The sequence below is a fragment of the Xenopus laevis genome, chromosome 6S (assembly GCF_017654675.1).
Source record: "Xenopus laevis strain J_2021 chromosome 6S, Xenopus_laevis_v10.1, whole genome shotgun sequence".
In the NCBI taxonomy this organism is placed as follows: domain Eukaryota; kingdom Metazoa; phylum Chordata; class Amphibia; order Anura; family Pipidae; genus Xenopus; species Xenopus laevis.
This window is the reverse complement of record NC_054382.1, coordinates 33409563-33470510: the sequence shown is the minus strand read 5'-3', so window position 1 is coordinate 33470510 and position 60948 is coordinate 33409563. Positions and strand designations below refer to the sequence as shown.

Genomic DNA, 60948 nt, shown 5'->3' with positions numbered 1-60948 from the left:
GAAAAACTCCAGCTTCCCCCGTTGCGCAGACTTAATAGATCCTGCCCTGTGTTTCCCAATTAAACCAATGTGAGACAGTAGTGGGATTGGAATAACTCCTTTGCTTGACAACAGCCCAAGGTGCAGGTTTAACTCACTAAAAAAAAAAATCACCATATCCATCGACTTTAAAGGGATACTGTCATGGGAAAACATGTTTTTTTCAAAACGCATCAGTTAATAGTGCTACTCCAGCTGAATTGTGCACTGAAATCCATTTCTCAAAAGAGCAAACAGATTTTTTTTATATTTAATTTTGAAATCTGACATGGGGCTAGACATTTTGTCAGTTTCCTAGCTGCCCTCAGTCATGTGACTTGTGTTCTGATAAACTTCATTCACTTTTTACTGCAAGTGGTATCAACCCCTCCCTCTGCCCCCAGCAGCCTAACACCAGAACATTGGGAAGGTAACCAGATAACAGCTCCCTAACACAAGATAACAGCTGCCTGGTAGATCTAAGAACAGCACTCAATAGTAAAATCCAGGTCCCACTGTGACACATTCAGTTACATTGAGTAGCAGAAACAACAGCCTGCCAGAAAGCAGTTCCATTCTAAAGTGCTGGCTCTTTCTGAAAGCACATGACCAGGCAAAATAACCTGAGATGCACCTACACACCAATATTACAACTAAAAAAATACACTTGTTGGTTCAGGAATGAAATTTTATATTGTAGAGTGAATTATTTGCAGTGTAATTTAGAAATAAAAACTACACCATAAAAATCGTGACAGAATTCCTTTAAGCCCAAAAACATTCGTTGCTGGTCCTGTCTGATGCTTCCCATTCAAGTCAGTTTGAGGCTTTACATCTCACCTGACCCCCCTGAACAAAACTAGTGTTCACTGAAAGGCCAGATATGGATCCCATTCTGCTTCTCGGCTCTATAAGCCTCATTGTATGGCACCACCATTATAATAGAATTTGTCCCTCAGTTATGTCTTATATCGAATATTCTGCATGGACAAACGTTGCACATCTCTGCCCTGAATGAATACAAACGTACTTATGCCTATTAATACATGAAACAGGAGAGGCTTACAAAATTTCAAGTATCCTTTATATCACAGTGAAAATGTAAGAGCAGACGGTTATGTAAATGACAGTTTCTTGAAGGAAAAAGGCAAATGTATACAAATGAAAGTTCACGTAAAATGCTTGAACGCATTTCCTTCATGTAAAATGAATAAGAAAGATTATATGTAAAAGTTATAAAAATTAAAATAAATTACATATTTAAGCGCGTTTTCCCTTCAAAATGTTCTATAAAAATTCACGACAGTGTATGATCCTTGAAATCCTCTCTCGGGACACGAGTGCCGACGGTCTCTTTATTCTTGTAGTACTCTGGGTAATTTGGCCTTGCTCTGTATATAGTGTTCCCAGTAATGTACTTCCGCTCCCAAATCAATAGACCCAGCTAATGGGAACCCATTGTTGTTCTGTCCTCAGTCTGTGCACAGCAGCCTGTAGTTTCTCAAAGGCTTTGTCTAAATTATCATTGACTATTGACACGTCAAAGTAGTGGTTATAGGCTCTCATAACCCGAGCGCTTTCGTCAACTGTTTTCTTCAAATCAGAATCCTGCGGTAAAAATGAGAGAGAGAGGGGATTTGTATCTGTGAAATCCAGAAGAATATCAATTCCAAAGTCAGATACAATGTTTTATATAGAACTCCAAGGGGCAGATTTATCAAGGGTCAAATTGAAAATTCAGATTCAAAATTTTTTGTTATTCAAATTCAATTTGAGTTTAAAAAAAAAAAAAAAAAATTCTAATCATTTATCATACTTTTAAGAATTCGAATTTGAATATTTGCCACCTAAAACCTGCCAAATCACTGTTTAAGTCAATGGAAAAGGTGCAGGGATCAATTTGAAGCCTTCGTGACATTAGAGTTTCATCAAATTTTAATCAAATTCAATCCAAATTTCTGGGCCGTTAAAATTCATCAGTCGACTAGTCGGATTTCAAATTTATGGGAGTTTTTAAAAAAACTCGATATTGGAATATGAGATTTATAACATCTCGACTATGGAAGCAGTCCTAATTCAAATATTCGCCACCTAAAACCTGCTGATTTCATGTACAAGTCAATGGCAGAGGTCCGTTGAGCCATTTGGAGATGTTAATAGCCTTCCTGACATCAGAGGGGTTTTTTTCGGGAGAAAAACTTGATTTGTACGAATTCAAATACGATTTGAATTTTTTAGGTCAGAACCATTCGATCGAATATTAGACATTCAAATATTTTCTTAAATAACTTCCTAGTCGAATTGTATATTCAAATTTAAAAAAAATTCACATGATTTTGAAATGCGAACTTTGATAAATAGGCCTCCAATTATCATTACATGACAGTTACTTACTGTTAACAGCTTTGTTGTGATTCCAGCGTCGACGACAGCTTTGTGCATGCCTCGAAGTGTTTCAAACTCTGGAGCAGCAATAAAAACCACATATGGCATAAATTCAGCTGTTCTTAGCACTTTTAATGCCTGAAATGAAATTAAAAAAAACAGAAATGTTAAAGGTTAAAGTTATTTTTAAACTATAAATAATAAATAACGAAGACCCATTGAAACATTGCTTAGAATTAGCCATTCTATAACATACTAAGGGGCACATTTACTTTGCTCGAGTGAAGGAATAGAATAAAAAAAAAAACTTGGTTTTTTTGGCTACTTCAACCTTCGAGTACGACTTCGAATCGAACGATTCGAACTAAAAATCGTTCGAATATTCGACCATTCGATAGTCGAAGTACTGTCTCGACTACCTACTTCGCCACCTAAAACCTACCGAACCTCAATGTTAGCCTATGGGGAAGGTCCCCATAGGCTTTCTAAGGTTTTTTTGGTCGTAGAAAAATCGTTCGATCGATTAAAATCCTTCGAATCGTTCGATTTTTCGTTCAAACTAATTGCAGTAAATCCTTCGACTTCGATATTCGAAGTCAAAGAATTTACTTTCGGCAGTCGAACATCAAGGGTTAGTTAACCCTCGATATTCGACCATATGTAAATCTGCCCCTAAAAGTTAACTTACTTAATTAGGACCTTAGCAACCAGACTGCTGAAATTGCAAACTGGAGATCTGCTGAATAAAAAGCTAAATAACTCAAAAACCACAAAAAGTAGAAAATGAAAACCAATTGCAAATTGTCTCAGAATATCACTCTCTATCATACTAAAAGTTAATTCAAAGGTGAACCACCCCTTTAATTGTAGATGTCTGACATGCTCCTTTAACAAGTACATCTATAATAAAACAAATAACTAGTTTAAAGTAGATAAAAACAGCTAACCTAATATCATACACTGACCTGGGACTCAAAACCAATATTATTGGGTGACTGCCTAAAAAGTGTTCTCCCTGGCAGAATACACAGCTGTCTCTTGCATAAAGTAAGAATTAGTTCACAGTGCAAGTCTTAGTACAGGTATGGGACTTGTTATCCATAAAGCTCTGGACCTGGGGTTTTCCTGAAAAGGGGTCTTTCTGTAAATTGGATCTCCATACCTTTAGTCTGCCAGAAAAGTATTTCAACATTAAGGGGCAGATTTATCAAAGGTTGAAGTGAAAATTTGAATTTAAAAAATTCTAATTTCGAGCTAATTTTTGTGTACTTCGACTGTACTACTTTTTTTTGGAAAAACTTTGAATCACACGATTCAAATGAATACGGACCTATTCAATCGAAAACTGACCTATTCTGCCAACAAAAAATCCTGTGATTTAATTTTGGTTAGTCTTTTTGAATTTGGGTTTCGAAGTTTTTCAAATTCGAAATTTGACCCTAAATAAACTCAACAAGATTGTTTTGATTTTTATAAGAATTAAAAATATATTACCTGGGATCAAGTACATGGTACTGTTTTATTACAGAGAAAATGGAAATGATTTTTAAAAATTAGAATTATACCATTAAAATGGAGTCTATGGCAGACAGCCATGCCGTAATGTGAGCGGGTTTCCGGATAATAGACCCACACCTGTATACAGTATGTATCTGTGCAATATGTATGAATCTAAGCTTGTGTGGGAACAGAGAAGGCATGAAGGTAACAGCATTAAGTTTTATATAAAACTCACCTGCGGGTTAACATCTAATATGCACGTTCTTCCAGCCATAACAACTTCATGTATTGAGTCTATCTTGGTCCCATAGAGATTTCCCTCATATTCTCCATGTTCCAAATATCTTCCAGCCTTTATATCAGCTTCCATTTCCACTCTTGATACAAATCGATACGCATGACCATCTTTTTCGTCTTCTTTTGGCTTGCGTGAAGTGACTGCACGGGATTAATGAAAAGGAACAATCTGTGTGTCATCCATAAGATAATTATATAATGTTTGAACACAGGGAGGCATATTTATCAAGGGTCGAATTTCGAATTTGTCGAGTTTTTTTTAAACTCCCATAAATTCGAAATACGACTAGTCAAAATGTATTAGTAAAATCGAATTTTTAAAATTCGAACAAATTTAAACGCCCCAAAAACCCGAATCTAATTTGATTCAAAGTTTTAAATTTAAAAGACTCAATTCGAGTTTTTTCCTCTGAAAAAGACTCCAATGTCAGGAAGGCTACAGACATCACCAAATTGATCCCTGGACCTCTCCCATTGACTTATACAGTAATTTGGCAAGTTTTAGGTGGCGAATAGTAAAATTCGAGTTCTTAAAGGGCCAAAGTATGATACATATCGAAATTCGAATTAAAATTTGAATCGAGTTTGGATAATTCACAATTCGAATTTGAGAGTTTTGACTTAAAATGGTTGTAGACAGTACACTCTACCATGCGGACTGTCAAATATTTAACTGCCAGGGCCATTAAGCTTATATTTTCCATGTTTCACTTTGATCTATGCGTAACTACAGAGGAAGCAGACCCGGCCGCTGCAGGGGCCCCAAAAGGTATAGGGGCCCCATGAGTCCTTCATTCATATACAATTTCAATAAATATTGGTAAAACAGGACATTTTAGGGGCCTAAAAAATTGTTTGCTCTGGGGCCCAGTAATATATAGTTACGCCACCGACCATGAGATCAAAGATGGCAGAGACCAACAACAAAAATCTGTGGCAATATTAGTTTTTAATGTGTTAAAGTAGGATAAAAATAATGTGAGTTTCAAGGGTTGCAGGGTGCACACCTTTATAGGTTTTTTTCTGAATGAGAAATAACATGGAGGGCTAAGTCTACATTTATGTAAACTTCTGTATTAGAAACAAATACATACATGGTACAGTTGTGCCAAACTGCGTAGGATTAAGTACAATGAGTCTGTTCTTTAAGCTTCTCCGACCTACTCCTTGGGCGCCAATTAAAACGAGGGTCTTCCTCTGAAATGGAGGCATCCGAGCAACTTCTTCATAAATCTGAATCTCGTGACGGTCAAATTCTGTGGATACATGAAGACTGGTAATCGGTAACATTAGATACTGAAAATGGAAGCTGCTTAAAAAGCAAGGTTATAAATAAAGCACATATGAAAGGGCACGGGAAGCCCGAAAAAAAGTAATGAGATATGATATTAGAATATGATTATTGAAAAGTGGCCCAGGCAAACGGGCAGTGGTCTGAATGACTGGAAGATAAAAAGGTGGAAAATATCAAATTGGAGAATCCTAAATGAAAGAAACGGATGGCTTCAACTGAAGATAAAAGAACACAGAATAGTCAGTTACTATATTTTTTCATTATTTTTATTGGCATATTAGTCACAAGATACTGCTGCGTTATGCACATCTTCATTTGTATGTTGTTTCCCTACAAAGTCCTCCTCTATACACACAAACAGCACCGAGAAACATCAAACTGGGCCTATTACAGCAATGCCTGGTACTGCTCTTTGCCTTGTATTTCAATGGAAAAGCTAATTGGTTTGTGATCAAATATGACCTGGTGTGTGTTTGTGTGTGTAGTTGAGGTAGGAAAACTAGATTTTATTAAAGTTAACCCCATTAAAAATGGGGTTAACTCTGCCCACTGGCACAGTATTGGTTAATCACATAGATACAGAGAAATATTCACACCATGTACTGAATTTTCAGACAGATAGTGAGGAACCACACAACATATAAAGTAGAAGCCTCCTCTGCTTGCAAGATGGGGTTACAATGTTTTATATATACAGTTATAAATTACCAGCATTTCTTGTGGTAAGATACATCATCTTTTTCTTTTTCTTGCTTGTAACAGTGCCGCAAAACTGACCTGAAAGCAAATATATGTATTAGTAGGCAATGTGTAAGGTTATGGTCTTTAGTATGATATTGAATATTGTAATATCTCCATACACAGGCAAGTCTGATCTAGTAGCTCAGTGGGGAATATGGGGGGGGGAATGAGGTACTGACTGATAAGCAGTTTCAATATATGAAAAGTAAAAAGTTTAACTGACCCTGTAATTAAGTGCCTTATGGGCATGAAACGTGTGAGGCTTTTGAGAGGATTATAAATAAAATGTTTAATTTTTTCATGCAATTTGGTGATCTTTGTGGATTCTTTGAGTGCCAATTGCCCGTTTTAGCAGGAGCTCAAGATGAGTTTGCTGTGGTCCAGCACCTTCTGTTTAGATCACTGGACTCAAGCCAACAATAGTCAAAAAAGATAGAAAAGACATCCATCAGTGACGTTCATCCATTCCATATACCCCAGTATCACGGTTTAGCATTAGGGGAATAAAAGACCAAGAAAATAATGGCCATCAGCACATCCATGTTCATCCTATATAATAAAGTTGAAGTTTCTCTGCGTCCAGTCCCTGTGTCCGTGGGATTGCGCTACTGCACATGTGCTAGTGCCCGTTAATTTAACGGGCTTAATGTCTAGTATTATATGATCAGCTCTGTAGTAGTATAATCATGCCAGTTGCTTGGCACAGTTCCATATTTGTACTGATTATGTAGCAGGGCTGAGATCCAGGGGAATGGTCAAGACAGGTAAAGATGGGGTGAGGTGGAGCAATACGTATATAGGAAGCAAAAGCAATCAAGTCAATAAGTCAATACAACAAAAAGAAACTTGAGCAGAAGGCAAAGCAGGATGATTCTAAGTTTAAACTATAACAACATGTGCAACCTGTGATTCACATAAAAGATACAGACGTATATATATATATATATATATATATATATATATATATATACATATACATATACATATATATATATATATATACACACACACATATACACACATATACACACACACATACACTTAGCTGAAGGAGACCTTTGTAAACAGCCTAGAGAGAGAGAGTCTTAACAGCGTTGGACTGGGGGATCTGGTCTCCACCTCAAGTGCCTGTTACCCCCTGTTTTGACCTACTCACCACTGTTGCAACTCGCTTCACCTTGTACCTTCCACCCTACCCTTGTACCTTCGGCCCTCTTGAGGCCAATCCAAAAATATCGGATTGGGGACCCAGTAGATCCCAGACAGGCAGTAGTCCTGGGTCAGTGGAGCCCACCAGTTTTTCTCCCTGTTCCTGGCCCAGTCCAACCCTGCTTTTGCATACGCACACACATCTAGGAGTTTCCACTTGTTCTCTAGTCAGATACAAATAAAACAATCCAGCTGATGAGCAAAACACTTTGACCTGTCCAGTGCCTGTTGGGTGAATTTACCCATTACCAGTGAATGAGAGTCCCCTTTTTTTAACCCTGTACATCCATACATGCAGTAATACATAGTTCTAAAAAGGGAATGTAGAATAAAATATTAGGATATGTGTAAAGTAAGCATAATACCTGATCCATCCCAGTCCCTCCTAACAAATGCTTTTCTCTTTTCTTCCAAGAACTGACTGGGAATAAGTCCAGCACTTCCTCCTTCCTTCACATGACTTGCCTGCAAATAGGATACACACCTTGAATTATTTCTCCATAACTAGGATTCCAATAATGCTCCATACATTCTGCAGTGGCTTGTTACTACACTGGCTTTCATAGGATATAGTCGCTGCCATTGAACACACAGCAGCAGAGAGATTTTATACAATGAGGGGTAATAAATGTTACTTTTAGAAAATAAAAAAAAATGTAAAATAATTTTCCACTGCGTTATAATTAACAGGGAACTCATCTTTTTCAGGAATGGAAATGTGCACTAAAGTTCATTATCAAAGTAAAGATTATATTGGTGACAGAAGGCTAGAGAGGTAACTAGCATAAGAATAAACAGCCCATAACAGAGCTGATTGTTAGGAATGTATAGTATTGATATGCACTGTGTGTTTAGACTATTTACTTTGTGGCAATGTGTACTTTCATTATTTACTAAATGTTCCATCATATCAGCATTTTACAGCAGACTGTGCCAGTGGTTTCTGGCATTCCAGATGAAACAATAGACATTTTTCATTGCCCCAACCAGTGCGCAAAGTGTGGAAAAAATTTATTTATTTAAGTAATTATTAAGCATCCACTGCGGCTTTGGTGAATCTTTATATAAGTAAGCTGTCCCTTTAAAATAAACCTGCTCTTCACAAAACCATGCACAGAATGATTAGAACATTATGGTCAATGGTATGATAATGAACATTAATATAGCAAGGCATGACCTTCTATTTCTTGCTCCTTGTCTGTATTGTTCTCAAAGTTTTCTGTGTTGAAATATGTGTTCAATGTGCCGTGTATGAGCAGACTGTGAGTGTGCACTGAACAGGGGTGTTGTACTTATTTTGGAGGACTGAAAAAATAGAAATAAAAGGCCCAAATATACAGGGCAGGGCAGGTCAGGTCCCTATGCCCTTAGGAGGAGTCTTCAGAATCACCATATTTCCTCTACCTTCTTGATATTTAGTATGAATTTAATAGGAAGTAGCAGACATTCCTTGTTAGAACTCCTTGTTTGTACTCAAGAGCAAGGATTAAAAATGCTGCAAGCTGTAAGTCAATTCTGAATAATTACTCCACATTTACTTCTACTGCAGTCACATGTAGCAGGTATCTTTATTTGCACTCACTTGTTTAGTAACTTTCATTTTGAACCATGGCAGCTCCCATCTTCAGCAACAATTGCCTGCTCTTGCAGGTGACTGCTGAAGAAGTGGACAAATCACCCGATATGCCTTTGACCTTAAGGGTCGCCTGCACTAACGAAGACGCGGAGAAGCGTTTTCAATAGTCGCCCAAAGTTGCCTCGTAACTTTGGGAGACTATTGAAAAAGCATCAACGCGTGTGCATTAGCGCAGGCGACTTTTCATTCTAGCCTATGGGGAAAAACGCTGAGGCAGTTCGGGAAGATAGTCGCGCAAAAGACGAGGCGATTAGTCGCCAGGCGACAAAATCTCCTCTTGTGGCCTTACCCTAAGGACTTTTGCAAGACACAACCTGTGCTGTAAGCCTGAATTATGTGTTGATATCTACATTTTCATCAAAGATAACTGTTATAATGTAATAAGTTGACAAATAGATAATATGTAGACTTTCCAGATAGATTAAACGTTGGCCAGATGAAATGCCCCTACTGTGAAAGAGCACAAAATACTAAAACATGCTTTGCGTGCTTCTGAAAAATCATCTGGAGTGAAAAGACTAAAAAGTGCTAACTCAAAGGCAGCTGTAGAGGCAGAATAGCATAGACTGAAAGCTCCCACACAGCCAAATAATGCTGAATGCACAAACTAAGATGTCTTGATGGATTACATTCGCGCTTTTTAAAATGGGGCATTGTTAATCTCATGCAGTGTTGCCCACATGGACTGAAGAACAATGAACATGTATACAGTAAGCGTTTTTGTGAGAAGGTTTTTATTAAGCCAACTGTCTCCTTACGGTGGCCGTACAAGAGCAGATTTAAGGTACAGCTTGTTCTTTCACATGAAGACAGCAACTTATCCTCCCGGGACGTTGATACCATCCTCATCTAAAGTGTAGGCCCCATGGAAAATGTGGGTGGCCAAATTGGGTCCAATCTGCATGTTTGGCAACTCGCTGTGTATGGGCAGCTTTGTAGCAGGAGGAGTACACAGATACATATCATTTATAGCCTTTTCCTGAATTATGTCCACTCCTGCTTAGAACTCACCTGCCACCAGTTTGGATCTTCTCTGTTTACTATGTGAAGGATCTCTCCTTTGGAGAATTTCAATCCTGCTTCTTTGCATGGGATTAGGTTATCGCTGAATGGATTGTAATCAAAGTGGCACTTCACAAATACCTTAAACAGAGAAAACACGGTTTGCTTTCATCTTGTTGTGTTATTACAGCTGTCTGTGCCTAATATTCCGCATACATTTCCTGGGCTGTAAGACTAAAAAAAACACAGTTTTCCCTTATAAAAGAAAATGTCATTCAATGTTATTAGACACAATTTTATGTTTGGGTTTATATCTTTAACTGAAATTAAGTCTTACATCTATAACATTGTATTTCTGTCAAGTTTAATATATTATCCGACTTCAAAATATTCTATATAAACCCTTATGCTGCAGGTAATGCTGGGCATGACGTGTGGACAGGCTTTGCTTCCCCAGTATCTCCTAAATCTTCCTAATCAGTCTTACTAAAAGAAAGAATTACTATATGGGTGTGCCCCTTTTGTTTTTGGGCAACATACGTGTATGGTTCTCTGATTTTGTAACTATTCTGTGCCGATTTTAATGGATAAATAAACTTTTATTATAAAATTCTCTCCTCCATCCTGTGGTGCTCCGTGTCTCTACCGGCAGCTTGAACATACACGTGTCAGGACAGACTACAGAGATGAATGCAGATCATACAATTCATTATATATAAAATTATTAGTGGGACTGAATGCAGAATGAGGACAAAAAGGAGACTTACCTGTTGAGGGCTGACTGTATCTTTGTAACTCGGGAGTATTTTGAGAGTAACACTGCCACTTATACTCTTCAGCAGTTCCTGTAATTCTTTGGGGTTGTTTCCAACATCATGGCCATTGATTTCTTTAATGATATCGCCCACATGAAGAAGACCCTGCCGGTCAATCATTCCACCATGAAGAATTCGAGCTATAACCAAGTTATTATTTTCAACCTTAAATGTCACACCCTAAGAAAATAAAAGTACAGATTTAGCAACAATAACACTGTGCATATTTATGTAGAATGCAAATGCATACCAGCAATCATACGAAATGCACATACAGTTCAATGTTTTTCAAACTTGGCTTGTAAACAGTGTACGGAATAACTTTGTTTTGCAAACTATATGAATATAGAGGGTGCAGACAGAATTGCATGTATGTCATATACACTAGGGAAAAAGATTGGTCTAAGCAGTCATTTTCATATAAATAAATAGTATTCATAAGCTGCATATCACATCCTCCCATTGGAGAAACTAGTGGGGGGGGGGGGGTTTGCAAATGATTTTGGTCCAAATTCTGTACACTTGGGGATTTATTCTAGTGGCATAGATTTTTCCTAAGAAAGTCCACTCAAGGTGGAATTTACATCATAAGTGATTCCTTATCCTCTACCTGTGGTTTTCTGTTACATTGATATGAGTGCACCACTTTCAGTATACCTGGCAGGTAGGCTAGTGTTTGTCCACCTTAAAGTGATACTGACACTAAAAAAGACTTTTTAAAATATGAATGTACATTAAGGGGGTTATTTACTAACTCTGAATGCAAAAATCACGAAGAATTCGATTTTTTTAATTAAAATCAGACTTTTAAAAAAAAAAAAAATCAAGATTTTTTTAGGAATTTATTAAACCCAGAGGATATAAAAGTCTGAATCTGAAAATCCGGCATCTCAGACCTGTCTAGGTTGCACATAAGTCAATGGGAGAAGTCCCAATGATTTTTTTGATGTGCGCTGGGTTTTGTGCAATACCCGAAGGCTTCGAGCAAATATCCGAGGAAATTGTGAAAATCGGATGAAAAATCGGAAAAATCGCGAAAATCTGATTTTTTTTTTTCCTCAAAGCAAATTTTAGGGAAAATGTAATAATAAATAAACATATAAAAACCCGAGTGGATTTGATCGGGGTTTGTAGCAGAAAATATTGAGATAAATTCGGACTTTGATAAATAACCCCCTAAAAGTTACCTATAGGTCATGTTGATCGTTTTTTGTGGAGAGGTCTGTTTTTGTAAGTAATTGTTAAAGTTTCTAAACCTCTGGTATCCCGGTGCCACTGTATCCTAAGGTGTTGATATTGAATCTGCTAGGGGAGATCTCCCACAACAGGGCGCAGAGGACGCTTTTGATCACTTTATGTATGTACGCAAAAAAAGCTATAGCTTTGAAATGGAAATCTAGAGGGGGCCCAACGGTACAGGGCTGGGAGCAACTCATTAACAATGCGCTCCCCCTGCATAAACTCACATATATGAGAAGGGGCTGTTTAGAGAAATTTAATAAAATTTGGGCACCTTGGTCGGAGGAGGATGTGAGTCTGGGCTAACTGCAGTAGCTGAACATATCTGTCTATTACACTGTTTTTGGTTTTTCTTTTATTATTTTTCTATGTCTAAGTTTTTGGAATGAACCTGTGTATAATAACCTGCAGTGAAGGATGGCATCAAGCTGGTTAATGTTTGTAATGATTGTTTATTTGGTTAATGAGCAGGAAAACTGAGATGCAATGCTATTATACAACTTTATTTCTGTATTGCTATGATTGCACAATAAAAGAATTGTTAAAAAAAAAAAAAAGTTTCTAAACCTGACTGTTTTGCCAACCTGACTGTCCCATCTCAGCCTGTCAGTTAAAGTTTCTAATGCTAATGGACTACTGCTGCACAAATATGGCAGCCCCCTCATACAGGAACATGGGGCATCAGACGGGTAATGTATTGTTGCCACCCGGCCGGTATTTTACTGGCCTAGCCGGTAAAACACCTGCCAAGGCCGGGGGCCGGTATGACAAATTTACTGGCAATGCAGTTGCCGGTAATTTGTAATACCCTTTAAAAAAAGCCCCTGGCCTGCCCCCAATTTGCACAGAACTTACCTTTTTTCCAGCGCTGTGGACATCTCTGCAATGTTGCTCCGCCCCTTTTGCGGCACACCACATAGCTCCGCCCCCTTTGTATCACGGACCACCCCCTTTTGGTGCCCGCCCCCCACTGGGCGGTAATATTTTTCAGTAAAGGTGGCAACCCTAATTGTGCAAATACTTTATGGCAAAGTTATAAGTTGCTTTCAAAGCCAATATTATGATAAAAATAGATAAAGAGTTTTATTTCTGGTGTCAGTATCTCTTTAACCCAATAAGCTTGTTATCAAGACATGTCATATAGATGTATCAGCATGTATGAGCCATATAGCTCCTGAAATGTTGTAGGTTCATTGTAGCCGGACCATAGACTGATCTAAGATAATTCAGTATTCAGGAAACGTGCAAATGAAGGATGAATACTTCCTCTAAAGGTACCTTAACATCAAAAACTGAAAGTGCTTTAAATGAATGAAAATATAATGTCCTGTCAAGCTGCACTGGTAAAACTGGTGTGTTTGTTTCAGAAACTTTACTATACTTAGAATATATAAACAAGCTGCTGTGTAGCCATGGGGGCAGCCATTCAAAGATAAGAAAGGAGAAAAGACACAGGATACACAGCAGATAACAGATAAGCTCTGTAGTATACAATGGGATTCTTCAGAACTTATCTGTTAACTACTTTGAATCCTTTGCTTGGATGGCTGCCCCCATGGCTACACAGCACCTTGTTTATATAAACTATAGTAAAGTTTCTGAAGCAAACATACCAGTTTTACCAGTGCAGGGCAACAATACATAATGGTTTCATCACTTTAAAAGACTTTAATTTTTGGTGTTACTGTTTCTTTAAATTGTGACTGGCAGTTACTACAAATCAACTTACCAATGGTTCTCCTGTTCTTTTGTGAATCCCAACCATACGAATGGCATCTACTGGTGCAATCTGATTTCCCGAAGAATTGACTTCTGGACTAGAAGGGGGAGAGTCATAGCATTTTGATGCTACAATGTCGTGGGCCTCTAAAAGAGACTGAAAGAAATCAGATAAGTAAATCCCTGACAGTAGATGGTCTCAAATCATATTAGTATTATTAGTCACACCGATGTGATATTTTTTAGGGACATTGTTTTTGTTAAAATTTGTCAGTTTCTAAGATAGATGGTTAATGGGGGTAGCCATGGGGCAGCCATTCAGAGCACAGGTTACATAGCAGATAACAGATACACTCTGTACAATCCCATTGTATTCTATTACAGAGCTTATCTGTTATCTGCTATGTAACCCGTGCCATTTCTCATTTTTTGGCTGCATAGCCTATTTACATAAACTATAGGTATCTTTCTAGAGAAAACTTTAACGAATGCATGACAACAGTACATTATATTTTCATTAATTTGAAATACTTTTATTTTTTGGTGTTACTGTTCCTTTAATTTCCCTTGTCAGGCATTATGGTATCTATTCCCCAGTGTAGTGTTTTGTTAATCACCTAAGCATTGCAACCCAAGGTCTAGTAGGGTATAAATAAGTCTCTTTAATATTTTTTGTTTGAGCTCTAAATAAAATGGCAAAGATTCTGATAGAGACAAAATGAAATGTATTTGTTCAATGATCTGTGGTCTCTGTAGGTTATGTACAAAAACACAAAGCATCCTATATACTCATCATATTTTATTTATACACGCCTCTACAACTTTATTTTCAACCAATTTCCCAAGGGCCTGTTTTGTTGGTATAAATAAGGGATTGTTGGCCTTTCAGTCTGAGCTCCCTTTTGGAGGTTCTACATTTTGAAGGGCCCCCCTTGGCCGTTAACAACGTGCCTCAGGAAAAGCAAGGAGTATTTCAGTTCCAGTGCATTATGTCTTAAAGGAGAAGGGAAGGTTAAAACTAAGTAAGCCTTATCAGAAAGGCCCACCTAAATATACCAGTAAACCTTTAAAGTAATGCTGCTCCAAGTCCTCTGTCAAAAGAAACACAGCATTTTTTTCCTTCTATTGTGTACACATGGACTTCTGTATTAGACTTCCTGTTTTCAGCTTAAACCTCCTTGCCCCAGGCTTGAGCATGCTCAGTTTGCTCCTCTCCCCCTTCTCTGCTGTAATCTGAGCCCAGAGCTATAAGTGAGCAGGGAGAGACTCAGGCAGGAAGTGATGTCACACCAAACTAATGCTGCAGCTGCTATCCTAAACAAACAGAGAGGTTCTATAGCTTTTTCCTTAGGTATTGCAGCTCATCTATTGGCAATAAAATGCCTCTGTAGGTTTCCTTCTCCTTTAATGAATGTAATGCAATGGGATCAGAAGAACTGGCGACTTAGACTATACGCCTATAAGAAAAAGGAGCCAATTGTAAATGGACGAGCATTAAAATTAGGGTGGTGAGCGATGTGGGCAATTGAATGGCCTTTTTAAATGCATCTCTATTTGAGGGGAACTCTCACACCCCCTTCATTATTAAATATATGCTAAAATAACTTCTGCCTTTAATTTTTAAGGACACATTCTTTCAAGAGTCAAACAATATACTCTTCTTATAACTATGATTCTGAATTTCTATTTTAATCATTTATACGTTTCTGAATAATTCACGTACCTGAAAGTGTGGCTCCTTAAGTATGCCAATTAATTCTTGAACATTTTTATCTTCATCCTCGAAAGAACTAATATCTGTAATAATGTCATTTAATAGCTCAACGTTGTTTTCACTAACAGCTTCCAGCTTTGTATCTTCGAGGCGTTCATGTGCCTACAATAAACAGGAAGAAAAAAGAAAGGTGAAGAAAGGCATAGCTTCAGACAATAGGATAATGGAGGCTGCATTTGATTAGATGTACATATGTAAATGTAAAGCATGGTTGAATAGACCTTCAGATTTATAAACGTAAAAATATGATGTCATATCATGATGTCTATAAAAGTGATTGGAGGATACGAAAAAACAGGAATGGGTCCAGACACTCAGAGATTAATAGTAAGTTACTGGCTACATAAACTGAGCCTGATTAGTTGCCTACTAAACTCAACTGATAAATCTATATATGATTATTTAAGCAAATGAGAAATGATTATAATTATAATGTTTATATAGCTGCTGTTAAACTTATAGAGATTGTAGTGATGTTCATATCAGTCCCTGCTCCAGTGGATCTTACAGTCTATGGTCCCTATTACATTCACACATACTAGAGGGAATTTCATCAGAAATAATTAACCTGCCTCTAGGTTTTGGGAGTGTGGAAGGAAAGTGGAGTAACCACAGGAATCCCAGAATCCACAAACATACAAACAGTCCTGTTTTTTAAGGGACAGTCACGATTTTGACAGCTTAGCCCGCAGTCCCGGGTTTGTTACTGAAAAGTCCAAATAAACATTGTCTTGAATCTCCTGAACTGAACCCAGAAAATAATACAAAGTTTCTGAAACTTAATTAAAAGAGTTTTTTTGGCAGAGAGCCCTGAACTCTGAGCAGCTGCACTTGGATACTTTTGTAGCAATTTAAGATAAGCAAAGATACAAATTTAAGATAAGTAGGTCTCTTGGGGAAGTCTCACAGCTTAAAGGGCAATTTCAACTTCATTAACAAAACTGTTATAACACATAAAACATTGCCCTAAAACTCCCAGAAATGTGTTCAAACTTTCATAGCCTGCCAAATTTTGTAAAATGGACATTATAATTAGGGGGTGTGGCCACAAAATGGGCGTGGTCAACAAATTTCGGTATGCTACGCTCGTTTGATGTTTTTGTCCTTCTTTTCAAATGTTGGGAAGTATGGAAATGCACGGCACCGTTTTTGCCAACAGTGAGGTAAAGTATTAGTTACTTGAATATTAAAGGAAAACTCTACCCCCAAAATGAATACTTAAGCAACAGATAGTTTATATCATATTATGTGACATTAACAAATCTTAGCAAACTGGAATATATAAGTAAATATTGCCCTTTTACATTTCTTGCCTTGAACCACCATTTTGTGATGGTGTCTGTGCTGTCTCAGAGATCACCTGACCAGAAATACTACAGCTCTAACTGTAACAGGAAGAAGTGTTGAAGCAAAAGACAGAACTCTGTCTGTTAATTGGCTCATGTGACCTAAGAAGTAAAGTTTGTTTAGTTTGTTTGGTTTGTTTGTGTGCACAGTGAATCGTACGATCCCAGGGGGCGGTCCTTATTTTTTAAAATGGCAATTTTCTATTTATGATTACCCAATGGCACATACTACTAGAAAAGCATATTATTATGAAAATGGTTTATTTACATGAAGCAGGGTTTTACATTTTTAAATTGTTTTATGCAATATATTTTTATAGAGACCTACATTGTTTGGGGGGTATAGTTTTCCTTTAAGGATAAAACATGGACTTTAATAAGATGAATTAAAGCAAGCCTGTCATACAAAGGCATTTTGCTATATAGTAGAGGGAAAATAAAGTAAACTGGTTCTTACACACAATGGCACACTAGAGGGCAGCAACTGTTAAGTCTTGACTAGTGACAAAAGTGGCCAAAATCAAAGAAAAAAAAAAATAAGACAAGAATTGCAGTGTCACACTGTAAGAAATGGACGGGTGGTTTATTAAATACAAGATCACCCAACCCACAGATGAAACACATTAGCCTTATAGGATTCTTCGGTCTGATGGCTTTTGACCATCATATTTGCTTTTAAATTGCAAAGTCATTAGACTGCGCCTGTCACACATTCATATTGGGTTTTTTAAGCCTCTTGTTCTGGTTTCCCACTATGATCACAGCATTGCTGGGTTTTGCCTCCAGAAAGAAAGTAACACAAATAAATTGTACTTTTTCAACTTAAAAGCTTTTTGAAAAATGACTGTGCTTTTACAGAATATTATACTTATTGTCACCATTCCAATCATTTTATCTTGACTGCAGAAGCAACTTTAAGTTGCAGAAAAGCACATGCATTTAGAATAAGAATTACATGTAAAATACAACAAATGCCACAATTACAATGAGAAAGACGTCCGAGCTTTGCAGCAACATGAAATCAGCAGGCATTGTGTTCCCAGGGTTTTGCTAATAATGGGTCACAAAAGATTATTTTGGTTGCTGGTTTCTTGGATGACTGTCAAGCAAATGATTCATAGTAAAAGAAGAAAAGCATCAAACTGCGAGGATTCAGCAAGCACAGCTCAGAGCCAGCACAATTCTGATGACCCATGTGATAACTATAAATTCATATTCAGTTAAAAATGTGCATGATTTCGAAAATATATTAAAACAGCCAACCAAGTGTAAGGTAACATTACATTTGGCTAAACAATGATAGGACACACATTCCCAATACCTCCCCATCTAAATGATGCAAGATACAGTGATTCATACTTAAAGGACAAGGAAAGGCAAAAAAATAAAATCCCATTTTTACTTTCTTTAATGAAAAAGAAATCTATCTCCAATATACTTTAATTCAAAAATATGTACTGTTTTTATAAGAAACCTGACTTGTTTGCAGTGAAATTCTCCCTTCATTTACTGCTGTGGATAGGAATTGTCAGACGGTCCCTAACTGCTGAGCAGGGAAACAATCATACTTATGAACAGCAGAGGGGGGCCCCCACCTTACTTCCCAGCCATGCAGAACTCAAGCAGCTTTGTTTATGACGATCCCTAAGCAGCCCAGACCACACTGAGCATGTGCAGGGTCAGGGTCAAGCAAAGATGTTTAACAAAGTTGCAAGATGGGTGACCCCCTGCAGCCAACTTTGAAAGCATAAATCATTTGTTTGATTAGGCTTGTGGTGCAGTAAGTTCATGTTTATATTTAGTATACAAAATACAGCATTTCTAGCCTTATTCTATTTTAGACTATCCTTGTCCTTTAATCTTATTGCGCATTTTATATTGCATCCAATTGCATTTCTGGAGAGCATTCATTTTTTTTCTGCCAACGCATGTTATTTTTAATGAGATCCGCATAAATCTTACAATTTGTGCAACACCCTCCTGCATCTGTCTCTAAAGGTGGCCATACATGGGCCGATAAAAGCTGCCCACAGACCGGCATCTTATTGGTCCTTGTATGGGGCCCCCTGATGGGCTTCCCTGATCAAGATCTGTCCGAAAGTCAGCCAGATCTCGATCAGATGGAACTAAAAATCCCGTCGGATCGCGGCCGCATCTGTGCCTCGGTCCCGCAATCCGACCACCCCTAAAGCCACCGTTAGGATCCGATCGTTGGGCCCTAGGGCCCACGATCGGATCAGCCCGGATTTTGCCCACCTCAAGGTGGGCATATCGGGGAGAGATCCGCTCTTTTGTTGAAATCGCCAAACGAGCGGATCTCTCTGTGTATGGCCACCTTTAGGCAATGCCCCTGTATTTCATGTATACCTCCCCACGCTTAGAGATTACATAGTTTAGTCTGTATTGTTCTAAATAAAACCAGACTGTTCTATTAATTTTCTTGACATGTACTTTTATTAGGCAGCTGATCAAATGTTATTGGATTGCTAAACATAAAAACACTTACTGCGTATTCTCTAAATGCTGATAGCGTGTTATCAAGAAACTGGCCTTTTTTCTTTTTACAGAGTTATTCCAGTGAGCACCACAGAACGATCGGCTTCCTTCTTCTTTCTTCACGCGGGTGCGCATGCACAGTAGCGTGAAAAGCCAAACTTTAAACTAAATAGCCAAACTACAGTCGACTATTTCATCCTACTGCGCATGCGTCTGCCCCGCGAAATTTGAAGAAAGAAGGAAACTAAGTCCGTGGTGCTCGCTGGCAGAACCCCCGTCCTGTGCAGGTTTCTGCTGATAGGAGCACCAGGGTGTGAGGAAAGTATATAAAATCACTTGGAGTTTTTTTTCATTTAATAGTTTTTGAATTATTTGACTTCTTCCTACTGTTTCCAGCTTTCAAATGGGGGTCACTGACCCCCATCCAAAAACAAATGCTCTGGAAGCCTACATTTACCTAAAAATGTTGGATTTAATACATCTCTGTGAATTGTTTTATGTTGCCAGCAGAAATAAGCAAACCTGCAGAGATGTGATGTAGAAAACGAAGGTGGCTAAAGGCGAAAAACTTTACAGATTTATTTTTTAAATGTTATTTTAATTATTTTAAAATTTATATTTTAAAGGGGTTGTTCACCTTCCAAACACTTTTTTCAATTCGGTTGTTTTTAGATTGTTCCCCAGAAATAAAGACTTTTCTCAATCACTTTCTATTATTTATTTTTTACTGTTTTTCCAAAATCTAAGCTTAAAGTTGAATGTTCGTGTCTCTGGAGTTTGAATCTGGCAGCTCAGTAATTCAAGTGCAGATTCTAAACTGTTACAATTTGGCAACATTTAGTGGATACATTTCTCAGCAGCATCTCTGGAGTATTAGCAACTATTGTATCAATTCTAACAGCTGCCAGTAATGAAACCCAGAGATTCTGCTCAGCAGGGACAAAGATAAGAAATGTACCAACTAAATATATCAATTTAGAACCGTTTACAGGATCGGCGACCCCCCTCCCAGAGCTGCTTCAGAAGGTAAAAATGACACTTTACACTTCAATATTAGAAAACCGGTCACACATAGAAAATAGAAAATCATTGGAAAAAGTCGTTATTTCTGGAGATCTATCTGAAACCAACTAATTGTTTGAAGGTGAACCACTCCTTTAATTTATATTTTAAGCATATCATTACCACATTCTGTTTGGTGGCTACAGTGATGATGTTGCCATACTTAGGCTTTCTTGTTTATATGAAGGTCAGACCTTGAGCAAAAGCTTAATAACTGCCTGGTTAACAGGATCAAGCCAAATGCACTACAGTTTCATTGATAGTAAAAACATTAATAACAATAAATGCTCTCTCTCATAAATGTATTTGAATTATTATACAAAAAGCAGCCACTCAGCGCAATAATAGTGACTATGGGACCTTACAGCAGCCCTCTGGCATATGTCAAAACCCACAGATTGCCAGCCCGGGCCTGCATGAGACCCAGCATATGTCTATGAATACCTTTGCAAGTGATCTTACTATTGGGTTTTCCATTATTCCTTTAAGGAAAATAATATCAATTTCTTCAGCACCAGTTGAAGTTGGCAGGTCCGTCAGGTTGTCCAAAACTTGCTGCATTGCTGTAACAAAAAACAGGTATAACAATAAATATTGGGTTTAAAGACTTATTATGTTTAGCTTCAACAGAAATTATTTTCGGTCAGTATCTGTTGGGCATTGCCCTTTACTATAAGGATATCTTCCAGCTTTCTCATTGGCTAAGGAAACAAGGTGCCTCACTGGAGGGCGAAGCCCTCTGACTGAAACCAATGCCCAGGTCAGGAGACACTTATCCCAAGAAATGCTACCATGCAGGGAGGTGCCAGCCTTTTAATACAATGACCCGAAGTAGTTAGGGACCATCCATATGGGGTGACGTGGTATGGTGGCTTACCAATTTTATGATCTTAACTTTGTAACGCACTTGCATACATACTATATTACTTACTGTATGAGAATTTTATGTATGCTTGTATTTATATATTTTTACTTAGCACTGGAATGCTCCCACAAACCCCCCCCCCCCTTTTTGCAATCTATGAGGATACAATGTTTTCGGAAGGACAAATAATTGTAGTTTGCGTCTATGATCTGACTATTCGCTCATCTTAAATTGGCCATACACTGGCAGATTGAAGCTGCAGATATTCCTTTAGAACAATTCGGCAGTTTATCTGCCCGTGTGTGGGGGCTTCCGATGGGACTCACCCGATCGATATTCGGCCAAAAATCGGGCAGATACCGATCGGGCAAGTTTGATTTTTCCTTCGATCCAGAACCGCATGTGCTAGTTGAGGCAATACTCTGACCCGCCGGCGCCCATTCATATCATGGTAATCCGATCGTTCGGCCCCAGGGCTCAAAGTTTGGATTAACCCAATATTGCCCCTCCGTTGGTAGGCATATCAGGTTAAGATCCGCTTGTTTGGCGACATTGCCAAACGAGCAGATCTAATAGCATATGGCCACCTGAAATCTAGAATTGATTTTGGGAGGTGGATTTAGAATGACACAGGGCAAGATAATGCATAAGCAAAATAATAAAGCAATAAAACAGATTAGCTGGGTGACAAAACATGGAGGAACATAAACACTCATGTTTGTAAATTAAACACCCCATCTAGCAAAACTTCATCAAAGAAAAGTATAAATAGAAGACAATGTATTTAGGAGAGAACTTAATTATAGTGTTCAACAAGGAAAACAGACATGATAATTATTTTTAATCAGTGCTGCTTCGTGTGTGCCTGTTTTGGGTAATAAACACTCTCAACAGTTAGGGCAGCAAATAAGGCAGTTCTTAAAATTGCTTATTAATGCAATAGAATAAAAAACAATTAGGACACAATCATTATTTTAAAGGAGAACTGACTCAGCCTCTGTTTTTACATGTTGGGCCTCTTGCTTAGAGAACCTTGCTAAGCATAGTGCCGCCATCTTCTTCCACTCCTTTGGTTGTTGTCTTTTCGGTTGGACTGTCAAAAGTGGGTGTTTGGGAAAAGAAAGAAGATGGTGGCACCATGCTTTGCAAGCCGTACACCAAGATGGAGTTACTTTTTTCTTTAAGCAAAGGAGCGCCAGACTGAGATAACAGGTCAGCAACTAAAATCGCAAATAAATTATTAATTCATAGTTAGAAAATGAAGAGCCACTGCATTCAATATCAGTATTGCCAAGTTCTAGCACTTGGACTTGGCCAGCTGCAAAGTCCTATATTATTAACATTGGAGACGAACATCACTGGCGATGTTGCCCATAGTGACCAATCAGTAATTCGATTTGAACAGCCACCAACAAGTTAGAAAACAAAAGCAAAGATCTGATTTGTTGCCATGGGCAATATCGCAGGTGAAGTTTGTCTCCAATGTAAATAAATAAAGCCAAAGTGTGAACTACAGAGTGCCCTGTGTGTCCCAGCCCTTAAAAGTTTAGGGAACACGCTCAGATTAGAGGAGATTAATCGTCCGGTGACAAAACTGCTCTTCTTCAGGGCAACTAATCTCCCCAAACTGCCTTTCGTTGGCTAGAATGTAAATCGCCGGCAGGATGGCACTTGGAGCGCTTCGTTTTCCGAACTTGCCCGAACTTGCCTCACGAGGAAACTTTGGGCGCCTTCGGAAAACAAATCGCTCCGAGTGCCATCCTGCCTGTTCGGGGAGATTAGTCGCTTACGTGTACCCTGACCCAAAGGCATACTATCATAACCAAGTTTCCTTTTTTTTTAAATAATATATCTATTTCATTTGTATGCACTTTGCCGAGTTAAGCTTTCTTATCTCAGTCACTCTATTTAATCCTGTTAATGGCTCACAATCTTGCAGCCATGCAAACTGTGGGTTACAGACACTGTCAACTTAAAGCTCTTTCATAAAGATAACTAGAATCTCTGGCATAAAGTCCAGCGGAACTGCTGCTTAGTAAGTGCAAAGGTTGTGAGGAAAGTGTTTGATACACTATGGGGCCTGCTTATGCTGTGTAAACCGAAATTTGCAGGAAAAACTGTGTAAAAACTGTTGTAAAATAAATGCTTAACTTATCAATGTGCGATATTTTACGCCATGTGATCAACCAGATTTTCCACCGTTATTTTACACTGCTTCAGACCTTTGTAAGTAATTTCCAGTGGAAGTTGCTCATATAAAAAGCACCTAAAAAAATGATGCCATTTTAATGCTGTTGTTTTTACATGGTGATGCCTGGGGAATTATTCAGCAGTTTTTACACCACATAATAAATCTGCCCCTCAATCTTGTGCCTATAGTTCTTAAGTGAAGTTGCCATACGAGCCAATCTTTCCCTGAGATTGTTTGGCCCTTCTCATCGAAGGGGATACGAAAGTTGGACTGAGGACCGCATTGATGAGCTGATGCAGTCCTCGATCCAATAGAAAAATCAAGCCTTCCCGATCGAGATAAGGATGATTTTTGGGCAGATATTGATCGGGAGGTCCTTCGAAGGCTCTCATACACAGGCAGATAAGATGCCGAATCGGTCTAACTTGTTCTTACAACTATGGCTGAATGGCTGGAATGAAATGTCTTACAACCACTGCTTTAAGCAATCAACAATGTGACAATAACATTAATAATAATAATCTTGCTTTCCCTAAAAAGTCTCCACAGGAGTTTAAATTGTGCCAAGAGATGCATGCTGTAAAATCTCATGAGTAATTAATAAAACATTTCAAAATGTCAGACTGTTTCAATGTCAGTGATACATGACTTCAAAATACTATTACAATCCCTAAATGCACCGCATGAAAAAAATGCATTATCCTTATAAGAGCAGAATTTTAAATCCGCTAAAAAGCTTAAGCACGGCAGTCACCTGCTGTTTTTTTTTTTTTACACCTCCATTATAACAAGTGTTGCTTTGCTATAATCAAAATACTTACAGCAATAGTCTGCCATGTGCAAATGTACAAATAAAAGCAGTTGTGGGAAGAGAAATAATAGCCAAGATAACAATGTAAAATGAAATGAATTATATGATCAAAGACTAAAAGCAGCCTCATAATCTAACCTGACTGTAACATGGACTCATTTCAAATACGACATTTATAAAAAAATTAATTAGGTGAAATATTAATATAAAAGAGAGAAATGTGGAAAGGAATGATGTATGTCTATAAAATATAATAACACATGCACATACGTGCAGTCTGAAAAAAAATGGCAATTGTTCTGGTACATCTGCCGTGTAAGAGGATCCAGGAGGGCTTCGGCTTAATCATTGCACAGAAAGCAGATTTAATCCACCCTTGTCATTTATAATGTAATCCGTATAAGGAAGATCATAAGAGCTTAAATCTACTAAATGTGCCGCAATGATTAATAAAATCCACTTGGTTACAGCAATGTCATCAGAAATGAAATACAAAGGACGTAAATGGAAACATGTATAATTAGTATATTATATTAGGGGGGTTGTTTATCAAAATCCGAAAATATCTCTTCTGAAATCTACACTGACCAAATCTGCGCATTCTTTCCCCTTATTTATCAATACATTTTCACGAAAATTTCTTGTTCGGGAAAAAACTATAAAGTTGTGAAAAATTATAAATACTGCTACTTTTTCGTATTTGATACCGAAAACCTTGAAATCTTCGGATTATTGCACGAGACCCAGCACAGATCAGGATATCTTCGGTTCTTGACTTCTACATGAACTTGGCAGGTCTGAGTTGGAATACTTTTTTATTCTGACTTTTTACACCCTTGGCGTTTAATAAATCCTGAAAAATTAAAAAAAAATTCCACGAAAAAATGGTGTTTTACCCCTTTAAAAGGTCAATGAGATAAATTCGGACTCTGATAACTAACCCCCTAAGTGTCTATAATGTTGAATGTAAACCATGGCAGAGTTACCTATAAATAGTATATAACAGTACAGGTATAGGATCTATTATCAAGAATAATTAGGACCAGGGGGTTTCCTGGATAAGGGACCTTTCCATAATTTGGACCATCATACCTTTAGTCTGCTAAAAGCATTAACCTTTTAAATGCCACAGATCGTAGAATCTACGTTCTGTGGCAAAGGTACTTGAAATGCAACAGAACGTAGATTCTACGTTCTGCAGCATTTCCTGTTTCAGGAGCGGAGGAGGGGCTGTTAGAGCCGCTCGCTCCGTTCCTGCTCGATCCCCTGCCCCTAGGCAACGAGCAGAGCAGGGGATCGAGTGGCCCCTGGGGCGCGATCGCCCAGGGGCCCAAAAACAGCAGCAGGCACGTGTTACTTACGTGTCCTGCTGCTGCAGCCTGCACCGGATCGTCGATCTCCGCCCCCACAGCACACAGACAGGAACCACGAGGCAGATGTCTTCCAGGGGCTCTTCCTGATCGCCTGCAACAGTCTCCAGCGATTTTTTCAGGTTAGTGCAACAATTACACACACAAACACACCAACACACACTTATTACAGTAATACACACTTAGATTCACACTTACACATACATTTTTGGGGATTGGGGGGGTCACTTACACTCACTGCACTTACACACATGTGCACACGCACACACGCGCACATAACATGTAATTTACCATTTGTACACACGCACACGCACATACATGGCATTGTGGCCTTTTTTTTTTTTCTTATCGCATCGTTTCTTTTTTTGGCTGAAAAAAATGTTTTATTGCCATTACGCATAGCGTATTCGCTAACCGTACTGTGCAATACCTTTTGTATGTTATTTCGGTGATTATATTGCAATTTTGGGTATTTTGGTGCATTTTTAGCCATTTTATTGAATTTTTAGCCATTTTATTGCATTTTCAGCTCTGCGTATGTTGTGTTCACTTTTTTCTAGCCGTATAACCTGTTTGGCCCATCTAAAATATTCAAACTGTGATTCTGACAGCTGATAACACTAGTCTGGAAAAAAAACATTGATTTTTGTGGTTTTATTGGATTTTTTTGCATTTCACCCTTTACTGCCTTATTTTGTTTTGCCTTGTAAATTTTATCTACTATATATCCATTTGGGGGTCTCTGTGCGCCACATAGTTTGGTATATCTATGCATTTTGGGCATCAAAGTGTTCAGTAGACCTCTGGCGTTCATATTTAGGATGTTTTATGCTGATACGTTACGAAATGTGGGGCATATAATGGGGTAAAATTCAAGCTTTCTGACAATTTTCAGAAATTTGATAAAAACCGTTATGTTCAGCATTGCTTTGCAGTTTGGCAGTTTGCAGTAGAAACACTTATTTACCCATATTGGATTCGTCAGAATGTGTACTTTCTGAAAATATATGGTTTTCTGGGGTCTCTGTACTGTTAGGGGGGTCTAATGTCGCATAATACACACACCAGGTGCTTATATTGCAGCAGCCAGCGCGTCAGCTGTGAAAATGTATATACACTATTGTCATTTGGGGGTCTCTGTGCGCCACATAGTTTGGTATATCTATGCATATTGGGCATCAAAGTGTTCAGTAGACCTCTGGCGTTCATATTTAGGATGTTTTATGCTGATACGTTACGAAATGTGGGGCATATAATGGGGTAAAATTCAATCTTTCTGACAATTTTCAGAAATTTGATAAAAACCGTTATGTTCAGCATTGCTTTGCAGTTTGGCAGTTTGCAGTAGAAACACATATTTACCCATATTGGATTCGTCAGAATGTGTACTTTCTGAAAATATATGGTTTTCTGGGGTCTCTGTACTGTTAGGTGGTCTAATGTCGCATATTACACACACCAGGTGCTTATATTGCAGCAGCCAGCGCGTCAGCCGTGAAAATGTATATACACTATTGTCATTTGGTGGTCTCTGTGCGCCGCATAGTTTGGTATATCTATGCATATTGGGCATCAAAGTGTTCAGTAGACCTCTGGCGTTCATATTTAGGATGTTTTATGCTGAAACGTTACGAAATGTGGGGCATATAATGGGGTAAAAGTCAATCTTTCTGACGATTTTCAAAAATTTGATAAAAACCGTTATGTTCAGCATTGCTTTGCAGTTTGGCAGTTTGCAGTAGAAACACACATTTACCCATATTGGATTCGTCAGAATGTGTACTTTCTGAAAATATATGGTTTTCTGGGGTCTCTGTACTGTTAGGGGGGTCTAATGTCGCATAATACACACACCAGGTGCTTATATTGCAGCAGCCAGCGCGTCAGCCGTGAAAATGTATATACACTATTGTCATTTGGGGGTCTCTGTGCGCCACATAGTTTGGTATATCTATGCATATTGGGCATCAAAGTGTTCAGTAGACCCCTGGCGTTCATATTTAGGATGTTTTATGCTGATAAGTTACGAAATGTGGGGCATATAATGGGGTAAAATTCAAGCTTTGTGACGATTTTCAGAAATTTGATAAAAACGGTTACGTTCAGCATTGATTTGCAGTCTGGCAGTTTGCAGTAGAAACACTTATTTACCCATATTGGATTCGTCAGAATGTGTACTTTCTGAAAATATATGGTTTTCTGGGGTCTCTGTACTTTTAGGGGGGTCTAATGTCGCATAATACACACACCAGGTGCTCATATTGCAGCAGCCAGCGCGTCAGCCGTGAAAATGTATATACACTATTGTCATTTGGGGGTCTCTGTGCGCCACATAGTTTAGTATATCTATGCAAATTGGGCATCAAAGTGTTCAGTAGACCCCTGGCGTTCATATTTAGGATGTTTTATGCTGATACGTTACGAAATGTGTGGCATATAATGGGGTAAAATTCAAGCTTTCTGACAATTTTCAGAAATTTGATAAAAACCGTTACGTTCAGCATTGCTTTGCAGTTTGGCAGTTTGCAGTAGAAACACTTATTTACCCATATTGGATTCGTCAGAATGTGTACTTTCTGAAAATATATGGTTTTCTGGGGTCTCTGTACTGTTAGGGGGGTCTAATGTCGCATAATACACACACCAGGTGCTTATATTGCAGCTGCCAGTGCGTCAGCCGTGAAAATGTATATACACTATTGTCATTTGGGGGTCTCTGTGCGCCACATAGTTTGGTATATCTATGCATACTGGGCATCAAAGTGTTCAGTAGACCCCTGGCGTTCATATTTGGGATGTTTTATGCTGATAAGTTACGAAATGTGGGGCATATAATGGGGTAAAATTCAAGCTTTGTGACGATTTTCAGAAATTTGATAAAAACCGTTACGTTCAGCATTGCTTTGCAGTTTGGCAGTTTGCAGTAGGAACACATATTTACCCATATTGGATTCATCAGAATGTGTACTTTCTGAAAATATATGGTTTTCTGGGGTCTCTGTACTGTTAGGGGGGTCTAATGTCGCATATTACACACACCAGGTGCTCATATTGCAGCAGCCAGCGCGCGTCAGCCGTGAAAATGTATATACACTATTGTCATTTGGTGGTCTCTGTGCGCCACATAGTTTGGTATATCTATGCATATTGGGCATCAAAGTGTTTAGTAGACCCCTGGCGTTCATATTTAGGATGTTTTATGCTGATAAGTTACGAAATGTGGGGCATATAATGGGGTAAAATTCAAGCTTTGTGACGATTTTCAGAAATTTGATAAAAACCGTTATGTTCAGCATTGCTTTTCAGTTTGGCAGTTTGCAGTAGAAACACTTATTTACCCATATTGGATTCGTCAGAATCTGTACTTTCTGAAAATATATGGTTTTCTGGGGTCTCTGTACTGTTAGGTGGTCTAATGTCGCATAATACACACACCGAGTGGTTATATTGCAGCAGCCAGCGCGTCAGCCGTGAAAATGTCTATACATATTGTCATTTGGGGGTCTCTGTGCGCCACATAGTTTGGTATATCTATGCATATTGGGCATCAAACTGTTTAGTAGACCCCTATGTTTATATTTAGGATGCTTTATGCTGGTAATGATACATGGACAATACGATGCTGGAAAGTTGAAGCTTTGAGGCAATTTCCAGATATTTCACCAAAACCGCCAAATTTGGCAAAGCCTTGCGACTCAGTAGTTTGGAGCAGAAAGGCATGGGTACCCATTTTAGATTCCGTAGAATGTGTACTTTCCAAAAATATATGGGTTTGGGGGGTAAACATATATTTCTGTGTTTTTACCCCGCAAAAATGCAGTCAATGTGTTGATTTTTCATTAGCTGAAGTTACCCACGGGACTGTTTGTATGCGCTAACTTCATTTTGGGGCCTCTAAATGCCAGATACTTTGGTAAACTTATGAACAATGGCCACCAAAATGTTCAGAGGAACCCTGGCAATCATATTTAGGGTGCTTTTTCTTAGTACGTAATGACACATGGGTGATATGGTGCTGGGAAGTTGAAGCTTTGAGGCAATTTTCAGATATTTCACCAAAACCGGCAACTTTGGGAAAGCCTTGCGACTCGGTAGTTTGGAGCAATAAGGCATGGGTACCCATTTTAGATTCTGTAGAATGTGTACTTTCCAAAAATGTATGGGTTTGGGGGGTAAACATATATTTCTGTGTTTTTACCCCACAAAAATGCAGTCAATGTGTTGATCTTTCATTAGCTGAAGTTACCCACAGGACTATTTGTATGCGCTAACTTCATTTTGGGGCCTCTAAATGCCAGATACTTTGGTAAACCTATGAACAATGGCCACCAAACTGTTCGGAGGAACCCTGGCAATCATATTTAGGGTGCTTTTTCTTGGTGCATAACGATACATGGGTGATATGGTGCTGAGAAGTTGAAGCTTTGAGGCAATTTTCAGATATTTCACCAAAACCGACAAATGTGGGAAAGCCTTGCGACTCAGTAGTTTGGAGCAGAAAGGCATGGGTACCCATTTTAGATTCTGTAGAATGTGTACTTTCCAAAAATGTATGGGTTTGGGGGGTAAACATATATTTCTGTGTTTTTACCCCACAAAAATGCAGTCAATGTGTTGATTTTTCATTAGCTGAAGTTACCCACGGGACTGTTTGTATGCGCTAACTTCATTTTGGGGCCTCTAAATGCCAGATACTTTGGTAAACTTATGAACAATGGCCACCAAAATGTTCAGAGGAACCCTGGCAATCATATTTAGGGTGCTTTTTCTTAGTACGTAATGACACATGGGTGATATGGTGCTGGGAAGTTGAAGCTTTGAGGCAATTTTCAGATATTTCACCAAAACCGACAACTTTGGGAAAGCCTTGCGACTCAGTAGTTTGGAGCAGAAAGGCATGGGTACCCATTTTAGATTCAGTAGAATGTGTACTTTCCAAAAATATATGGGTTTGGGGGTAAACATATATTTCTGTGTTTTTACCCCACAAAAATGCAGTCAATGTGTTGATTTTTCATTAGATGAAGTTACCCACGGGACTGTTTGTATGCGCTAACTTCATTTTGGGGCCTCTAAATGCCAGATACTTTGGTAAACTTATGAACAATGGCCATCAAAATGTTCAGAGGAACCCTGGCAATCATATTTAGGGTGCTTTTTCTTAGTACGTAATGACACATGGGTGATATGGTGCTGGGAAGTTGAAGCTTTGAGGCAATTTTCAGATATTTCACCAAAACCGACAACTTTGGGAAAGCCTTGCGACTCAGTAGTTTGGAGCAGAAAGGCATGGGTACCCATTTTAGATTCAGTAGAATGTGTACTTTCCAAAAATATATGGGTTTGGGGGGTAAACATATATTTCTGTGTTTTTACCCCACAAAAATGCAGTCAATGTGTTGATTTTTCATTAGATGAAGTTACCCACAGGACTATTTGTATGCGCTAACTTCATTTTGAGGCCTCTAAATGCCAGATACTTTGGTAAACCTATGAACAATGGCCACCAAATTGTTTGGAGGAACCCTGGCAATCATATTTAGGGTGCTTTTTCTTAGTACGTAATGACACATGGGTGATATGGTGCTGGGAAGTTGAAGCTTTGAGGCAATTTTCAGATATTTCACCAAAACCGACAACTTTGGGAAAGCCTTGCGACTCAGTAGTTTGGAGCAGAAAGGCATGGGTACCCATTTTAGATTCGGTAGAATGTGTACTTTCCAAAAATATATGGGTTTTGGGGGGTAAACATATATTTCTGTGTTTTTACCCCACAAAAATGCAGTCAATGTGTTGATCTTTCATTAGCTGAAGTTACCCACGGGACTGTTTGTATGCGCTAACTTCATTTTGGGGCCTCTAAATGCCAGATACTTTGGTAAACTTATGAACAATGACCACCAAAATGTTCAGAGGAACCCTGGCAATCATATTTAGGGTGCTTTTTCTTAGTACGTAATGATACATGGGCTATATGGTGCTGGGAAGTTGAAGGTTTGAGGCAATTTTCAGATATTTCACCAAAACCGACAATTTTGGGAAAGCCTTGCGACTCAGTAGTTTGGAGCAGAAAGGCATGGGTACCCATTTTAGATTCAGTAGAATGTGTACTTTCCAAAAATATATGGGTTTGGGGGGTAAACATATATTTCTGTGTTTTTACCCCACAAAAAATGCAGTCAATGTGTTGATTTCTCAGTAGCTGAAGTAAAGTCCTGATCAATTTGGATGTGCTAACTTCATATTGGTGTCTCTAAATGCCAGATACTTTGGTAAACCTATGCATAATGGGTATCAAACTGTTCAGTGGACCCCTGGCAATCATATTTCAGGTGCTTTTTCTTGGTACCTAATATAGTTTGGGATATGCGGAGCAGCAAAATAAAACCTTTGAAATGATTTTTCAGAATTTTGAATTTTTTTTTGAAAAACCGCTATTTTCAGACAAGCTTTTATGTTTGGTAGTTGGGAGTAGAGAGACATAGTTACCCATTTTGTAATCGGCAGAATGTGTACTTTTCAAAATGTATGGTTTTCTGGGGTAAACCTACGGTTTCAGGATTTTTTGCCTTGGAATCTAAAGCATGCCGTTTTCTGCCTTAGTGCTTTCAAAATTCGGTAATATACTGCCGGGAGTTTTTGCTGTACAGAAGTCCTAAATCTCCCTAAAACTATACATATCTGGTATTGGCACGTTCGAGAGACATAAGGCTTTCCAAATCAGTTGGATTTTCATCCCTAAAATGAAATATTTTTCTGGTATAAATTGATATACGATGAAAAATGGTAATTTTTCATTTTTTTTTGGTATTTAGCACTATAAATTTTTTTGCACAGGTGGAAATACATGAAAACTCCGGCAGATTTAGAAAGCTCAGTTTCTACCGAAAAAAACAATGTATAGTTTTCCTAGGTAAACTATAGGTTTCCCCTCAGAAAATGCCCCTAAACTGAGAGAGCACAAAATGTTTCAAAAACGGCTGGCATTTCGCGTAACCAAAATGTGAAATTCTGCTGGCACTTAAAGGGTTAAAGCAAAAAATAAAACAGGATTGTTTTGCCTCCAATAAGCAGTCATGCAGCTTAGTTACCATCAAGTAAAAAAGGTCTGTTTTATTATTACACAGAAAAAGGAAATATTTTTTAAAAAAATTTGAATTATTTGCTTATTATAGAGTCTATGGGGCAAATTCACTAAGCGCCGAAGCGCCGAACGCTAGCGTTAAAACGCTGGCGTGTTTTCTACATTATGGGTGATAGGCTGAAAAAGATTGAAAATTTTTTTGGGGCTCCCCTCCTTCTCCCCTACATTTCCTGACTCATGGCAACTTACCTAGACAGTGGGCACATGTGTAGGGCAAAATAAAATTTTTATTTGATGTTTTGAAGGTTTTCTAGCCATTTGTAGTGCTGATACGTATTCCTCCATTGAAATTTGAATTTGGCGCCGTATGCAAATTAGCCTTCGCTAGCGTAACTTCGCTTCACTTAGCGAATCAACGCTAGCGCAACTTCGCAACCTTACGCTACCCCTGTGCGCAACTTCTGATTTTAGTGAATTTGCGGAGCGCTGGCGAAACTACGCCTGGCGAAGTGCAGCGAAGTTGCGCCTGGCGCAACTACGAATGTTAGTGAATTTGCCCCTATGTGAGGTGGCCTTTCAGTCATTTGGCACCTTCTGGATAACAGGTTTCCAATTTAGAGATTCCATACTTGTAATAAGTAGAGTGGTCTAGAAACCAGGAGTCAGATTTATAAACTAATGCAAAATTAAAAATGGAAGTATTTTTAGACTAGAACAGTTTTAGTTGCAATAAAAACCATGGCTTTATCTGCAAAATACTACAATTTTAATAAAAAAAGTTTTACCTAAAATGAATCTCCAATCAAAATAACTGGTACTCCAACACCCTCTAGCACACATAATTGCAACTGCACATACATCCTCAATTTTGTTGCTTTTTTTTATGAAAGTGCCTTTATAGAAAGTGCCTAAGCATCTCCCGACTTTTATTCTTCAACCTAATCCCATAAGGGGCCAAATACATTTATGCCCAACATAAACTAAACTTCAAACTACCCATTATTTTAGTACAATTTAAAAATCTACTTTGTTTAGACATTTACCCCCAAATGTAATAAAAGGCACCAAGTTTGCCCAGGAGCAGTAACCCACAGCAACCAATAAGTTTGTTTTTAAGCAGATGACCAGTAAGTGCTACCTGCTGATTGGTTACTAAGGGTTTCTGCCCCTGGGCAAATTTAGTGCCTTTTATTACATAACCCCCTTGCTTTCTAGAAGCCAAGTTTCAAGATGCAGCAGTGTTCAGTGCGACACCTGCTGTTAAAATTCTAGAATGAAGTACTACATCTTGCAGGTGTCACTTCAGAGCATGTACAGGTATGGGATCCATTATGCAGAAAGGTCTGAATTATGGAAAGGCCAATTCCCATAGACTCAATTTTATCAAAATAATCCAAATTTTTAAAATCCATTTGCTTTTTCTCTGTTATAAACAGAAGCTTGTACTTGATCCAAACTAAGATTTAATTAATCCTTATTAGTAACAGAACCAGCCCATTGTGCTTATTTAATGCTTTCATGATTTTCTAGTAGATTTAAGGTGTAAAGATCCAAATTACGGAAAGATCCATTATCCAAAAAGCCCCAGGTCCCGAGCTTTCTGGATAACAGGTCCCATATCTGTATACCAATAAGTTAGGTACAGTTTCTCTGACATCTACTTATACTAATCACAAACTTTTGAAAAAGAATGAATCATGCTTTATGATGGAATATATATGTCAGCTTCTGAAGGTTAAAGGGGTGGTTTACCTTGAAGTTAATGCAGATAAGGGTCTTGTGACAAAGAGGGGAAGGTTATCAGTACCCAGGTGGGATCACTCCTTCGTGACCCGCTAGTTCGTGAAATCCGTGAAGCAGTGCAAGATCGTGAAAAAGATTAGGAGGTTGTGTTCCACTGTGGAGTGCACGCACTATAACAGACTATGTGCCATCTTGGACCCTCTTGAAAAGGACATCTGCAGAGAAGTGAATTTGTGAAACAGGCTGAACACTGCTAAGCGTTCAAACCGGGCTGTGCCCTTGAGGCCCTTGAGACCATTCTAATGTATTTTTGGGGGGCTTCTACAGCTGGCAAGGAGGAGGGAGTGGGGGACGCCCCAATACATCCGCTACAAAATTTGCTCTCTACATTTAGCCATTCATTGATCTACCTGCGTATCCACTCAGTTAAGCACTCTGCATACCTCATTGCTTTACCTTGTTGGGAGAAAAAGTTCTTGGTCACAACCCCAATTGAAAGAACTTCTTTCATCTTGTTGAACTACAACTCACAACCTTTTTCTTTACTTATTGTCTTGTTCATTCCCCCTCCTATTCATATTCCAGTCTCTCATTTAAACAATTGCCTGGTTGCTAGGGTAAATAAGGAACAACAAGTAGTTAGCACAGCGATTGTCAGTATCTTGTGAAGGAAGTGCACGTTACTTCAATGGCCACTTTCCATTGGAATCACAATCTATCCATTTGAATCTACCCTAGCAGGTAGACGTTTTTTCAAACAGCACCACCAAATTTTTTCCTGTTTCTTAAAAGCATTTTAGTGTTTTAGGGCATCACAGCAATGTTTCAGGCCATGCAGCCTTTTATCAAGTTTGATAAAAGGCTGCAAGGCCTGAAACATTGCTGTGATGCCCTAAAGCACTAATAAAGGCTTTTAAGAAATAAGAAAAAATTTAAAAAAACCGTCTACCTGCTAGGGTAAATAAGACCAGATAGCTGCTGAAATACCAAAATCGAGAGCTGCTGGACAATTTAAAAACTTAAAATCGAGTTTGGATCATTCCCCAGCCAATAATATTGCTACTCTTTTGTACTTTCTCATTTCTATTTATACATCCCTGCTTTTCATATAAAGTTTAGCTTTTATTACTCATTGTGATTCTTGAGAACATCCGTGGGGCCACTGGCAAGCATTTATGGGGATGGGCACTGCTTCAGTTCTGAGCTGCAAGTGCCCAAAACCTTGCGTGTAAGGAAGTTTTTCAGCTTAGTGTCAATCAGTAACTCCCAACCATTGCAGGCTACAGTACACTGGGGACTTTTACTTCATAAAGCATATACTAGCATATAAAGCATATAATACAAGAGAATTGTAACTGTAATTCCATACAACATAGCAAAGCTGGTGTTACAGGTGCAGTATAATGCCTTCTTTAATAAAAGTTCAACACATAATGTTTGTGTTGAACATACTTTCTGCCTGTTATTTTAATTATGAAATAGGTATGCTTGCACTAAACAGGGCACTAACTAAAATTGATAAGTAAACTAACATTCTACTTCCTGTTCATTCAAGTACAATCAAAACAAATTACCAGCCTGCTGAGAAGCCCTCTGTAAAAACAAACTGCTTCCTTCCCACAGCTGCTGCCTTTGTGAGGCTGTCAGATAAGGAGTAGTTTCTCAGTGGACTTCTCATTCATTTTGATTGTGCTCAGTGTAGCCATATCTTGCCTGTTGGAGAAGCAGCACATTCTTTCCACCAGGCACTACTAAACAAAGCGCTAGCCTAATAGGTTTCTTAGATATTATAAATTGGCGAGAGGCCTGTCATGGTTAGCTCAGTGCAGATACGATACAGAAATTGTAATGAAATATATTTTCAGTGCTTACTCTGCAAGAGAGAACAGAATTAACATGACTGGGCCTTCAGTAATGCCCAAAGGCTGCAAACCTCTGCCTCGCCTACATATTCTTTTTAGACAGGGGATGTAAAAGCTTGCCCCAAAACTTCAAAGAACATAATATATTTTATCTAAATAGCTTTTATTACCAGAACCTTCGTTTAAGGGATTACATTAAAATATCAACATATTGAGAGAGCAGTTACTTCCCTTTAAAGCTTTAAATCACAGCTGGAGAAAGGTTGATAAAAGGAAGGAAGATTTTGTCAGGGTATAATTTATTGCTTGTTACACCACGTCTAGAATAAAGGGCTAAATGTGGGCACACTGCTACCAGTAGGTAGGTAGTTGCATTTCCTAATGCATGCTGATGCAAGGCAAGGCTGTGAGAAGCTGCCGATGCCATATATAATGTCAGCCTAGATTTACAGGCACAGATATATGCAAGGTCAATATAAGCAAGAAGAAACGACTAGAAGAAAAGTATTTCTATAAATATAGCAAGGCTTTCTTCACTGAAAGGCCATGCAGATTATGATGTTTTGTACCAGTACCAGTAGAAATTAGTGATTTGTTGGTGAGTTTTTAAAAAAAATTTAAAATAGGTATACTAGACATAATCCAATGATCTACTACTAAAGTTATGGGGTGCTTTCCCTTCTGCATGGCCCTATAGCATGGGATCCCGTACTCCTCTTTCTCTTTGTATTTGATGGTAACTATGCTGCATGAACCCATATCAGTGGCAAAACAATCCTGGTGGGTTTATTTATTAGCTGACTTAAAGGGGTTGTTCACCTTCAAACACTTTTTTTCAGTTGTTTTCAGATTGTTCTGAATGTTTTGCATTTTCTATTTGTGAATGCTTTTCTAATATTGAAGTGTAAAGTTTCATTTTTCGTCTTCGGAAGCAGCTCTGTGAGAGGGGGGGGGGAGTTCGCAGAAGCCATTCATGGACGAGCATTCTGGGGCAAAGCCCTCTAACAATAATATAGGTGACCTCCTTACAACTTGCAAGTATCATAAAGTTCCAGTAGGATAGGAGGGTGACATCCTCACGTGTACCTTACTTCATAAGTCACATTTTAAAGATGTTGTTCACCTTTCAAACACTTTTTTTAATTGCGTTGTTTTCAGATTGTTCACCATAAAGAAAAATGTTTTTATAGTTGTTTCCATCTTTTATTTTTTACTGTTCTCCCAAAATTGAAGTTTAACGTTCATGTCTAGGGATGGGCGAATTTTTTAACTGAAAAAATGACGCCCATAGAATTGTATGGCGTTGTGCGTCAAAAATGGCATTTATTCATACTTTTTGAAGAAACGGGTAACTGTGATGGGTATATTAGGGGTTTCTGAGTTACGTGGGCGTCTTTATCAATTTTTGGTTTGGAAGCCAGAGCTCCACTTTATAAGCAGTGTTTCCATCAAAGTGAAACATTTTAAGATAGCCGTCATCAATTACATGAATTAAATCTTTATCAGATTAAGATGCCCGATTGCCAACCTAGTATATGCTGTTTCCACATTTTCTAAACTTTAACTAAACTAACTGGCAGAAGCCATTACAATGTTCCATAGTATTTTCAGTGAGAAAGGGGAAGCAATTATAAGTTGAGTATTTAAATGCTGAGAAAAGCTATTGGGCTAATAGTACCATATCTATATTCCAACCAAGTGGTCCATATCTGCAGACATTTTTGACGAGAATCTAATAGAACACTGGGAATCTTCTTTTGGGCCATAGTCCAATCAACTTTATGTTTGGTAACTTTGATGGAGATTTGCTTTGGTTTTCCATGCCCTTGCTAAAATCTGCTTTGCAGCTGTCATTATCCCCATAAATAGTTGAAACTGTGCAATAGTTAATGAATCTTGTTCTTTACATAGTAATGGAACAACCCAAAAACAGTTAAGGGGGCCTGGACAGACATAGGACATTGTATTGAATATGTACTTTAACTCCAGCACCTTTACTACAATATGTAAAACTGTATTTCTCAAGCATTTTTGTTAAATCATTTTTAAAAAGTATATTTTGTCAGAAAGTATTTGATATGGAACAATAGCAAACATAAAAACTGGGGGTTTCCAGAGAATAGGTCTCTGCGTAATTTGTCTCTTCATACCCAAATGTGGGTGCAGGGTCAATGCATTATGTACAGTTCAAAAGGACCTGCACTACAAATATTGGTATTTATTCCTCAAACTTGTGCATCCAACACATCCACGTTGGATGCACAAGTTTAGGAATAAACACCAATATTTCGTGTGGGTCCTTTTGAACTATATATATTATATTTGTTTCCTAACACTATTTAGAGTCCATGATAATTGCTGAAAGGTTGTAAAAAGTAGGGATGCACTGAATCCACTATCTTGGATTCGGCTTAACCCCTGAATCCTTCATTAAAGATTCAGCCGAATACCGAACAGAATCCTAATTTGTATATGCAAATTAGTGGTGGGAAAACATTTTTTACTTCCTTGTTTTTTTTTTTTTTTTTAAAAAAGTCACACAATTTTCCCTCCCCGCCCCTAATTTGCATATGCAAATTAGGATTCAGTTCAACCGGGCAGAAAGATTCGGCCGTATCCTGCTGAAAAAGGCCGAATCCTGGCGCCTTTACCCTGGCAGAATCCCGAACCGAATCTTGGATTTGGTGCATCCCCAGTAAAAAGTACAGTTATGGGCCCAATACGCTGTCTGAGAATAAACCACTTTCTGGAGAGTGAGGGCTTGAACCAAATGTTCGTTACAAATGCAAATTATAAAACAGATAAAAAAAAAACGCACAAGAATGTATGACAATGCCTATTACTGTATTGTTGTTGCAGTAATTCCATTTCCTACACCCCTCTTAAAGGCCAAGTAAAGTCTAAAATAGAATAAGGCTAGAAATGCTGTACTTTGTATACTAAACATAAACTTACTGCACCACAAGCCTAATCAAACAAATAATTTATGCTTTCAAAGTTGGCTACAGGGCGTCACCATCTTGTAACTTTGTTAAACATCATTGCAAGACTAAGACTGTGCACATGCTCAGTGTGGTCTGGGCTGCTTAGGGATCGTCATAAACAAAGCTGCTTGAGTTCTGCATGGCTGGGAAGTAAGGCAGGGGATCCCCCTGCTGTTCATAAGTATGATTGTTTCCCTGCTCAGCAGTTAGGGACCATCTGACAATTCCTATCCACAGCAGTAAATGAAGGGAGAATTTCACTGCATACAGTCAGGTTTCTTATAAAAACGGTACACATTTTTTAATTAAAGCATATTGGAGATAGATTTCTTTTTCATTAAAGAAAGTAAAAATGCTATTTTATTGGTTTGCCTTTACATGCCCTTTAAGTGTTTCTAATGGAAGCACTTCTCATGGGGGCCTTATACGCTTGATACAGAGCCAGTTTAATTAAGGGAAAAAAAGGAATAGAATATTATTAATGTGCTTGAGGTTCATGTAAAATACAGTGACCCCACAGCAGCAGCAGCAGTAATAAGCAATGAAGGGCTTTGTGTTCCTCAAGCAGCAGATTGTGCCAATAGCAGACATAGGGGACACAGACATTGGTGCAGACATTACGTGTAGTTTATCTGTAGAGACACAGGAGGCAGGAGTACTTGTATGTCTGCTGCACTTGTACATAAGAGACAAGCTCAGTAATAGGACACACACATACACACAGCACATACACACGAGCAGTAGGAAATCATTACAGATCGAGTTGTCGCACAGACATATCCAGTAATACAGCAAGTACTGTGTCCGACCCCAGAGGGGGGATCCCTGATATAGAAGAAATATTTAACAACTTTGACAGAGACATTATTGCCCTCACATAAGCGGAAGTTGCTGCTCAGGTGCTGGAGGGCCGCTTCCTGGTGACTCGCTATATATATATAAATACTCGCTCCCTGCAAGGTGAAGGCTCCCATGTGACAAAAGGGGACACGGCAGCCTCTGACTGACACACACACAGGCCAGTGTCAGACATACTTGCTCCAGCCGCTAAACCTCATGCACATGTCTGCAGCTCCTCCTCCTCCCATTGGCACAAATCATAGTGTTCCCGGCCACTGACAGCAGCACTCGCTCACCTCTGTCTCTCCGGCCCCCAATCCTTCTCCAGCCGCTCCCCGGTAAGTGGCTGACACCTCCCAACCTGGCTCAAGTCCACTCAGCAGCGGCCCCTCTAATGTACAATGTACAGTCAGACTGTCAGTTCAGCGAGAGAGGGGAGGAAGCGACACATGTGAACTCTCACTGGATGCTAGACTAGAGCGGCTTTCAGCAGGTCGTTACGTCACAGGCATGTGACCAAAATGTGGGCGGGAGGGTGGACGTCACGTAGGGGAGTGTCTGCCCCCCTCTTGCAGCGCCACATGAAAGCTCAGCTGGGAAAAGATTTGGAAGGAGGGTTGCTGAGTTGGCGGGTGTGTAGTGGGCTTCGAGTGGAACTCTTCTTCATGGAACCGGGGGTGGCGAGGGTCGTACCAAGTGGCTGCAGGAGCCAACAGGAAGAAATAAAGACTTGAGGGAAACGCCGCAGTGTGATGCAGGATTGTCAGATCTAATTTTCAAAACCAGCCAAAGTCAGCCCAAAACTAGCCAAGAGGCACTTCAACAGTAGCCCAAAAATAGCACAAGATGTGCAGTGAAATAAAAAGTCTAAAAATGAAATGTATATATATATGTAAAAATGTTTTCACTGTATCTGTAATTTTTCCATGAAGCAGAATGGGATAGATTCACCCGTCACCAGGGAAGCAGGCCTGGATTGGCAATCTGTGATATAGAAAGTCACTATTTAGTGGGCTGATTGGGCCTCTGTGTGGGCCAGTGTTGGAGTAGGAGACCAGGGGCCCACCAAAAACCCTTAGACCATGAGCCCACCCAAAAACCTTTAGACCAGGGGCCCACCCAAAAACCTTTAGAACAGGGGCCCACCAAAAACCCTTAGACCATGGGCCCACCAAAAACCCTTAGATCAGGAGCCCACCAAAAACCCTTAGACCACGGGCCCACCCAAAAACCCTTAGACCAGGGGCCCAACAAAAACCCTTAGACCAGGGGCCCACCCAAAAACCTTTTGAACAGGGGCCCACCCAAAAACCTTTAGACCAGGGGCCCACTCTGTTATTTTCTTCCTCTCCTCATTCAACCTCTATTCTCCTATTCTCTTTTCTATACATACTATAACCTATTATTCCATCTTTTTAGCCTCTTGTTACAGTGCTTGTTGGCAACTGGGCAAACTCTCTATGAGACATTTCTGCACAGAGTAATAATGTACCAGATCCTTCCGAATGTGAACAGTTTAATAATACAGGGATGGAGTCAGGACTGGACAAAATAGGCCCTGGCATTCCTAGTACACAGAGGCCCAAACACCCCCCCCCCCCACCAGGCAATTAATAGTCACTTTCTATGGCAACTTACAGGAGCCCCTCTGGCATTTGCCAGAACCTACAGATTGCCAGTTCGGGCCTGGATGGAGAGTAAATGTAATTCAGTCTGTGCTAGGCTCCTTGGGAGCATGCTGTGGCCTGTACAATACTGCTGGAGAAATGCAGTGTAATGTGTAGCAGGCTGCTCAGGGGTTACTGTGTAACATATATAGGGCTGCTAGGGGAAAGTAGTGTAACCTGTACAGGGAGCGCAGCATGGTGTAATCCATACAGAGATACTGCAGTGTATACATACAGCCAATGTATAGGGCTGCAAGACAGTGTCGGACTGGCCCGGCGGGACACCGGGAAAAAACCCGGTGGGCCCCGACCCTCGTGGGCCCACGCCGGGCCAGACCCTATCTACCAGTATAAAAATGTTGAGAAAAGTTTACGGCGATGCGTAACGCATCGCCGTTTGCGCATGCGCACCGAGAAGCGCCGCTCGCGCATGCGCATGGCGGCATTCGAGCGGCGCATACGCACAGTTTGGCGCGTCGCAGTAGGGGGGCGGGGGGCCCTGGACCAGCAGTCCCGGTGGGCCCCGGGCCCCCCAGTCCGACCCTGCTGCAAGAGATGTGTGGCATGCAAGTCTGCTAGTGAAGTGTGAAAAAATGCCTGTGGGATGGCACTCGCGGTGCTTCGTTTTCCGAAGTTACCTCACAAGGAAACTTCGGAAAACGAAGGACCGCGAGTGCCATGACGCAGGCATTTTTTCATTATACCAGGTGGAAGACAGGGGGAAGCCGTTCGGGGAGATTAGTCGCCCCAAAGAAGAGGTGATTAGTCGTCGTGCGACTAAATCTCCCCAAGTCTCCAGGTGTGACATTTCCATAATAGAATGCTATTTAGATTGTAAGCCCTTTTGGGCAGATTAATGTTTACCTTTTCTATTGGTTATTGGTTTTTGTATGTAAATCTGAATGTTTTTTTTTAACAAAGCTTTATTGAAATAAAGTACAGAAACACAGTCAAGAAGCAGGTTTACAAGAGTACAATCAATAAGCATTTTAGACCATTACAGTATACATCAACCTAGGACTTTTTTATTTTATTCCACGTTTATACCTTCAATAAACTGATGTAAGGTGCTGTATCTCCGTATCAATAAAACTATCAAAACAATCTAACTCAACTCGTGCTTTACTTCATTATTAAATCTGAATGTTTAAAGGAATTGTTCAGTATAAAAATAAAAACTGGGTAAAAAAATGTTTCTAATATAGTTAGTTAGCCAAAAATGTAATGTATAAAGACTGGAGTGACTGGATGTCTAACCTAATAGCCAGAATCCAACAACCCACGCTGAGCATGTGCACAGTCTTAGTCTTGCAAAGATGTTTAATAAAGTTACAAGTAGCCAACTTTGAAAGCATAAATTATTTGTTTGATTAGGCTTGTGGTGCAGTAAGTTCATGTTTAGATTTAGTATACAAAATACAGCATTTCTAGTCTTATTTTAGACTTTCCATGCCCTTTAACTCTTTATTGCTAATGATCTCTTCTTAGTTTTGAAGCTTATCTTCTGGTGTTCTGACAAACATAAGAATCCTGTTTAGGGGACACTAGTTCTGTTTCTTGTTCTTGTACCCACACTTTGAATTCAGCAAAGCCCTTCCATGTATAATCTTCCAGCAATCTATGTAGGGTGTGTATAGCCACTAGTGTTTGGAGTAATGATATAATCCTTAAATTCTGAGAAGCATAATTTGAAGTCTTACACAAATAATCATTATTTTCTTTCAAGTAGTAACATTGTTCTTTGTCTCATTGTGATGTAAATTGTTCTTTTATTAACGATTTGATTATTTAGAAATAATTGGCCTAATTACATCATATTTATTAATAAAAGAGCTCTTTTAAAGCCTTTATATCTGTTACTTGGAGGATACATGTCTATCTTAATCCCCGTTAAAACTATTTGCAATTATTTCCTTAGCAATTTTGTATAGATAGTTTTGTTTTGCTATTAAGTGTGCCATTAACACTCAACTGATTTTTTAATCTGAAGAAATACACAGAAGGCTAACCTCTACATTACATTTAATAATAAGGTTTCTGATTATGAGGCTATGAATTGTTGTAATTGCCATTTGTATTGTGGGCTTACTATGTACTTATGTCAGTGTTATTAAAGGGAGAACAATTACCCAAGGCACCATCCACCCTTCTTCTTGTGTGGCATCATTAACAGAAAGGATCTGTTATCGTTTTAGTGTACAATTTAAAAGGAGATAAAGATTTCTCGAATTGTTTGGCAGTTCTAAAAGAGCTGCTGTTTCTTTCAAACAACAACAATTATTATATCATTAAAATACAACAACAGAAATAGGTGTCTTGCTTTCATAGAGCAAATGGGCTGAAAGTGGAGTATTGTGTATATCATGAAGATGGGAGCGCAGATTTGAATCCCAGCCATTTGCGTTGGTGCTGAGAAAGGGCATCTTTATCAAAGTGCTTACTAGTCGTGAATTTCTATCCACATTATTGTCATTTGTTCCTCAAATGTTTTTAAAACAATAGAAGTTTTATTTATCCCATGAACTGGCTATTTGTGTGTAGAGGAATGTGGGACATTGTATTGAATTCTGTAAGTCCTCTTAGATCTGTTCTTTTTATGATTCATATAAAAAATAACGTAGCACAAATAAGGTTACTTAACTAAAACTTTCACTTTCTTAGAGCCACAGCACAGAAACATCAGACCGTACTGCTTCAGCTTGTGAAATAATAACAGATGGAACAAGCTTTATTAAATCATGGCCAAATAGTCACACCTTGTTCTCCACTGAGGGGAATGGGGAGCGGTGTGTACTATGTGAGCAAGACTGATCAATAAAAATGCTCCAGCTGTATCTTCATATATATATTGCACATTCCTCTTTCCAATCTCTTTCTTTCTTTCTTTCTTTCTTATATATATATATATATATATACATACATATACGTTTCAGCCTCTCCGAGGCCTTTCTCAAAGTGACTTTGAGAAAGGCCTCGGAGAGGCCGAAACGTTATTCTTTGTTAATAAAACATTATTTAATTTTTCAAGTCCTGAGAGTGCGGACCTTCTTTACTGAATAATTATTTCAAAAATTTTGGACACTGCACCCAGGCAAGTTGAACCTAGTGACGAGAGTGCCGACTCCCCCAAAGTTCTTGTGTATATATATATATATTTATATATATCTTGTATTTCAAGGAAAAACTGTGTAGTTGGGTATAATGATTATTGCCTCTTCATTTATGATCTTTTTCATAAATGTTCCCTTTTTAAAATCGTATGGCTCCTTAATGATAGAACTATTCTTAGTCAATTTAAAGTGGACCTGTCAACCAGACACATAAAACTGTATAATAAAAGTCCTTTTCAAATTAAACATTAAATTTCTATTTTTTATTTAATGCATTCAAAGCTGTTGTAAGCTCATTTAAAGGTGGGGCAGACAATTACTTTCACTTTCCATTCTGCACTTCCTAGATGTCACTGCACTCCCCACAGTCCCCCTCTCTTTTTACCATTTAATTGGGTAGCCAGGGCATGGGGATGGACATCAGGTCCCCTATTCTGGTGCACAAACAAGATTCTGAGATGATACAAGGCTTGTCTTAATAACAGTGTCTACAAAATGGCTCCTACCTGCTTGCTATAATTATGAGTTCCCAGACTGAAGGAAACAAGATTCACATAATTTATATTGTGTAAGTAAAGTTCATTTGGCTTGACTAATATGATAAAAGATTTTGAATATTTTTTTGGGGTGGCAGGTCCCCTTAAACTAGGCAAATTTGATATCTCTTCTAGGGCCGTACAGTTGGACCCCTGAAGAGTGGCTAACATCCTACATGGAATTTTCAGGGTGCTTTAGAGTAAAAGCTCCACAACTATCTTTGGATGGCCTCATCACTTTAGAAAAGCCTTTTATTTTGAAACTATTGTTTGCATGCTATATATTGATTCACTGTGTATAAATTGGAATTTCTTCTGAAAGTCATCAGAATTTCTGTATGCATAGAAAAATATAAAACACAATTATTTTTGCATTTGTGTTACATGTGAAACTGAAGCATTGTAGGAAACCCACTACTCGGGACATGCACATTGGTGTGATTGCTGGCTTGGTTGATGATATTTGAGGCACATTAACTTACCATGCACAGTGTGCAATGTTCAGATTTCAGGAGCAATTTGTCCTTCCCCCGTACATAGTTATATAGTTAAATTGGTTTGAAAAAAGACAAAGTCCATCAAGTTCAACCCAGCATCCATACACACACACACACACACACACACACACACACACCCCTCCCAATTTTCACATAAATTCTATATACCCATACCTATACTAACTATAGAGCTTAGTATCACAATAGCCTTTGATATTATGTCTGTCCAAAAAATCATCCAAGCCATTCTTAAAGGCATTAACTGAATCAGCATCACAACATCACCCGGCAGTGCATTCCACAACCTCACTGTCCTGACTGTGAAGAACCCCCTACGTTGCTTCAAATGAAAGTTCTTTTCTTCTAGTCTAAAGGGGTGGCCTCTGGTACGGTGATCCACTTTTTTGGGTAAAAAGGTCCCCTGCTATTTGTCTATAATATCCTCTAATGTACTTGTAAAGTGTAATCATGTCCCCTCTCAAGCGCCTTTTTTCCAGAGAAAACAACCCCAACCTTGATATAATTTAAGTCTTCCATCCCTCTAACCAATTTAGTTGCACATCTCTCCAGCTCATTTATATTCCTCTTAAGGACTGGAGTCCAAAACTGCACTGCATACTCCAGATGAGGCCTCACCAGGGACCTATAAAGAGGCATAATTATGTTTTCATCCCTTGAGTTAATGCTCTTTTTTATGCAAGACAGAACTTTATTTGCTTTAGTAGCCACAGAATGACACTGCCCAGAATTAGACAACTTCAACAAAAACCCTTAGATCCTTCTCATTTAAGGAAACTCCCAACACACTGCCATTTAGTGTATAACTTGCATTTATCAACATTGGACCTTATTTTCCAGTTTGCCGCCCAGTTTTCCAACTTAGACAAATCACTCTGCAAAGTGGCAGCATCCTGCATGGAACCTATAGTTCTGCACAATTTAGTATCATCTGCAAAAATAGAAGCAGTACTTTCAATGCCCACCTCCAGGTCATTAATAAACAAGTTGAAAAGCAAGGGACCTACTGCTTGCTGCAATATCATTTTCCATATCAATTTTAGCTTGCCTTATAACTTCTTTACATGATTTATTGGCCTCCTTGTACCTTATAAATGATTGGCCCCAGCTAACTCGAAAGCCTTAAAAGCACGTCTTTTCTTACCCACCTCACCACCAACACTTCTATTGAACCAAAAAGGTTTTGCTTTGCAACGACATTCTTTGCTTACAAGTGGAATATACTGACAAGTATATTTATTAAGCAGCATTTTAAAGACTTCCCATTTTTGTTCTGTGTTTAACCCTGTGAAAAGCATTTCCCACTTAATATGTTGCAGAGATGCCCCTATACTGTCAAAGTTTGCCCGTCTGAAATTTTGTGTTTTAGTTACTCCCTTATAGAATTGCTTCTGCAACAGAATCTCAAAGGAGACCATGTTTTGATCACTATTCCCTAAATGCTCACCCACACAAATGTTAGAGATGAGTTCAGTATTATTAGTTATTACAAGGTCCACAAGAGAGTTATTCCTTTCAAGATTGTCAATCGACCGCAGTGTTGCAATTTGTTGCTCTAGTGCTCTAACTCGAGCCTCCAAAGTGGCAATTTGCTCACAACCACCACAGAGGTAAGCATTTTGGATCTCTTGTTCCAAATCTGCATACATATGGCAGACTGTGCACTGAGTCAGACCTTCAATCTTACTAGCACTCATTATCCCAGTTACAGATCAAAACAGGGAAAAAAATGTTGGGTTTAGAACAAACAAACTTTTGACCTAGTTTGAACCTCCTTTAGTTTGAAACTCCTGTGTTTGTAACTCCATTTACAGATCCCACACTTATTGTAACTCCATTTACAGATCCCACACTTAAAGAGTAAACACTTAAGAGCAGCTAAACACTAGAGCAAGCTCCACTGGAGTCCCAGGGGTTCTATTTATACAGTCTGTTCAAGTGCAACTAATCATACCCCACCCCCTCAAACTGAGGGAAAACTAACTGCAAAGTAAAGCAGGTTGTGACAAACTTGCTGTAAGCACACTAGCACACCAAACTTTGCTATTTAGCAAAAAAAAGAAATAAATAAAACCACAGTAGTTAAATATAAAACCTTAATATAAAATAGCAGTTAATAATAACAAATACTAATCCTTTTCAGTTGATTTGTTTGCTTTTAGTTGTTTTTTTTCAGTCAGCAGCCTGTTTCAAAAAAATAGTGTATTTTACAAGAATTGCATGTAGAATGTAACGTATGGCAGCCCAAAACCCAGAACAAACCCCAAGGTCCTGGTCTCAGCTCACCCTTCTGCCTCTAAAAGGCTTTTGCTTCAGGAGGAGCCCTCCACTACTTGTTTGTCGCCAGGTCTAAAGTGAGAGGACCAAGGGGGAAGCTCTGGGCAGGCAAAGAAACCGTAACGTATACAAGAAGGACAAGGAACAAGGAGTATGATGAAGGGACAGGCTGGGTCAATACCAAACAGACAACACAGTACCAAATCAGAAAGCAGAAACGTAGTTGAGGTAACAGGCCAAGGTCAAACACACCAGTAGTGCAGTATTTAATTGTGATCCGAGGGAATGTTCAGAAACAGGCATGAGTCAGGACAGACAGCAGACTAAGGAAGGTCAGGGACAGGCAAGGTCAGGGAATGGTTAAACAAACTTGAATCACACCCAGGAACTATTATAAACAGACCCACGTTGGGCAGAGGGTTTCATAGGCAGACTAATGGCTTACAATGATCACCTGTGGCCAGATTGACAACAAGTGAAACAAGCCATGCCTACATTCAGCTACAAAGCATAGCCATATGAGTGAACCAGAGCCTTAGCTGTCTGCTCACATAGAGTAGCGACTACAAAGACATCACAGGAAAACCAGGTACATCAGTTCAATTCCAGACAGGATGTTACACAGAGTTGCATTTGCTGCAATTATATGTGATGTGTCAAAATGAATCAGGTACAAGTTGCAACTAGGCAGCTAGTAGGAATTAGGCTCTTCTGGTGCATTTGTCTAAAATAGTGTTAGCATCCGATTCATCCTAAGTCTGTAGCTCTTATTGAGGCAACCTTCTCTGGGAACACTGGCATCCAGGGTGGTGATAGTTCCAGGCTTCCCCAGCAATAATAGGCACACTTTCTCACAATTTGATCAGATTAGCACTCAGCACAACTATAAAGAAGTGCACAGTACCTATTTGCCCACAAGTACCTTAAATGAATAATGTCAATACATACAAAGCCTTGCAACCACTTTAGCATGCCTGTGCTTCATAAATGAGGCTTTTATCTCATGATACAAAATGTAAAATGCTAACATCAATATACCAACTGTATGGATGAAAACATTTTATTTCTTATACCCAAGCCTGGGGTATAAATTGCATATACTGTATATAGCAACTGGCAGACATCTGCATCATTCTGCTTAGAATAGGAGAAGAATCCATGGTTAATTTAGTACCAACCAATTCCAACTCAATGCATTATGTTGCCTCAAGAAAGAAAGAATCAGAGTTTGCTGTAAATGTGTTGTATATCCATATTCTGATGTTTCACAGTTTAGCACTCAGTACTACTTGTTTGCTGTTCATACCCACAAGACATTTAAATCACTTTTGTCTCTGCTTACAACTTCATTAATCAACGGTGACCATTTACCAATCAGGGATAGCCAAATATTTATTATAGAATACATATACCTGAATACAACAAGGGGTTTTGTTTTTCTGTTAGATAATTCTGAGAAATAATTCCAATAATAATTCGGTTCCAATTCAACTCATTGAAAAACTATTTTATAGTTTGTTAGTAGACTCACCAGTTCGACCAGTTTTTTTCCATAGAGCTGTTTACAGCCACATTTGTGTTCAATATAAGTGGAATGGCTGTTCTAGTAAGTATTTCTTTGAATATAACAATACAGAAGCTGCAACTAAAAAAGGCACAACTATCAAGTTCAATTTTATCCTGAAATAATTTGTGTAGCTTCTAGGACTGCAGAATGCGGCATAAAATATCTGATCACTTAACACCGTTATCTGCTTAGTTATATTACAGCAAATTCATTATCACAGCTGTGATTTCTGCACTCCTGTTCTTCACCACAGCTTCTTGTGTTTTCATTGATGCCGGGAGAGACATTTGCTCCCATGTCTCCTGCAGGTGGAACTTAGAGTTGTTAGCCAGGAGTTGTTTTAGTGTTGAAAGCACTGTAACAGTAGCTGCTGCTTTTTAGATCTTTAGCTTTTTTGGCATCTACTTTTTTGGCATCCTACTTATACTTAACACCAACGGCTGCACTGCATGGGAATAGGATAGGCATTATTTAATAGATGCGCAACTTATAATTAAATACATGTTCAGTAAAACAAATATTCTGATTCTGACCAGAGAATGTAGCAAATTAAGTTGCTTCTGCATATTTCTGCTTGTTGATGTGAGTGAGAGCAAATATGCCGCTCATCAGAGCAGAAAGTTAATCTGATATATTGACTTCAATTCAACAAGAGTCTCCAGAGACCAAACTGTCAGGAAACCAGCACTTCTTATACATGACAATACTCTTGTTTCACTCAAGTGCAGCTCTACAATTTTGATTTGTTCTAAATGATCAGTATAAGATCATGTAAAAATGTAGAAATTATTTCATGCAGAATACCAATATAAGTGTTCAGACTTGTGGCAATTTAAGGCAAAATATGTCATAAAATATTTAACAGAACAGAACCCCCCAACAAGTCTTTTTACCAAATAGCCTAGGAAGAAGCTTATTGTCAGATATATATAAATGAAGGAGAATATTAATGGTTTTGTTATTAAGAAAGAGTAATCCTTTTTAAAAACCGATTATTATAATTGCTGTAGGTTATTGGGCCTGATATAAATTGCCATTAATTTCCATTGGCAAGCTCCTGCTTCATTGCAGGCTAAAAAATCCAAGGTGGTCTCCTTCGCAGGCGCTAACAACGCCTTTGCCACACTTCGCCAGGCGAAGTTTCGTCAGGGCGCCGCTAATTCACTAAAATCCGAAGTTGCGTTCAGGGAGGCGAAAGGTAGCGAAGTTTCACTAAAGTTACTTCGTCAAGCATACGGTGCCAAGTTAAAGTGCAATGGACGTATATGTAGCAGTAAATACATTACACTACACAAGGCTGGGAAAGCTTCATAAAATAAAATAGAGTTATTTTGCCCTATACATGTGCCCACTGTATAGTTTAGGTGCCATATGTTAGGAAATGTAGGGGGGAAGGAGGGTACCCCCAAAAAAAATTTACGATCTTTTTCAGCCTATCACCCTTAAAAAAGTAGAAGATGCCAGCGTTTTTTGTGACTTAGAAAAAACTTCAACTTTTTTTAAAGCAAGTCCTATCTACTCTATTGCACTTCGTCTGGTCTGAGGTGGCGAAGGCAAGTCTGGCGCAAGAGGTAACGTTCAGTAAAATCTGCAAGTTAGTGAATTAGCGTAGTTACGTCCCTTCATCATAGCACAACTTTGCCTGGCGGAAGGGTGCAAAGTAGCGCTAGAGTAGGTCCTAAGTGGCAAAATGACGTCACGCTGTTGAATTTTCGCTAGTGTTAGCCACTTCGCCCTTTAGTATATTTGCCCCCCTGAATCTTTGCCACCGCCATTTGAGGACAGTGCATTTACTAGCCAAAATCTTCCTCTCCCGGCAGTGCCAGTTACATTTTTTTACACCCAAATTCAGGTGCCATAGTTGGGTCAGACTTTGATCTACTGTTGGAAAAAACACTAGCACAGAAAATGCAACAAGTATTTATTTTAATACTTTATTAAAATACTAAAAAACATGGCACATAAAACCCAGTGGAATAGCTATTAGACATCTATACATTTGTGCACAATGGACATTAGGGTGTAATAGTCTTCTTGATTTTTATCTTGACTGTATTTCAGAAACCATAGTATAATGTTTCAAAGATATGGGAAAAATGAAGGATACTTTTAGAAGAAAAAGTTAGTGGGGACAGAAAATTCTGCAATCTGCAGCCATACACAGTGCGTTTATTAGAATTGTCCCTGATTTTTTTTTTTTTTTTTTAAATTTCTTTCTTTATTTTTTTTCTCATACAAAAAGAAAAGAAGAACAAATTAAACAATACACAAAATAAGGGGGGGAATGGGTACAGAAAATAAATACAAGGGGGCGTTGGGAAGGTGGTGTGTTAGTCATATATCCCACTGTTCATAACCACTTCGACATTTGTTCCGTATATGTTCTCCATACATATTTTCTTTTGCTAACTGCTACTTTATTCTCCTCTTATTTTTCAATTTTGATCTAATGATTCCCTAAATCTGTACCATGGGGTCCAAATCTTCCAATAAGTTACACTGTTACTATGATATAAATACGTTAACTCCTCTAGCTGTCTTATTTCTTCTACTGATCTCATCCATTCGTTAAATGAGGGCGGTTCCTTGGATTTCCAATGTTTTGGGATTAGGGATTTGGCTACTTGAATAAGATAAAAGGTAAGTGTATCATCTAGTATCTTGTGGTTCTCCAAATTTACATTTAGTAACATTGTTACTTGGTCTTCTATCTGTACCTTGACTGATGTGATTATTTTTACGCTTTCTTATATTTGTTCCCAGTAATCCTTCAATTTAGGGCAGGTTAACCACATGTGTAAATGATTTCCAACTTTATCGTTGCATCTCCAGCACCCGTGATGCTTTTGTGGGTATATTTTATTTAGCCTTGCTGGGGTTAGATGCCACCTTGTGATTATTTTATAAATTGCTTCTTTCATTTTTGACGCCCTGGCTTTTTTGTTACCTTTCTTAAAAATATTCACCCACATTTGTTCTGGTATATTGACTCCCAGTTCTTTCTCCCAGGAGCGACAGAACGATGGTAATTTATATTCACCTGAATTGAGAAGGATATCGTATACCTTTGAGAGAGGTTTCATCAGGTCTGGGTCAGTTTCTATTATCTCTTCCCATTGCGTTAGCGGTCTGTCCCAGTTTCTCTCTCTTTTCATGCTGATGAAGTAATATAATTGGTTATATCCCCTGATTTTTCTTTTAATCTGGCAACCCTAAATTATTGGCCATCTGTATAGCAGATGACAAATATTGTGGTATTGCAGCAACAATTGCCCAATAGATGGATGACAGATGGAATGTTTGTACACATTCCTCTAAAGTCGTTTACATACTGCAACAAGGGGAAGAGACTGGTTAATCACAATTACACAGCCACTTACTCTTTTTAAAAACAGTGAATCATTCCATCTTCTTGTACAAATAGTAGATGATTTTGAAAATTAGGAATACAGGGATTATTTCTGCCTTCTTCCAATAAACATTAATTTAGAAAGTCCTCCCTTAGACTAGGTTGTATGAATCTTGTATGAAACAAGAAACTTGTGCCTCATTCTGATTATTCTACACTGGGGGGCATTATTATTTTTGATTATGCTGTGTAAAAGGAAATGGGCTGAAACAATTATGTAAAAAATCAACTTTATGATCATAAACACATATACTTGTATACAACTGAATTACTTATGAGACAGGGGATCAGGGACTGTGCATTGATTAATTGGCCAAATCAGTAGCACTTTGTATTTAAACACATTTAAACTTAGCCTTGGAGTGCACCCACAACCCCTCTTTTTTGTATTTTGAAATGTAGCTAGAATCTGCAGGCTAAGCTTCATGTGGTTTGTAGCACCCCATACACACCCCTTTAAACAAATGGTGGTCCTATGCTTTTAAAAAAGTAGCACTTACTTTGTATTTAAACACATTTAAACTTAGCCTTGGAGTGCACCCACAACCCCTCTTTTTTGTATTTTGAAATGTAGCTAGAATCTGCAGGCTAAACTTCATGTGGTTTGAAGCACCCCCATACACACCCCTTTAAACAAATGGTGGTCTTATGCTTTTAAAAAATGGGCATTGGTTTGGGCAATCTCTCTCTCTTTAACGCCACAAAAGCTAGTTGTGGTGGTGGGGGGGGGTCTAGCCTTCAGATTGAAACCAAGGTTCAGGAGACACTGATTACAAGTAATGCTACTATGCAGAGAGGTACAAGTCTTTCTATACTATATACTATGACTATGACCTTGACATGGTATGGTGGCTTATCAACTTTATGATCATAACATTGTTACTAAAAACCCCTGTCTTTGTGAACACATGCACTTGCGTATCTACTGAATTAATTACTTAGGCAGCGGACCAGGGAATTTGCATTGATTAATTGGACATTGTATTTAAACACATTTTAACTTAGCCTTTGAGTGCACCCACAACCCTCCTTTTTGGTATTAAAGGAAAACCCACTCTCAAGTTGGCAAAATCATATACCTCATGTGCAGTGAATCAGCAGAAAAGAAGATGGGTCTATAGGGGTATCTTTGGATTTACATTTCTTCCCTGCTAAAGGGCTATTGATGCTTTGGGCTGGTAGAAGCCCACATTATAATATGCAACTTCTTTGTTAATATGTAATTCTCCTTAAAATTGCACAGAAACATTAATCAAAGATGTGCCAAGCATAGATAATCCAAGAAATAGCAAGGACCACTGGACTCAGTGGATTTTCTGACAGACTTCAGCCTCATTGTACATCCATGCAAGAATTTAAATAGGGAAAAGTTGAAGACATACTTCACCACGTCAGAAATTTAGCTTCAGAAGTGAGACTGGTGGGCCCCCAGGTAAGGCCCAGGTGTGTCTGTGACACAAACATGCTCAGTGTGCTTTGAGCAGCTGTTGAGAAGCTAAACTGATGCTACAGGGCTGATTATTACATTCTGATGCTGGTTGTGCTGGTTTCTGAGCTGCCATATACCAATAATCTAAATTATTTACTGCCTTATATTGCAACATTTATATGATATATATTCAGTATATTGTGCATTGGTGCAAGAGGGGGGTTGTGGGTGCACTCCTAAGGCCATATAAAAAATATATAAATACAATAATCCCCTGTCTAAAAAAAGAAAAACAGGGTTTTTTGTTACAAAGTTATGATCATAAAATTGGTAAGCCGCCATACCACGTCAAGGTAAACCCCATACGGCGGTCCCTAACCTGTTTACCTGTGATCAAAATTTAAAACCTTGGTTTCAATCTGGACTAGATCCTCCCCCACCACCTGCATATGCGGCTTTTGTAGGGGAGACTGCCCAGACCAACGCCCATTTAAAAAAAAAAAAAGAAAAAAGAAAAAAAAAGTGATTGTGAAGAGACTATAATGAAGGAAAAGTAAAGTTGTATATATAAGTGCACACTTGTGTGTGTGTATGTGTGTGAGTATAAGTATAAGTACACTGTGAGTATAGATTTAGAGGGAGATGAAAAAGGAAAAGCTAAATGTGGAGTGTAATAGGTGTAATGTGTGTGGGTCTGTGCAATAGAGATGTCGCGAACTGTTCGCCGGCGAACTTGTTCGCGCGAACATCGGGTGTTCGCGCTCGCCGGAAGTTCGCGAACGTCGCGCGACGTTCGCCATTTTGGGTTCGCCATTGTTGGCGCTTTTTTTTGCCCTCTCACCCCAGACCAGCAGGTACATGGCAGCCAATCAGGAAGCTCTCCCCTGGACCACTCCCCTTCCCTATAAAAACCGAAGCCCTGCAGCGTTTTTTCACTCTGCCTGTGTGTGCTGAAGAGATAGTGTAGGGAGAGAGCTGCTGCCTGTTAGTGATTTCAGGGACAGTTGAAAGTTTGCTGGCTAGTAATCGTTTTGATACTGCTCTGTTATTGGAGGGACAGAAGTCTGCAGGGGTTTGAGGGACATTTTAGCTTAGGTAGCTTTGCTGGCTAGTAATCTACCTTCTACTGCAGTGCTCTGTATGTAGCTGCAGTGGGCAGCTGTCCTGCTTCTGATCTCATCTGCTGACTGCTGCAATAACAGTAGTCCTTGTAAGGACTGCTTTTATTTATTTTTTTGTTGTTTTACTACTACTACTACTACTACTATAAGAGCCCAGTGCTATTAGTCTAGCAGTGTTGGGGAGTGGGACTGGTGTGCTAATCTGGTGCTCCTAGTAGTTCAGCAGCACCAACTTTAATTTTTTTTTTTTAATATTCATTTTTTTTTTATTTTACTTTTTTTTATTTTACTACCGCTGTAGTAGTGTATAAGTTGACCTTTTAGGCATTATTTGCCCTGTAGGCATTATTTGCACAGTGTTTTCTTCAACCCGCCATCTAGCTGTGTGACCTTGTTCACATTCTGTCTAAATATCCATAATATTACCGTCTCCAGAAAAAACACCGGAGTGACTTTTTTCAAGCAGCCATAATATATTTTACGTAATCCGTATCCACCGCTGTAGTAGTGTATACGTTGACCTTGTAGGCATTATTTGCACAGTGTTTTCTTCAACCCGCCATCTAGCTGTGTGTATTATCGTTTCCAGAAAAACCAACTGAGTTTTTGTTGTTGTTGTTGTTTTTTTAAAAATAATGCCAGGCAAAGGCAGGCCGCCACGCAGAGGCCGTGCTAGGGGCCGTGCTGCTATGCAATCCTGTGGCCCTAGCAAGTTGCCCAGTTTTAAAAAGCCAATGACCCTGAACTCCCAAAATGCTGAAGAGGTAGTTGACTGGCTTACACAGCACACCCCATCCTCTACCGTTTCTAACTTTACCACAACATCCTCCTCATCCTCCACTGCTATGGCCACCCCACGTAACACTTCCTCCACCACCGGTGCCCCTTCTTCACTGGGGTCAGAGGAGTTATTTTCCAATGAGTTTCTTGAACTGAGTAATGCGCAACCATTATTGCCAGAAGAAGATGAAGGAGATGAGGACCTTACACCAGATTTAATTCTGGCAGAGAACACGATAGAGATGGACATAATGAGTGATGAGGAGGAGGTCCCCGCCTGCTGCTTCCTTCTGTGATGTGTCAGAAGAAATTGATGCATCTGAGGAGAATGATGATGAGGAGATTGATGTTTTGTGGGTGCCTAGTAGAAGAGAGCAAGAGGAGGGTAGTTCAGATGGAGAGACGGAGAGTCAGAGAGGCAGTAGGAGAATAAGACTTAGAAGAAGCAGGGAGGACAGCCCGCAGGGATCAGTAGGGCAACAACATGTATCGGCACCTGTGTTCAGCCGGCCAACGCACCCGCCATTGCCGCCAATGCCGCCAACTTCTACTGTTACCGCCAGATCGCACACTTCCAAAAAGTCAGCAGTGTGGGATTTTTTTAATGTGTGTGCCTCTGACAAAAGCATTGTAATTTGCAATGAGTGCAGTCAGAAAACTGAGCCTTGGTAAGCCCAACAGCCACATAGGTACAACTTCTATGCGAAGGCACATGAGCGGCAAGCACAAAGCACTTTGGGAGCAACACCTCAAAGGCAACAGGCAAACTAAAAGCCACACTCCTTCTGGTCCAGCATCTTACTGCTCTACCTCTGCTCTCCTTGACCCGTCTGAACCACCCTCCACTCCGCCTTCCACCTTGACCACCTGTTCCCATTCCCAGTCATCTGCCACCAGCCAAGTTTCTGTGAAGGCCATGTTTGAGCTTAAGAAGCCAATGTCTGACTGTCACCCCCTTGCCCGGCGTCTGACAGCTGGCTTGTCTGCACTCTTAGCCCGCCAGCTTTTACCATACCAGCTGGTGGACTCTGAGGCCTTCCGCAAATTTGTAGCAATTGGGACACCGCAGTGGAAGGTACCCAGCCGCAATTTTTTTTCTAAAAAGGGAATACCACACCTGTACCAACATGTGCAGAGCCAAGTTACCGCATCTCTGTCACTTAGTGTTGGGCCAAAGGTCCATATGACTACTGACGCATGGTCCTCCAAGCATGGTCAGGGCAGGTATGTCACCTACACTGCCCACTGGGTGAACTTGGTAATGGCTGGGAAGCAGGGAATGGGTAGCTCAACAACAACAGTGGAGTTGGTGTCACCGCCACGGATTGCACGCGGTTCTGCCACCACCTCTACTCCTCCATCGCTCTCTACCTCGTCTTCTTCTTCTTCTTACTCTGCTGCTGGGTCCTCCTTCTCCTCCTCCACACCTGTGCACCCCCAGCTCCCCCTAGGCTATTCGACGTGCCAGGTACGCCGTTGTCACGCTGTCTTGGGGATGACGTGCCTGGAAAGCAAAAACCATACCGGATCTGTACTCCTGTCATCTCTGCAGTCACAGGCCGATCGGTGGCTGACCCCACACCAACTGCAGATCGGAAAAGTGGTGTGTGACAATGGAAGCAATCTGTTGGCAGCGTTGAGACTAGGCAATTTAACACATGTGCCCTGCATGGCACATGTGTTAAATTTAATAGTCCAACGTTTTGTCTCCAAGTACCCAGGATTCCAGGACGTTCTCACCCAGTCCAGAAAGGTGTCGGCCCATTTCAGACGTTCCTACACAGCCATGGCACGCCTTGCTGACATTCAGCAGCGCTACAACATGCCAGTCAGGCGTTTGATTTCTGACAGCCAGACTCGCTGGAATTCAACGCTCCTTATGTTGGAACGTCTGCTGCAACAACAAAGGGCCGTCAACGAGTACCTTTTTGAACTGGGTGGTAGGACTGGATCTGCACAGCTGGGGATTTTTTTCCCCCGTTACTGGGTGCTTATGCGCGATGCCTGCAGGCTCATGCGACCTTTTGAAGAGGTGACAAATATGGTCAGTCGCACCGAAGGCACCATCAGCGACCTAATACCCTTCGCTTTATTCCTGGAGCGTGCCGTGCGACGAGTGACAGATGAGGCTGTAGACCAGCGTGACGAGGAGCTGGAAGCGCACGATTTCTGGTCGGAATCACCAGAACGAACCCAGGCACCTGCTGCAACGCAGGGAGAGGTGCCAGAAGTGGAGTCAGAGGAGGAAGGTGGCTTTGTGGAGGAGGAGGAGGAGGACCAACAGGAGCAGGCTTCCCAGGGGGCTAGTGGTGACCTTTTGGGGACCCCTGGTCTTGTACGTGGCTGGGGGGAGGAGACCGTGGATGATGCAGTCCTTGATAATGAGGAAGCGGAGATGGATAGCTCTGCATCCAACCTTGTGAGAATGGGGTCTTTCATGCTGTCATGCCTGTTGAAGGACCCCCGTATCAAGAGGCTTAAGGAGAAGGACCTGTACTGGTCGCAACGCTACTAGACCCTCGGTACAAGCATAAAGTGTCAGAAATGTTACCAACATACCACAAGTCCGAAAAGATGCGGCATTTACAAACCAGCCTGCAAAACATGTTGTACAATGCTTTTAAGGGTGATGTCACTTCAGGAACTCATCAACATTCCAGGGGCAGAGGTGCCAGTAATCCTGCCACGAGCACACCTGCAAGGACAAAGCCCTTTGGCCAGTCTGTAACGTCAGACATGCAAATGTTTTTCTGTCCAAGGCAGCGCCACAACCCTTCTGGATCCACCCTCAAAGAACGCCTCGACCGGCAGGTAGCGGACTACCTGGCATTAACTGCAGATATCGACACTCTGAGGAGCGATGAACCCCTGGACTACTGGGTGCGCAGGCTTGATCTGTGGCCAGAGCTGTCACAATTTGCCATGAACCTCTTGTCTTGCCCAGCCTCAAGTGTGCTCTCAGAAAGGACCTTCAGTGCAGCAGGAGGGATTGTAACTGAGAAGAGAACTCGCCTAGGTCACAAAAGTGTCGATTACCTGACCTTTATTAAAATGAATGAGGGGTGGATCTCGGAGGGTTACTGCACGCCGGAAGACTTGTTCTGACTTCTATGCAGCTGTCCTTCTCTTCAAGCCTCATGACTCCACACACAGCTGTCCTTTAGCGTCCTCCTCCTCCCTCCGCCACCGTTACAAACTAGGGTGCAAACCCTACTGGTTTAATTTTTTCTGGCCTCTGTGCTTCAGTGGCTGCAACCAAAAAAACTGGGCAAACAATGTCTACAAGGTCAACGTATGGCAAAAAATGACTATTTTCAGCATTTATATGGCATATTTTTTCTGGCAACTGTGCTTCAGTGGCTGCGTCCAAAAAAATGCATATTTTCTGCATTTATATGGCATAATTTTTCTGGCCTCTGTGCTTCAGTGGCTGCAACCAAAAAAATGCATATTTTCAGCATTTATATGGCATAATTTTTCTGGCCTCTGTGCTTCAGTGGCTGCAACCAAAAAAATTTATATTTTCAGCATTTATATGGCATAATTTTTCTGGCCTCTGTGCTTCAGTGGCTGCAACCAAAAAAATGCATATTTCAGCATTTATATGGCATAATTTTTCTGGCCTCTGTGCTTCAGTGGCTGCAACCAAAAAAATGCATATTTTCAGCATTTATATGGCATAATTTTTCTGGCAACTGTGCTTCAGTGGCTGCGACCAAAAAAATGACTATTTTCAGCATTTATATGGCATATTTTTTCTGGCCTCTGTGCTTCAGTGGCTGCGGCCAAAAAAACTGGGCAAACAATGCCTACAAGGTCAACGTCGTTGACCTTGTAGGCATTGTTTGCCCAGTTTTTTTGGCCGCAGCCACTGAAGCACAGAGGCCAGAAAAAATATGCCATATAAATGCTGAAAATAGTCATTTTTTGCCATATACGTTGAGTCAACGTATGGCAAAAAATGACTATTTTCAGCATTTATATGGCATATTTTTTCTGGCCTCTGTGCTTCAGTGGCTGCGGCCAAAAAAACTGGGCAAACAATGCCTACAAGGTCAACGTATGGCAAAAAATGACTATTTTCAGCATTTATATGGCATATTTTTTCTGGCAACTGTGCTTCAGTGGCTGCAACCAAAAAAACTGGGCAAACAATGTCTACAAGGTCAACGTATGGCGAAAAATGACTATTTTCAGCATTTATATGGCATATTTTTTCTGGCAACTGTGCTTCAGTGGCTGCGTCCAAAAAAA

General features: G+C 39.5%; 1 protein-coding gene across 1 annotated transcript; it reads right to left on the bottom strand.

Annotated features, from left to right (window-relative positions):
- Window positions 1-1085: 1085 nt before the first annotated feature.
- Window positions 1086-40654, bottom strand: pals2.S (protein associated with LIN7 2, MAGUK family member S homeolog; the record flags this gene model as incomplete). Its single annotated transcript, NM_001091314.1, is given in 12 exon segments — window positions 1086-1626; window positions 2413-2541; window positions 4139-4341; window positions 5295-5456; window positions 6203-6271; window positions 7810-7909; window positions 10092-10223; window positions 10850-11077; window positions 13866-14012; window positions 15579-15731; window positions 20978-21096; window positions 40580-40654. Coding segments are annotated over 11 exon segments (1617 nt in total). The 3' UTR covers window positions 1086-1449.
- Window positions 40655-60948: the final 20294 nt, after the last annotated feature.